At 43.0% G+C, this 62,360-nt stretch overlaps 6 protein-coding genes and 1 pseudogene across 6 annotated transcripts; 2 read left to right on the top strand and 5 right to left on the bottom strand.

Moving 5' to 3' along the window:
- Positions 1–4,039: 4,039 nt before the first annotated feature.
- enc3 (ectodermal-neural cortex 3) lies at positions 4,040–18,087 on the bottom strand. Its single transcript, XM_061077723.1, has 4 exons — positions 17,843–18,087; positions 15,099–16,127; positions 14,235–15,005; positions 4,040–5,415 (listed from the first exon to the last, which is right to left on the bottom strand). The coding sequence occupies exons 2-3, from the start codon at positions 16,119–16,121 to the stop codon at positions 14,262–14,264; spliced, it is 1,767 nt and encodes a 588-aa protein (XP_060933706.1). The 5' UTR covers positions 16,122–16,127; positions 17,843–18,087; the 3' UTR covers positions 4,040–5,415; positions 14,235–14,261.
- Positions 18,088–19,534: 1,447 nt separating this feature from the next.
- LOC133011179 (tripartite motif-containing protein 16-like) lies at positions 19,535–25,773 on the bottom strand (annotated as a pseudogene).
- Positions 25,774–27,114: 1,341 nt separating this feature from the next.
- On the top strand, positions 27,115–29,090 carry timm13 (translocase of inner mitochondrial membrane 13 homolog (yeast)). Its single transcript, XM_061077934.1, has 3 exons — positions 27,115–27,323; positions 27,606–27,674; positions 28,429–29,090. Exons 1-3 carry the CDS (start codon positions 27,204–27,206, stop codon positions 28,525–28,527), a joined length of 288 nt encoding a protein of 95 aa, XP_060933917.1. The 5' UTR covers positions 27,115–27,203; the 3' UTR covers positions 28,528–29,090.
- A 1,156-nt stretch (positions 29,091–30,246) lies between these two features.
- On the bottom strand, positions 30,247–37,206 carry tmprss9 (transmembrane serine protease 9). The gene is made up of 15 exons (XM_061078803.1): positions 37,095–37,206; positions 36,741–36,868; positions 36,586–36,653; positions 36,320–36,495; positions 36,157–36,201; positions 35,590–35,703; positions 35,254–35,419; positions 34,824–35,098; positions 34,478–34,620; positions 32,634–32,894; positions 32,370–32,508; positions 32,124–32,292; positions 31,723–31,988; positions 31,042–31,178; positions 30,247–30,408 (listed from the first exon to the last, which is right to left on the bottom strand). The coding sequence occupies exons 1-15, from the start codon at positions 37,204–37,206 to the stop codon at positions 30,247–30,249; spliced, it is 2,361 nt and encodes a 786-aa protein (XP_060934786.1).
- Positions 37,207–39,357: 2,151 nt separating this feature from the next.
- Positions 39,358–41,542, bottom strand: lsm7 (LSM7 homolog, U6 small nuclear RNA and mRNA degradation associated). The gene is made up of 4 exons (XM_061078188.1): positions 41,480–41,542; positions 41,153–41,243; positions 40,942–41,013; positions 39,358–39,802 (listed from the first exon to the last, which is right to left on the bottom strand). Exons 1-4 carry the CDS (start codon positions 41,483–41,485, stop codon positions 39,660–39,662), a joined length of 312 nt encoding a protein of 103 aa, XP_060934171.1. The 5' UTR covers positions 41,486–41,542; the 3' UTR covers positions 39,358–39,659.
- A 1,541-nt stretch (positions 41,543–43,083) lies between these two features.
- On the top strand, positions 43,084–47,117 carry LOC133011178 (kelch-like protein 23). The gene is made up of 4 exons (XM_061078884.1): positions 43,084–44,050; positions 44,266–44,677; positions 44,768–45,073; positions 47,075–47,117. Exons 1-4 carry the CDS (start codon positions 43,084–43,086, stop codon positions 47,115–47,117), a joined length of 1,728 nt encoding a protein of 575 aa, XP_060934867.1.
- Positions 47,118–47,870: 753 nt separating this feature from the next.
- LOC133010850 (ceramide synthase 2-like) lies at positions 47,871–59,859 on the bottom strand. The gene is made up of 10 exons (XM_061078503.1): positions 59,681–59,859; positions 56,484–56,601; positions 53,667–53,785; positions 53,263–53,320; positions 52,962–53,012; positions 51,247–51,339; positions 50,294–50,422; positions 48,984–49,090; positions 48,155–48,311; positions 47,871–48,071 (listed from the first exon to the last, which is right to left on the bottom strand). Exons 1-10 carry the CDS (start codon positions 59,854–59,856, stop codon positions 47,871–47,873), a joined length of 1,209 nt encoding a protein of 402 aa, XP_060934486.1. The 5' UTR covers positions 59,857–59,859.
- Between the last annotated feature and the right edge of the window lie 2,501 nt (positions 59,860–62,360).

Raw genomic sequence — 62,360 nt, 5'->3', positions numbered from 1 at the left:
AGCAGAGATGCCCACAGCCAGAGAGACCAGGGGAAGGAGAAGGGGGGGAGAGAGAGAGAGAGAGAGAGAGAGAGAAGAGAGAGAGAGAGAGAGAGAGAGAGAGAGAGAGAGAGAGAGAGAGAGAGAGAGAGAGAGAGAGAGAGAGAGAGAGAGAGAGAGAGAGAGAGAGAGAGAGAGAGGGATGCAGAGACACCTCTAACTCCTCCACCAGCATTGAAACACAAACGGAGAGGGAGAGAGAGGGATGGGGGGAGTGGACATTGTTCATTCACTTTTTAATCTTGGAGACTTGGACAAGCTCCTGGCTTCTTAATACTTTTTTTTTCATATAGGTACCAATAAAGTACAATGAAACTTCATTTGAAAGTGAGACACAGAAAGAGAGAAAGTGGTGGAGAGGAGGCCTGATGTTTGCTCACAGAGATTTGCAACCAGGGAGGCTTATGTAAGAAGAGGAGGGAGAGAGGGAGGGACGTCTCCTCTCAGTCCACAGTTTCAAAGATGAATCTCCAACTCTAAAAGAAATCAACTTTAGGATTTATGTTATTTTTATGTACAGCGGGTTGCTAAACGAATATAACACTATGATACCAGATTCAGTCGACTTTATGTCTCTTGGTTAAAAATTCAGAGGTCATTGCAGCTTTTGGCAGATCTGTCATATCAGATCTGCTCTGGCCAGAGGGTGAATATTGATCCGGTCTGCAGAGCCAGGCCCCCCCGAGGGAAGGTGAGAGGAGGTCGATTCTGGCATCAACAAGGCGTCTTTTGTCCTTGTACGGGGGGGCAGGCGGACGGGGGCCCCAGCTGGGGGTCTCCGTCCGGCAGACACACGCCGATATTTGGGTGGAGAGGCAGAGTGCAACGTCCCTGTCCGTTCCACCTCACTGCCTCCTTTCTTGTGTGTTAACAACAGGCTGTAACTGCTTGTCCCCTCACACACACACACACACACATACACACACACACGCGCGCACACACACACACGCATATTAAGCATAAATTCATATTCATGCAAAGCCACACACATCCACGGATATCCCACACAGATTGTGATGGCAGTTTGTCCTCCTTCTCTCCTTTATTCGCCTCCTTCCCCTTTATTTTGTTTTGTTTTGGCAGCCTCTGAGGTCCTTTTGTCTCCGGACGACTTTCAAATGTCTATTTATTCACAGTCGTTTAATTGTGTCGTCGGCGAGATCTGTTTGAAATTGCCCGGTTTGCACATTTACATGACAATGGCCGCCATTGTCCGGCCGGCTCATCCTGCTGTCCAGTGCCAGGTCATCCTTTTCACAGAGCGGCGTTTCATCTTTCTATGCATGTCTGGATTGTATTTATAAGAAGAAGGGAAAAAAATCCATAAATTAAGCTTTGATGAATCCCGGCACACATACTGGCCCAAACGTGTCAGCATGCTCGACTGGACATGCAGCCTGTTACAGGCATGATGTCATGGCTGCGGAGGGGCAGTGTTTGGAGCCTTCTCTTGTTTACGTCCAATTAACGTCGAGCTTTGAAGTTTTTTTTCGGTTGGCTTTGAAAAGACGGAACAATGCTGCGGCATTATGTCACTCAAGTGGTAGGGCGTCCCCCAGAGCTTTTATGCAATTGGTTGCACAAATCATGTCATTTGGAGGGAAATCGGCACAAAGAACTTTACATGAAAAATGATTGAATTGTTAGTGTTTAGAATATTTCATAGGGGGGTGTCTCTTCCTGGTGGCTAAAGGTCTGGCTGGCTTAATGAATGAAGTATTTAATGAATGAAGTATTGCATGGGGGGGACAGTGTGGACTAGTGGCAGAAACTTGGACTATGGTCAGAAAAGGTCTGTGGTTCGTCTCTGGTTCGACTCCACGGAGAAACAACAAAAAGACGAACCTGGATTGATCTGTCCAAAAATCCAAGAGGATTCTCCCTACCCTGTCTAGTGCCCCTGAGCAAGGCACCTTACTCCCCCAACATCTGCTCCCCGGGCGCCGTACACGGCTGCCCACTGCTCTGTGTGTCCTGCACCAGATGGCAGAGGTTAAATTTCCGCTTGCATGAGTGTGCCTGTGCATGTCTGTGCATGTGTGTGGGATAAATAAATGTATCTTAATCCTAATCTTAATCTTGGTCGGGAGACGACTGGAATCTACTGATGATCGTCTGTCGTCAATTTGCTGTTTCTATGGTGAAGAACAGAATAAAAACTAGAATGTCTCTCAGTAGAGTGCAAATCTCTGCCAAGGCCCATGAGTGTCCTAAAATTCAAGCCGCACCAAAGTGTACAATCTGAAATATAATTTTCCTAAATGAGTTTTATCGACTGCATCCATAAAGGTTCCTCCCTGACCCGCCCTTCCAGCAGGATTCCTAACAATCTGTCAGGTAGTTTAAGCAGAAGTCTGCAAACTAACAAACAACTGCAGATGAAAACAACAACAGCTGGTGTTTAAATCATCTGTTGCCACGTCCAGCAGTTTGCGTGGAAATGAAATAGAGAAAGAATTTGAACGTTTAAAGTGAACCACTGAAATCTAAACAGTCATCAAGAGAGGTCTGATTATAAGAGTGCATGTGGACTGTTTAGACAACACAGGAATGATGGTTCGGTAACCAAGACTTCAACCCTGCAGGCAGCACACCTCCCTCCAATCTGAGTGTGGGTACATTCCTCTCTGGTCCTCCTCCCTGCCTCCATGCCAGAGCGTGCCAACCAGACATCTCCCCACCCGACGCCCAGTCTGCACTGCACCGTCTTCTCACGTAGAGCCGGCCGCAAGCAGAATGCGAGCCGCGGAGGAGCATCACCTGACTGACGCCGTGCAGAATTAGCACATTCTTCTGGGTTTGAGGGTTATAATGCGTGTGCACATCTTACAGGACAAGTGCCAGAGCGACAGCGGCTTGCACCTCACTCACACACCACATTACCAGGACGTGAGATATATGGCTGTGACAAGAGGGTATTATAAGGAGCCGTCGTGGGCAAACAGCAGGAAGGAGACGGGTGTTCCTGCTAAAATACCCAAACTACTCCTAACTAGGGTTGAAAATGGGCGGAAAGTTTCTGGTAAATTTCCAGAAACTTCCGGAAACTTTCCATGGGAAGTTAAGCTCGGGAATTTGGGGAATTTTGAAAACTACGCAAATTAAACGCTGAGCAATAAAAACATCATTCAAAACTCTATTTTAAAGATGTATGGAATGCAGCACACGCTGCACATTGAGTTTCAACCCTCCACTGTGCATTCTTCCATTATAATAACTGCTGGGATAATTCCCAGCATCCTTCACACTACAGCAGGGCTATTGAGGCCTGCTGTAGTGTGCAGGACTAGTCAGGTAAGTTCAGATGATATTACTCGGGAAAATATATTAGCATGCTGATTGAGGATTGTTCATCTGTTCATCTAGCCTATTTCCATTCATTTATCCATCAATTGTAAAATATTTTTACAGACGATTCCAATTGTTTTGCTTGCTATTTATATCTGGCATTGCATTAGTGTTTTTTTACAAACTTTTTTCTCATCTTATTCTACAGAACATTGCCACGTGCACTATCTCATGTGTGGAGACATTTCACCCCATCCAATGTAGAAGGAAAGGCTGTGTACATTTGCAAATACTGTGCAAAGACCTATGTTAAGAATGACACAACGATGCAGAAGCATATAGTCAAGTGCCCAAAGTTTCCTCAGGGCTCAAATCAGCCTATGACAAAACAAAATGTTTATATTTTTGTCTGTATATGACAAGGTAAATACAGTTAGTATAAATGACCCACAACATTTCCAGTTTATTCCCGTTAATTCCCGTATATTCTCATTAATTCCCGTTAACTCCTGTTAACTCCCGTTAATTCCCATGGAAAGTTTCCAACTTTGAATATTCCCGGAATTTTGCAACCCTACTCCTAACCTGCGCATGGAAACTATTCAAGGCACGTTAAGAGTACCTGTGTGATTATATGGCTGCCCACGCTCTTTAAGGAACCAGCTGCAGAATTCCAAACATTCCCTGGAAAAACAGTGGATGGACATTTTTCAACAAGATGACATTTTATTGATGGTAGAACATGAAGTAACAGATGGTGTATCAGTAAGAGCTTCATATATCAATTACATGTGATATATCGGGGAAAAATGCACACGAATGAGTTTTGCTAAGAGAGAAATAACAGCTGCTACAAAAAAGGCTTTGATTATTCACACTCATCCCAATCTGGGTTAAGACAAAGATACAAAAATTAAGACCAATTATAGATTTCTTTGTACAAACTGTGCAAATCAAAGGCTTCTACAAATTAAGTACAAGGCAAATATACAAACTATACACACAGAAATACTTCCATTAATGATACTCAGATATTAGAACTACAAAGTTAACAAGTCTGGAAACACCTAGCTTTCCAAATTAATAATACGCTATTTGAGTTTTGGCAAATATTTAGGTTTTACACATGACCACTGCTATCAAGCGTCATCATAGGTTTTCAGAATGTTTTTTTTTAAATGAGAGCGTTCAGTAAGAATGTTTATAACAAAACTAGAACATTCACAAAACAAACATTCAGAACAGACAAAAACAAAAAGGCTGCCCTTCCTTGAACGAATACAGGCAAACTATACATAACCCTGAGACAAAACAAATAAGAATCACAAAAATCATAGCTTGACATCTCGAAACGGAAAAGTGTCTTCTACGGCCGTAATGGGCCACATTCTCTCTTGCGAGCTTGTATTTTGAGTCGAGGAGGAAGATTCAAATTTAGCTCGCCAAATTTGAGGGAAGCCCGAGTCCAACGTCTAAAAATACAGACAGGAAGATCGTTTCTGTGCACAAAATCATACACTTCCCCGAATGTCTTCTCTAGATCCTCCAAACGCCCGGCAGAGCTCAAGGTCTCACTCAGTCCATAAGCAGTCCGGATAAATTACACCTGAGGAAATGCCCAGTGTCCAGGAGAAGAGACGAACCACAACAGAAGACGGCTGAGTTTCTGTCTTAGTTCACTGTTAAAACAAAGCCACGTCAGAGTCTGTTAAACTGCCACTCTACAGGCGAGATGATACAGGTTCCGAGGATGTGGGTTGTAACAGTGTCGGGCTGATACAGTCACAGTAGCTTATTAGAGCCCAGCGGTGGAAAGAGAACGTCCATGCTTCTTATTCATGGCAACGAGTCCAGCTCAAGCTCGTGGCTACATGGGAAAGTTACACAAGAGAGATGAGTAAACAGATCAGGTGGAAAAGAGGCCGCAGACTTCCAGTCGCTGGGCTGTCTCCAGGACTCGGGGCTTTCACTCCTCTGCAGATGAAGATAATGCGAATCAGCCTGGATGGAGCCAGGGCAGGAATACACAAACCCTTCCTCCTCCTCCTCCTCCTCTCTGCAGCCAGCATACCAGACACCACGGCCGATCTGAGGGAAAGAGACAGAGGGAGATTAATGTTTAGGTCCCGTGAACTTGAGAGGAGCTGCGGCTGTATGAGGGCCGACCACATGACCCAGAGGGGAGGCCTGGACCTTCTCACGCAGAGGAATGCACAGACTCGGGTCCTCGGCGCTACACGTCAGCTTATCAAAATGCCATTTTATCAGGCTTACCCACATAGCGTTAATAATGCCTCGGGACGGGCCGTTATTTAACCAAAGTCCTCCTGGCATGTGGAGTTAAGCTGCTCAAGCCATTTATGTTGCGAGGTAATAAATATGTGAGGGTGGCAGAGGGGAGGACCCGGCTCTGTCAAGATAAGCTGATAAAATGCATGTTCCAAAACCATCTGCTCGTTTGCTTTATCCGGATATAATTTATTCTGTATGAGAGCTTGTCCAATTTTCAAATTCCTCCATGTTTGAAGCAACATATTTACTACAAACACTGGGATGAGTTCTTTGGAATCTCTCATCTCTGCAACCTCAGATACTTCAGCGTCTAATTTTCCTCCCCTGCTGTTATGAAGGAATGTTCCACCGCATATTTTTGGGAGGGGGTTGGAGTGAAACCCCGAACATGCTGTTTACATGTAATGAGCTTTTTTTGGGGGGGGATGATATCTCCGCTCTGTCAGAGGAGATGAAGAATGTGTGCGCTCTCTATTCTGGGAGAGATGAGAGTTGACAGTTACAGGCAGGCCTGGCTGGGGGTTTGTTTGGATAACCTAATGAGTTCTCATTTCCATGGCCAACAAAGCCGACAGACACTACAGAAGCCTGCACTGATCTGTACACATCTGTTACTGTTGTGAATACATTGCCGGGGGCAGAACAGTAGGACACATCTATTAGAATAACAATAGAGAGGGAGAAAGGAAGTTACAAACAAGGTTCAGCAGCAGAAGTGAACGTCTCTGTTTGTACATTAAACTCCAGAAGTGTCACGCTGTCAGGTTGATGCTATACATAATACAGTATGTATATTTAACCTGATATGTGTCATGAAAAAAAACAAAGATGTAAAAAGACATTGTTGATTTTCCTCTATTGAATGACAAAACACCTGATCTCAGTTTTGACACCTTACTTTGAGAAACAAAACTTTTTAATGAAGAAGGTTTTGCAGTGCAACAGTTAAATATTTGGGGAGAAGTGTGTTTATTTGCTTGTTTTATTGGTTTCTTAGTTAAATACCAGTCCAGTCAACAGCTGGTTAGTTCAGCTAAGCTTAGTTTATCTAAGCTTAGTACAAAGGCTGGAAACAATGGGAAACCCACGAGCACCTCTAAAGCAAACATATTATGTTATATCTTGTTTAGGTTTCCGTTGTGAAACTTTAAAAAAAATCTGTCGCATATTAACTTTGGTTAAACTGAAGAAAAGGGTTTGTTACTCTGGCACATTTAGATTTCTACAACGGTTTGTCTGCAATGGGAATTGATACAATCTGCTTTCACCTCCAGGTCAAATTCCTCTGCAGTAGACACAGGTTTGTATCGGCTCCAACTCCAATCAGCAGTGATGGAAACATAACACACGAGTGAACACGCACATTTCTTGCCATGAACCTTTTCTTTTAACGGCTTGGGAACATCATGCAAGATGCAACACTGGCATGGAATATTCCCAGTCGGTCTCAGCAGATCAATCACTTATTTTAAACATGTTCGAAAAACCTGCGCATACCCTTGGTGTAAAAGAGGCATCAGTGGGCTCAGCCTTTAAAACCAAGGCAATCGTTGCAATGCTTTTCTCTATGACATGCAACTGCCGGCCTGATGGAAGTTTCCATTGCCGCTCTCCCACAGTGTTAATGGGTATGTGTCATGTGCTGCACTTGTTGAGTTGTGCCGGTTTAATCTCTCAGTGCAGCTGATGAAGAGCGAGCCTCCGAATCTTAAACACTCTGCTGCTCTGGTCTGCTATACCTCCCACAATATCAGACTTTCACAAGAGCTGCAGCTTTATTTTTAGTCGCCTATCTCTCTACTTCAGCGTCAGTGGCCTTTCACACCTTTCACTGTATTCATGTTGTCGAGCCACCGGCTGGATCAGAACTCACGGCCACAAAATGACCTATGTCAAGTGCAGGTTCCAAGATCTTTTATGTTAGTGACCTTTATTTTAAAATAAGTGACAGTTCAGAGGGGAACGAAAAAGGCTAGATTGTAATGTCAAAGTGTATTCCACAAAGGTTATTGGTCTGTCATCACGAGTAAATCCGTCGAACAACAGCACACGTCAGCTCCCTCCGCTGCAAACGGAAATGAGCTCCAGACCGACTCCAGAGTCTCGACATTATTACCTGTCACGTCAAGGTCAATCTCACAAGAGAGGGAGCTGTACCGACCACACTGTTCACCTGTGACACCATCTTCTACTTCAACAATTTCATCCAGACTACAACTCAAACTTAGTTTTCCCTGTCTCACTGTACTTAAAAAGTCAGAAGACTTTACAGGTACGACCTTTACTTCCGCCGACAGGTCTTGAGTGAATCAGCGTGTGAGGCCAACAGGTGGCGAGGTTAATAAGTGTAACCCACAAAAGTCACCACATGCCTCGTGTGTGTGTCTTCGGTCTGGTCCTCTGCAGTAACCGCAGTGTGCTGCAGTGAGGGACGCAGGGAGTCCGTGTGTCCTTCAGCTCACCTAACAGATGGGCTGGGACTCTGTGAAGTGATTGCATGAGGCGCTCTGAGGTTTAACCGGCTTCCATCACTTCTCCTCCACATGGGAATAACGCCAGATTGAGTTTGTCAAAAGAAAATAATCACTAAATCTCAATTATTCGAATTATTGCGAAATCACCACCAAAACCATCCAGGGTTCATACACATTTAGACCAATGGATTTCCATGACTTTTCCATGACTATTCAATAACTTTAAACCAAATTTCCATGACCAAACATTTGGTGAAATCCCGGTGTGTACATGAAAAACTGACAAAATGTAGTATTTAAGCTGACAATGAGAATTCCAAAGCATACAGTATACCTTAAATTACACAAATGAATGAGAGACAATAGTTTGATAGAGATCTTTGTCTGTTGTAACCCATGGCATGTACTTTTCCATTTGTAGCCAAGCATGGTTAAATCTACACTTCCCTGGCATAGTGCATTATCCCGCCTGCTTCCCCACCGAACTTTTCAATTAGTATGAGAGAGTATGCCTGCTTAAAACTCAGCGTAAATTAACGACATGAAAATGTGAATATAACAATTTTCCATGACTTCTCCAAAACTTTTGGGATTTTATTTTTTTCAAGCACTTTTCCAGACCTGGAAATAAACATTTTACAATTCCATGACTTTTCCAGGTTTTTCATGACCGTAGGAACCCTGACCATCACACTGGATGGGGGAAACACACACCACGGGGGCGGGGCCAGACGACACATGCACGGCCCGTTTTTTGGTTCGTTTTCTTGCATCTGTGTCTTCTGGAGGCCCAATTACCCACAATACACCAGACCAAAGCCGAGTCCTCTCTTTTTGTCCGTCCCTTGTGTCCAACCAGGCCTGTGCCATGTTTACTAATGACCACCTAGAATTCCACTGTATTGACCCACGAATGAATCACTGTGACTTAATTTACATGAGCCTGCATCGTTTGGAGGGACAAACAAAAGGGAGTCCAGGATGAGCTACAGGCGTCTTGGTCCAGCTGCAAAGTCTAATGAGCCACATCTTCATGAATCCTCGCAGGAAGTCCAGTTGAAGACTGGAACAAAGAGCGTCTCTGTGGCTGAATACACGCCACTTCAGTGCTACTTCAGAGGTGCAAATATTACGTAATTCAGATTAATTACCAGGCAGACACACTCGGTCCCGGCCCAGCTGGCTTCCTGAAGAGGCCCCTGTAACTGTATGACAGCTCATCTCTTTTTAAGGGCGTAATCAAATTAGTCTGGGTGATTATTCAGCCATTTTGAGCAACTTCTTCCCCTTTTGGCTTTTTGTTACTCGCCGAGTGGAGAAAAGACCAATAAAAACTCCATTAGGTTTATGCAAATTTAAGCAGCCGTGCTGAGGGCCATAATGTGGCAGATTGATTACTCAAGGGACCAGAGATGAAGTGTGTGTGTGTGTGTGTATTTGGGGGGGGGGAGACGAGCACGTGCTAACTTTAACTGTCTGTGTGTGTGTCTGAGAGAGCGGAGGTGGGATCGTTGTTGTACACAGATGCCACAATAAAAGCCTCATTCAGCTTGTGTTCCTGGTGGCCCTCACGGCCAGGCATTAATAAAACATTAGTATTGAGCGACTGGGGGCCTCTGTGCTCCTCCTCCCTGATCCCCATTGTGACCTTTCCATTTTACAGCAGCTGCCTGGGGACACAGAGGGCCCGGCGCTGGCTCCCTCCGTGGCCCCACTGACCTATCCAGGTGGACCCCATCACACAGCGCCCTGCCCACCTCATAAGGGTTGCAGTGGAAGCTGTTAAAAAGGAGGACGCTGGGTATGTCTGTGATTTTTGGCAGCGGAGAGGGATGATGAGGAGAGAGGGCTGCAGAAAGGCGGAGGTGGGTGGGGGGGAACAAAGGCTCAAGTGTCGATAACAGTCATTTGTAGTGGGCATTATAATTCAGGGGTTTGAAGGAGAGAGAGCCTGCGCTGAACTTTGTGCTGGGCTCTCTGGTTACATCCCGTCTGCCGGCTGTCTGGTACCAACGACGGAAAAGATTACACCCGGATGCTGATCAACGCACCAACTCAGAAACACACACACAAAAAAATGTAATCTGTTTAGTTGTTGATGCTTTTAGTCTACTTGAGAACATTTAAAAAGCTACTTTCTCCTCCAGTCTAAACCATAACAAATAGGAGCCATAATGCTTTAACATTTACAAATAGTTTTCCATCAACAGTGGGTTCTGGTTTGGCCCTGGACTCTGGGGTTAGACACATCTGGTGGAAACTTGCAAGGCTACAAACTTAGGGAGGTGGTGAGAAAAAAAAAGAAAAGAAGAGCAGCAAGGCTGGTGTGATAGAGGCCGAGCAAAGTGTCGGGACGCCTGAAACGACCTCAACCCCAACGTTAACAAATCTTTACTAATGGGAATGCAGGCCACACCTTCATTCCTCCCAAATTAGAGTAAGGATGGCTGGCTTTTTAAAGGACAGGCAATGTCAGCAATGTGACTGTGTGTGGGTGAGACAGAGAGAGAGAGAGAGAAGCACAAGTAGACAACCAGTGGTTTCACAACTGAGCAAAAACGTACAATACTACTAGTGAATACTTGAACAGCTGACTGGTGGTTTCAGCTCTCCTCATAAACATGAAAGGAACACACACACGCGCACACACACACACACACTTATTTTCCTCTCTGATCCCAGTTGAAAGTTGACAGCCTCTGGAGCAAAGTATTTTTAGGCAGGCGTTAGTCTCGGCTGCCAAACGGCGCAAAATATAGCTTTGCCTCCTCCGGTCTTACTCCCGTTCCCTTCATCTGTACCTCGCCTGCTTGTGTGTACACTCTATCAGTGGATGTGTGAACACGTCCGACTCCGTGTCACTCTGCTATTCACTTAATTTCTGCCAACTCCTCTCGGGGCCCCCTCCCCGTCTCGGGTGAGAGAGAGTCGACCAGCGTCAGGGCAGGACGCCTGCTTAACAAGCTCCAACGCTGAGCTTTTTTTTCCAACGGCTGCTGTAATTAAACATAAAAGGCGTTTGGCAGCGGGAGAGCAGCTACGGTAGCTGCCTGGCTGAGTTCATGAGGACGCGGTGCCTTGATGGTTCATAGCCAGCCTGTCTGTCTCCATCGGGCCAGAAAAGCCTTGAGTACCATGGAGACGGTGGTCCATACCAGCAGCCTTATGATGCTAAGCCCCCAGCTCCATCACACCCAGCTGTTTACTGTTGACACAAGTCACACATACGCCTCCTGCCTCTCACCAGCTTCCGCTTGGTTTTCATTTTCAAACTTCCTGGCAGCACACGAAGGAGCTTGTTCATTCCCCCCCTCGCCTTTCCCTCGCAGTAGAGTGGATGTTTTGAGGTTGTCAGTATTAGGTGTGTTTTTCACCTGGACTGTTGATTCTAGGCAAAGTGTTGCGCCTGAGGAGAACGTGCAGGAGGCTGAACGGAACATCAACCCGCCCACTTGCTCGCAGCGAACTCTCCGGACAAGGACCGGTATTCACAAATCTGCTCCATCGGACATTACATGGACATGGAGCTGAAAGTGTAAAGTCCATCTGATGTCCGGGCCAACTGATTCAGATATTTGCATTCTCACACAAAGCTCCTCCGAGAAGGGTTGCAAAGGGGCGGAGAGTTTCCGGTAAATTTCCGGAAACTTTCCATGGGAAGTTTTGCTCGGGAATTTTGAAAAAAAATTAACTACGCAATTGAAACGCTGAGCATCATTCAAAACTCTATTTTAAAGATGGATGGAATGCAGCACACGCTGCACGTTGAGTTTCAACCCTCCACTGTTCATTCTTCCATCACATGCACAGATAACTCCCAGCATCCTGCACACTACAGCAGGGCTATTGAGGCCTACTGTATTGTGCAGGACTAGTCAGGTAAGTTTCGATGATATTACTCGGGAAAATATATTAGCATGCTGATTGAGGATTGTTCATCTGTTCATCTAGCCTATTTCCATTTGTTTATCCATCAATTGTAAAATATGTTTACAGACGATTCCAATTGTTTGGCTAACTATTTATATCTCTGGCATTGCATTAGTGTTTTTTTACAAACTTTTTTCTCATCTTATTCTACAGAACATTGCCACGTGCACTATCTCATGTGTGGAGACATTTCACCCCATCCAATGTACAAGGAAAGGCTGTGTACATTTGCAAAGACCTATGTTAAGAATGACACAACAATGCAGAAGCATATAGTCAAGTGCCCAAAGTTTCCTCAGGGCTCAAATCAGCCTATAAAAAAACTAAATGTTTATATTTATGTCTGTATATGACAAGGTAAACACAGTTTGTATAAATTACCCACAACATTTCCAGTTTATTCCCGTTAATTCCCGTATATTCCCGTTTATTCCCATGGAAAGTTTCCAACTTTGAATATTCCCGGAATTTTGCAAGCCTACCTCCGAGTAATGCCTAGATAAATGCTGGGTTGCCGTGTATGTGCGAAAACAGAGTTGGACACAGAAACTGACCGATACAGTCACGCTTGAGGGGAGGATTGAAAAAGATGCAAACAGGAGAGGGGTTTGCACAAACCAAAACAAAACAAGGAGCTTGTAGCTAAAGGCAGAGCTACCTCTGTTGTGGTTTGGCTACGAACAGTCTCAAAACACCAGAGAGCCGTACTTTGCCAATTATGCCACAGGCCGATCCCCACAACAGACTCCAAATATCACTAACCTCTTTTACGACCTAAACAAGCATCTCTCCAAATAGTACTCACGTAATACAACTACACAACACGCGGGTTGAGTATCAACATGCTGGGCGTAATGGCTGGTAGGATCATTCTGCAAAGATGGTCTCTAGTTTTTCATTACTCTAGTGAAGATAAAACCGCAAAAGCATTAATAAAAGATGGCGCCGAGCCTGAGCTTTTTAAAATGCGAATCCACAGACTGGTGCAGCAATAAACTGCTTTCCATCGCATCAGCTCTATAATAGGATCATGGAACTTAAAACTCGCTCAACCACCACCGCACAAGCATTTGAAACATCACTGCATTTCCTCCTTTTGTTTCCCTGTGCATGCTCCTCCACCCCCCCCCCCCTTAAAACACACAGAACACCTGAGGGAAATGTATCATCTCTTAGCTCAGATGAAGCTGTGAAAACTGCCACCTGTCTTTCCTTCAGGCAGATGAAGTGGAGAAATTCTTCACTGACAGTGTATGATACGTTTCAGTCAATCATATTTTCATACCCTTAGGATGGATCCTTCCTTTTTTTACGCGCTTGCTCCTTTGCTGAAGATTACTGAGCTGAATTTGTTACTTTGAGCAGCAGAGATTAGCCTCTCTTCTCTCACCATATAGAACTAAAGTAGGTTTTCTGTCCTGTAAAACCCTTTCAACATAATTTAAGTGAATGTCCTTATGTTGTGTTATTTTAATTAAGGAAAATAAGGACATGTATATATTTACAGCACTTTTCGAGTCCTAACGACCACTCCAAAGCCACACATTGAGTCACAGTCACCCATTCATACCCTGCTTCTATATACAGAGGTTTTCTAACACACTAACACTACTACACTAATCAAGGTACATCAAGGACAGTTCGAGGTTCAGTATCGGGCCTTAAAAACGTTGGTTTGGACCACTGACCCCTCTGATTGCATTCCACAGGAAAGCAAACCTTTTTTCAGGGACAGACTGACTCATATAAGTCAGTCGTTTCACACGAAGAGCGCTGCCCCTGTCCACTTATCCTGCTTGGGACTACTTGATTCCCACCTCTCCACCTCAGCCCTATCACCGACACAGGTCTAGTGTTGTAGCTCTCTCTCTTTCTCTCTCTCTTATTACCGGCACCACTGACATTCCTGCTTCTCCCTAACCCAGGATGTTCATCCAACACCCAGCCGTCACAGCAGCTAGATAATGTGTAACTGTAACCACTGGCAACCTTGACAACAGCGAGGGGTTTTAAAATGGCGTTGTCCGGTTCAAACTGACATTCTCGTGGGTCCGTACGAGAAGTCACAGTGTGATTTAGACTGAGTGTAGATATTCTTGTTCCTATAAAACCAGTTCCCGCTCGTTATGTGACAATAGGGACACTATGAATAGCACATATAATTAACATCTTGTTTGTTTGTGTCAGTTCTAGGACACTACAATTACTCACCATAGAAACCTCAGACAGTGTGTCCTGCTATGCTGAGAGGTACTTCCACGTGCTGACGAAGGCGGTGGGAATGAGTGAGTAGGGCACACTCGTCACACTGTCCCAAGAGTCTGATGATGGATCGTAACAGTCGAGTGTCTTACATCTCTGAGCCCCATATCCCCCGACCACATAGAGTCTGTTTCCTGACGCCACTGCGTGGCAGCTGATCCGTTTGGTTGTCACATCGCCAAACTTTGACCACTGAAACGTCTCGCTGTTGAATCTGTAAGCGGAGCTGGCTGAGAATTCAGTGTCACCACCGATCACTACAATGTGGTTACCAACTACAGCTGCAGCGGTATATCGCCACAGCTGTGGACAGGAGGCCGGTACTGACCAACGGTTCTCACAAGGGTCAAAGCATTGGACCTTAGGAAACTTGTCTCTGTTGACGCTGGTGCCCCCAAAGGCAAAGAGTTTGTTTTTGGCACCAACAACAGCAGCGTTGCTTACACCTTCTCTGAGCGGAGCCACTAGAGTCCACTTGTTGGTCTGAGGGTCGTATTGCTCCACCTGCTTGAGGGAGACAGACGGAGAGGCAGGAAAGGATCCCGCAAGAGACGTGTGTCCTCCCACAACATACAGTATGTGGTCCAGCTCCGCAGCACCATGTCCAAATCTGGCTACCAACATGGGGGCCGCTTTGGACCACTCGTCGTGTAATGTGTCGTAGACCCAGACATCTTTGGAAGCCCCGTTTTCAGAGCCACGCCCTCCAGTAACATAAACCTGAGAGACAGAAAGAGATATTACATTTTGACGACTATATAACTAAATAACGATAAATGCAGAAGCAGAAACTGAAATATGTCACCAACATACCTTGCAACCAATAGCACAGGCACTGCATTCTTTCCTAGGGCTGGGGATGTCTGTTTTGGGCGTGATCTCCTTGGTCTTGTTGTCGATCATGTAGACTTTATCGCACATGAAGGTCTGACCTCCCAGTAGCAGCAGGGCCTGACTGACCTTCCTTGGCCGAGCACAGAACCCTGTTACGATGCCGTCGTTCTGGAGGATCCTCATCTTACACCGTACGGCATCTTCAACAATCTCCCGACCCACTTTGTGGCACATGACCAGCTCCTCTGAAGCCACATTCTTCAGCAGGTAGGTTTCAGGGAGCAGTGCCAAGCGGACACAGCGCAGCAGCTCGGGCAGCTCGCTGTGCCTCCGCTCCATGTCCGCCTTAACCCAGTCGATGACAGCCTCATACACCAGGCTCTCATCCTCCACCTCCAGCTCCTCACTGAGGATTAGCTCCTGGACTTTGTCTCTGGGCAGGCTGAGGAAGTCCTCTGTCTTGAAGAGGGTAGCAAAGTCTGCCAAGCACATCCTCCATGACAGCTCATACAGTCTCTGGCACTGATGTGCATCCGACAGCAGCATCATCCCCAAACAGTTCGACTGGTCGAGGTTCTTTTCTAGAAAGTCTGCCGCTGCGTCTCGAATGTCATGGAACTGAAGCATGTCTCCGGCTTCTAGTAGCGATTCTGCATTTTCCTCGTTGATAATGATTCGGGCCGAGTAGGCGTAGTCGAGCAAGAGCTCCAGCACCTCTGGATGGAGAGAGTCATGGAAGTTGACTTCAGCGTCACGACTCTCCCTGAGCCCGCCGCTGAACATGGCCTCAAAGTACCGGCTGCAGGAGGCCAGGACCGCCCGGTGGCAGGGGAAGGATCGGTTTCCGGCCTTCAGGACAACATCTGTGAAGACCTTTCGTTTTCGCAGCAGGTTGAGTTGAGTCAACAGGCTGTCCGCATGGGTTGTCTTGTGGAAGAGTTGGATATTCATGGAGCCGGAACTGGAGCGAGACTTTCTGTTTTCGTGGTTACTGACAGACATCTTGACCTGGAGGAGTAAATAGAAAATAAAAATATTGGCACAAGTGGAGGAGAGCTTGTCATGTGTTCATATCTACAGTTTATGGTAGCAGGAGGAAGGGATTTTATGGAAACACGCTTCTTTTGATGTGAACGCTACCATAAACACTCCTCCCACTTTATGATTAAACAACCTGTGTCAATAGCAGGTCAATGGGCTGTTGAAAAGTACAAGACCTGTATCCCTGTGCTGGATTACACCGGAAATGAACTTCAGACTTCAGAGATGAAAGCGAATCAGATAAGAAGCACTCCCACAGAAAACCAGTGTGTGTACACTGTGTGCCGCAAAGATTTACACTGAGAGACATACATCAACGTCAAGACTCGGCTCTCAAAACCTGTGGCAAAAAAGGAGCAACCTACTCTTCACACAGCTCTGTGTAATTAGTGTTAGGTAAAGAAGCAACACCTGGGTGTTGCCCTATATCACATCTATCCACCCCTGTAAACCTTTCAGGGCTGTGAGTCACCTACAACCACAGCCAGTAAATTCCTGTGAGCCTGTTCTGTTTCTCTGCCGCTGGCTCTCATTCAAGATGGTACCAAAGGCAAAGCTTTCAAGCCCACATAAGCTCTGACACCTCTGACCGGCTCCTTAAAGATAAAATTATGTAACCGCTGTGCAACAGATCAAAAACACAGTCTTTCTTGTGGTAATCTGCAGCGGGTTTAGACGGTCTGCAGCTTTCGCACAAAGTGGGAGGATATTCTGGTCTAAAAATGATAAAGCTGGATCCCAAAAAGGGCCATGAATTTGTATAAAAATAAAAAAAACACATCTGTCAAAAGCAATAATTATTACAATAAACGCTACATTATTATTTCATATTAGTATAAGACAGATTTTTGCACCTGAGTGAAGGTTGTGGTTTAGACTCTTCTTTAAGAGTAGAGAATAACACATTTTACAATTCTCCTAACTGTGGCTTGAACAATGCAAAAGCAATCTATAGATATATTGGACTTTTATTTTATTTTATTGATGAAAATTAAATAATTATTGATAATTTTATCGCACAGCCCTAATTTACAATATTAACTATATGGCTTTCTGTAGTCAAACTCTAGTGAATATAATCATGTTATAACATAGTCACAATCAATAATGATTACAACATTTTTGTATATTATTTTTTCTAATCAAGTATAATACTGACTGTCACATTGAAATTGGTGAAAATGACATTAGGATAATAATTGATACAGTTTAAGCCCAGCCCTAGTTTACAATATGAACCATATTGCATTCTGTGGTCAGACTCTGGTGAATATAATTAAGTAATAACACTGTTGTAACACACTCCATGTTATCATGACTCCTGCTCTTTAGTGGGCACCGCACGGAGCTGCACCAAACTTCAAAACGGCCAAATAAATATCTTCTGCCCCAGAGGCTTCTATTGTTTCCCAGCAGATACATTTAAGTCGTCTATTCAGCCCGGATGAAAGGGGGACGGAGGACTTCCGTGGAGGGACTCAGCGTGAAATCCAATTCGCTGTGTGCAGTAACTGGAAAACTCCGGTCAGCGCTTCAGCATGAGCTCAACTTCCCTCCCGAGTCCAGCACCCGACACCACCCGATCCGACACCACCCGGTCCGACCTCACACCGACTCACACTGACTCACACATTGTCGTGGAAGTTGTACACTTTGGGAGGATCGCGTCCTGGAGCTCTTACCTCGACGGGAGCAGGGCCGATCGGGGCCGATCCGAGTTCCTTTCTCTCGGTCTCAACTTGTTCCTCCGTCCCTCCGGTGTTTGTGTCTGAAGTTGTGGCTCAGTTGAGACTAAATCCGCACTCCGAGTTTAAATCCGCATCTTTTCCTGAAGCTGGATGGGGATGGTGGAGCCATGTGTTCCTTTTCTCTTCACAGGCAGAAGAAAGGAGAAGAGTGGAATAAAGTTGTTGTGTGTTTGTCGTCGTGAGGCCACGCAGCTGCAGACGAGCACCGAGCTGAAACACTGAGATGCAGCTCCCCCAGGCTCCTCCTCCTCCCGCCGCCGTGGACCAATCAGCGCGAAGCCCCGCAGAAATAAACCCACTGTTTCGGTCTATATCCAACAATGTTAGATATCAGTGTACCACAAAAACACCTGCCCCCGTCTTCCACCTTTCACTTTGATATACATCTTAATAATCTATGTTATAGCACCTTTATGACAAGGCAAGAGGTCTGGTTTTGATTGGTTCCTAAATTTCCCTCTGGATCAATAAAGTATCTATGTATCTATGTATCTATGTATCTATCTATGTATCTATCTATGTATCTATGTATCTATCTATCTATCTATCTATCTATCTATCTATCTATCTATCTATCTATCTATCTATCTATCTATCTATCTATCTATCTATCTATCTGTCTGTCTGTCTGTCTGTCTGTCTGTCTGTCTGTCTGTCTGTCTGTCTGTCTGTCTGTCTGTCTGTCTGTCTGTCTGTCTGTCTGTCTGTCTGTCTGTCTGTCTGTCTGTCTGTCTGTCTGTCTGTCTGTCTGTCTGTCTGTCTGTCTGTCTGTCTGTCTGTCTGTCTGTCTGTCTGTCTGTCTGTCTGTCTGTCTGTCTGTCTGTCTGTCTGTCTGTCTGTCTGTCTGTCTGTCTGTCTGTCTGTCTGTCTGTCTGTCTGTCTGTCTGTCTATCTATCTATCTATCTATCTATCTATCTATCTATCTATCTATCTGTCTGTCTGTCTATTGGTCTGTGTGTCTATCTGTCTATTGGCCTGTCTGTCTACCTACCTATCTTTTCACAACAGGGTACTTTATTACCTAATGTCTGCCTATTATGAAACATTTTGTAGCTGCTGACTTTGATAAGGTAACTTTATTATGATCACCATAATCACAAGGTTATGTAACATTTTAAAATATACAGATAAAATGTGTTACATTCAAATGAAAAGGATAATAAATTGCACTAGGCTACACATGAATGAGTATTCACAAATCAAATAATAATGGCTGCAACACATTTTCTGTTGGTTCATTCCAAAAGAAGCAAGAGTCAGAACATACCTCAGGTTTTCTGGAAGGTTGTAACAAACAATACTGGTATCATAGCAGAATATAATTCCTTGTAGTCAGTGTATAGAATATCATGTGTAAGTAAAATATAAGCTCCCCCGGTTTATAGAATCACAAAATTCACAAACTAAGAAAATAAAACTTAAGATGAACTCCGTGACTCCACATAACCAATAGTCTTAATGATCATATGATGGCAGGTTAAAGTCCTTCTGAGGACCATGAGACCACTTGTCCGACAAAATTCCTGACATTTTCTGAAGGATTTCGGTGCTTGTGAGTTTTCTCAGGAATTTATATAGAATGTCCCTCAGTTCGAGGCAGGCTATCAGGACCAGAATCAGGTCAGTCAAGTGTCAGCCAAGTCAGCCTGCACAAACAAGGGAATTTTATGGGCCACAGCAAACATGATACAACACAGAAGCTATTTAAAAGCCTTGAAGAAGAATGTTTAAAAAATAGGTAGAATTTTATGTATTAAGAGTATCAATTAAACCATAAGTGGTGTCCAAATACTACTCAGATTCAAATATTAAAGTATATTTGTAAGGAAATACAATGCAGATGTACAATGTTGAGGAAACACATCTTTATTGGTACATGTTCCAACATGTCTGTTGATGTAATTAATGACATTATTAATCACTTTAGGAATGTCCGTATGAGGGTGAGGGCTGTACATACTTGATCAACGGAGAGGCATCTAAAAAAAATGTTTCATGCCTTAACACACCCATGAAAGTCAGCATATGAGAAAGAGTGACTGCCAGAAATAATAAAAAAAGCATTATAGAGCTAATTAAAAGATTAAATGGACTGAGGATGTTTTGAATATTTGTGGTTTTAAAATGACAGAGTGGGAGAAGCTCTTCAACACCTGAGTCCGTGCCGACACTGCTCAGGTTTCTCCTCCTCTCTTACTGACACTCAACAGCTGCTTTTGAAGATTAAAAGCTGCTGCTGTTTCTCCACTGTCAGAGTGTATCAGAGTTTGTATATGTGTGTGTGTGTGTGTGTGAGAGTAAGAGAGAAGTGTCTTTCTCACACACTCACTGATAAACTAAAGAGGGAGAGGCAGCTTTCCTCTTACCCACTATTTCCAATTGTTTTCCTTAAGAGGGATTTAATGTGAGAGCCGCTCGCATCTCATGTTACCAACTGTCTTTTTTTACACTTGAAGGTCTTGAAGTCATCGCTAACCGTCTCTGTGTAACCTCTGAGTTTGACACCAATAAACACACATATTGCTACTTTACATTTTCATAACTGTTGTTGCTGGTGCTTGTTGGAGCCTCTCTCGCAGCTGACTGGGCAAAATGCTTTTATACACTCAAGTGTGCCTACAGGAGATTAAGAATTTAAGCGGATTAGATTAATGAACTCATGATTGTAATCTTAGGTTAATTCAGTTTGCCGCACTTTAACCCAATCCTCTCCTCCCCCTGAGTCAGGCCTGCATGGCTTGAGGCCAAACTGGTCTTAGGACATATGTGAATGTGTGTGCACGTGTGTGTGTTTGCATGTGCATTGTGTAGCTGGTCATTAATTACTCTCTGGCAGACACGGCACTAATCAGACCCCCCACAATCACTCCTCAATGCCCCCAGCGTTGCCACAAAGCATTCACTGGGTGCAGGTTCAGAATGACAGTAACCGTCGCTGCATTGTTTCCCGCAGACTCACTGTATCGCATTTTTGTTCACTCAAGGCAGGTGGTCTCCTCGATGAGGTCATCCCGTCTGAAATATAAGGAGAGGGGTCCTCGAAGCGGGTCAGCCTCACGCTCAGGACTCAACACCAAACAATGCAGAGGTTCTTATCCCTTCCTATTTATGTAGTTGGCTCCTGTTTCCTAAGCAGTTTTGGTTGGAGGTGAATGTTTTATTGATTTACTCAACTGGCAAGTTGACAGCTTTGTTCGAGTTGGCAGCGCAGTTTATAGTAAAAGCCTTGGAGCGAGTAACCCTAACCTGGCTGACGAAAACATAGTAAGAATATGCAATAGGTAGAAATAGTAAGGCCATTCAAATTGAGCAAAGTTTTTTTTTATTGATTTTCAAGACATGGAAGATTTCTCTTGTAAGATTGAGAGATAAAATAAAAAACTGTTTTTAATTGTACAAACAATTCAGCTGAAACAAACACACAACAAAATAAACAATAGTATGAATGAGGGTAATCTTATGACCAACCCAAGATGGCCCCTCATTAATGGACATTACTTACCTATACTCATACTACCCTGCAGTGATTTGATGTATTACAGCCTTACTTCCTACAAGCAATGTGAGAGAAATGGATTCTTAGGGAATTTTACTGCTGTAAATTCAAATTCAAAATCAAAGTCTAAATGTAACAATATGTGTATTGAATATCACTGTCCTTCCAAACAATAGATAATCTTTATTGTGTTTCACACTCAGAGAAAAACTTGAGACATTTTACTCTAGACCAAAGATTCAGTGGACTATATCACCACCATGTGGCAAACATGCATTTCTTGTTTTTGTTAACTCTCCGGGACCTTTTCCAGACCTTGTCAGGACCAGTAGACCTAATGGGGGCCAAATCCTGACCCCTATGAGGTAGATGTTCATTTCTGAGGTCCTGGTTAAGGTCACAGGTTAGATGTGACGATGGTTAGGGTTAAGCTAAGATTAGGCATGCATTGTTCAAGGTCATGGTTTGGGACAGGGTTAAGGTCTGTCTGTCCACAATGAATGGAAATCAATAAAGTGCTTTGTGAGGATCATTTCTCTCCTTACTTCTTCAGAGGGCTGTTAAAGGGTTGGATTTTAGGCATAGTATCATGTTAAGGTTATTGTAAAGGTTAAGATAAGGCTCATAGTGGTGATGGTTAAAGTTAGGGTAAGGAGCTATGCCAATGTGTGTTCTCACTTAAGTGAAGAGGCACAAAAAAGTGTGTATGTGTGTGTGTGTGTTTCTGTTTTCTATATTTGTAAGCATAGACCCTTTAGAGTGAGGACATATTTGGAAAGTGAGGACATAGTCAATGGACTGTTGAGGGTTAAGACTTGGTTTTAGGGTTAGGGTTACAATTGGGTTTAGGTTAGGGTAAGGGAATTATTAACTGTATTTTGTTAATGACTGTCCTCGCTAAGATAACTGTGGTCAAATCAGCCGACACAGAAATTCTACTGCGCGCATATACTGACAAAGTACTGTAAAAACACTTTGCTCAATAAGTTCAGAGAGAGACTGATATGCCTGTGTTCAGGACCTCTCTGACTACCTACATACTGACTAGCAAACATTTTAATGGATATATTTGGAGATTTTTCAAAGTAAAGTCCAACATTTTCACTGTGGAATAGATCATTTCAGGATTTTCACTGTAGAAAATAGATCATTTCAGGATACTTCAAAGTACTGTAAAAACACTTTGCTCAATAAGTTCAGAGAGAGACTGATATGCTTTACAGTACTTTGAAGTATCCCCTGGAATGATCTATTCCAGGGTGAAAATGTTGGACTTTACTTTGACAAATCTCTTAATCTATACAGTAAAAATGTTTAATATTCAGTGCATTGATAGATTGTCCTAAACAAAGGCATATCATTCTCTCTCTGAAATTATTGATCACAGTGTTTTTACAGTACTTTGAAATATCCAGAAATTAGCTACTTGAAGCTAAAAATGTGTGACTTTTATTTGTAAAATCTCTAAATTGATACAGTCAAAATGCTATTCATAAAAATTACAATTTTATTTTATATTATTTTATTTTATTTTATTTTATTTTATTTGCCTGTCAGTGCCCAAGCACTGACAGGCAGTGAGGCCCAATTGAATTATATATTATAAATGATTCTTACCAACATGTAAGGGAACATGTTCACATTGACCGATCTTCACAAAAATCGATAGACATGTGTATCATGACCAGACAAACTACACACGTGTAGTTTGACGGAGATAGACCCATATACAATACAATACAATAGGGCCCCCCACCGCTTGGTGCTTGGGTTCTTTCAAACACATTCATGCCAGTGTAATTATTGATTTCTGTCTTTACAAAGTGAGAACTAAACATGATAAAGGAAGGTCAGTGTTTGATTGACAGCTGATCTCTGTGCGGAGCAGAAACGTCACCACGACGAACTTTGATCAACAAACATGGAGACAAAAGAAGTTAAAGATTTACACACAGAATCTAAAACACTGCTTTTAATGACTTGAGTCTATTTGAGTTTACAGAACTCAGCTGTGGATCTAGAACAATAAACCATAACTCCAGCATAGAGAAGCTGAGTGAATGTGGTCTGGACTCTGTGGAGGAGAGTCATGTTGTCAGAGACGCTGTAGAAGGACAGAACACCTGCACTGTGATCCAGGTACACTCCTACTCTGGAGGACACAGGACCTGACACTCGAGTCCAGATGCTGTTGTAATGAAAGTCATAACTGTTTCCATCACAATATAATACCCAAGATTTATCATTGTATCCAAATACACATTCATCTGAGTCTCCTGCTCTGCTGATATTCTTGTATGCGACTGCTACATCAACTCCTCCCCCCACCTTCACCTCAACCTCCCAGTAACAACGTCCAGTCAGACTCTCTCTACTCAGGACCTGACCCCAATGAGTGAATCTGTCTGGTTGATCAGAATAAGACTGATCTATATTCTTTTTATACGTTTTATACGTTTTACTTTTCTGTTTCCCTCAGATAATAACAGACGTCTGTTTGCTGTGTTTGGATCCAGTGTGATTTCCTGTGAATATCTTAAGAAGTCAGCTCTGGTCTCTGGCTCTGGTTGTCGCAGTAAAACATCCACTTGAGACACAATCTGTAAAATCTCTGTCTCTGTCTCACTCAGAATGTCCTGTATTCGACCTCTGACCTGTGACACAGCTGCTGTGACGTCCTCAAAGTTCCTCAGAGGAGGGATCCTGAAGCTGGATGAGTGTGTAGATTCACTGAGTGGTGACAGTGAGGAGTAGTTGTGTAGAAACTGGTTGTGATCCTCTGTGTCTGAGAGCTGCTTCAGTTCATTGTCTTTCCTCTTCAGCTCAGTGATCACCTGCTCCAGTCTCTCCTGAAGCTCTCTGACTCGACTCACTTCAGTTTCCTGCTGGGATCTGATCTGCTGCTCCACATCAGAGCTTCTTTTCTCCAGCAGACAGATCAGCTCAGTGAAGCTCTCCTCACTGCCCTCCACTGCTTTATCAGCAGAGCCATTGACGGCCTCCTCCTCCTGTTGAAGCAGCTTCACGTCTTTCTCTGTGTCCTGGACTCTCTGCTGGATTGTTTGTCTCCTCAGCCCGAGCTCTCTCTGCCTCTCAGTCCTTTCTGCTACAGCTGACACTGTGTCGTGGTCCTTATGTTCCTCCACAGAGCAGAGATAACAGCAGCAGAACATCTTCATCACCTCGTCGTGACGAGAGCAGATGTTCTCCTGGAGCTTCTCCGAGGGCTCCACCAGCTTGTGCTTCTTCAATGCAGCTAACTGAAGATGAGGCTGGAGGCAGGGGTGGACTGGCCATCTGGCATACCGGGCATAATCCCGGTGGGCCGTTGACCCAATGTGGGCCGGTCTGGTCCGCTATGTTGTTGTTTTGTTTTTTTTCTCTTCTTCCTCTCTAAATTCCCTCCAATTGGGCCGGCCAATTGCCGTCGGGGGGGGGGCAGCGCGAGAGGTTGGTCTATCCCTCCGCAGGTTCACCTTCAGAAATCTTGTTACGACTTTTACTTCCTCTAGAATAGGATAAGAGATAGTGTCTTATTTTGTGTGCCTATAGTATAGTGGTTATACTGTGGTTTATTAATGTTCTTGGGCAGACACAAGAGGCACTTGTTTATAGTTAAATAGAAGTTCAGATGCACTGGTCCTTTACTATTTGAACCTCAGCATCTAGGGTTCAAAATTGGTAAAATTATACATTATATGCATATTGTTGTTGTAATTTTTCAGTCAGTTGAGATAAATCTTGAGGAGAGACATTTTGGGTTGTTTTGTGTCTGTATAGACCTACTATAAAAAGCAATTTGCATTTTTAATTTTAGTTCTTGTACTTTTGATACTTAAGTACATTTCAACACCAGATACTTTTGATACTTAAGTACTTTTAATATGAGCTACTTTAAATTGACGTAACTTATGTCTTCTAAATGTCTTAATGGCAGATGTGCTCGGCTAATTATGTGGGCCGGTCTGAGCCAAAAAATGCCCGGGCCGTTTTGTTCTCCCAGTCCAGCCCTGGCTGGAGGTGTTTCTCACAATAAGAGGCCAAACAATTCAAACAGGACTTGAGAGCTTTCGGTTTTCTCCCAGTGCAGACATCACAGGCCACATCTTCAGGTCCAGCATAGCGGTGATCAGCAGGAGCAGCTTGGAGTCCAGTCTTCTTCAGCTCCTCCACTAAATCAGCTAACATGGTGCTTGTCTCCAGGACAGGCCTCGGTGTGAAGGTCTGTCTACACTGAGGACAGCTGTAGCTTCCTCTCTCCTCCTCTTTGTCCCAGTGGGTGTTAATACAGCTCTTACAGTAGTTGTGTCCACAGCCAGTAGTCACAGGATCTTTCAGTAGATCCACACAGATCCAACAGGAGAATCTTTCTCTGTCCAGTTGATTTTCTTGCTGCTCCACTTCAGCTGCTGGCAGAGACTGTAGAACAGATTCACTTCCTCCGAACAGAAACAGATCTCTGCTCCTCCCTCTCTCGTTCACTTCCTCTTTTTACCACGTTTTAACACACTATTGAAAAGAGCAACAGTATGGTCCGTCAGCAGCTGCTGCCTTTATGTCAAACTGTTTAAAGGCAGCTACAGTAACTGTTTAAAGGCAGCTACCTTTAGTGCAGCTGCCTTTACTGTAGCTGCCTTTAAACAGTGTGACATACTGTTGTATTTTTTTACTTTGATGTGGGCCAATTCAAAGTGGATGGTGGGCCGCAGTTGGCCCGCGGGGCCGTAGTTTGGACACCCCTGGTCTAGGCCCTGAAAAAGCTGAAAATGGCCACCAAATCCAAAATGGTGGGCTTCCTGTTTGGTCTAAGCATATGTATCCAAAAGACGTATTTCTTTGTAATGTAAAGACACATGTCCCTATCGATTTTTGTACATGTAGACCAATCGTAGTGCCTGGGCTTCCCTTTCTGTGTAGATGTCATCAGGCCGGGTCTCTTGTCTAATGTGTCTAGTTTGGACACGATTGAACCAAATATGTCTGAGATACAAAACCCTCGTGTTTTGATGGCGTTTAATCAAACTTTGACGCCACGGTCACACGGTGTGACGAAAAATCGATCTCTAAATCAGTTTTTATCTCCATCTTGTTGTGATGACACTCATCTAAATTTGAAGTTGATCTGATGAAAGGGTTTGGACAAGTACGTCAAAGTAAAAATGTGGAATATGGCCAAAATGGCCACTAAATCCAAAATGGCGGGCTTCCTGTTGCGTTTTTCATAATGCCCCTTGAGACTTTTTTTTTGTCTGGTCATGATACACGTGGGCCACGATTTTTGTGTTGATCGGTCAAAGGGAAACCTAGGGGCTGCTTTCCAGGGTGCACTGTTGAGCCATTTTGCCACGCCCATTTCAAATTACTCCAGTATAGTAACATATCCGTAGGTCTTGAATTTCTTGCAAAGTTTCATAACTTTTTGAGCATGTCTAGACCCTGAAAAACTCCCCCAAAGGGAAATAATAAAAATCCTTACAGTTTCAATAGGGCCTCTCACCATTCGGTGCTCGGGCCCTAATGAGTGTCATCCCAACAAGATGGAGATACAACAGATAGAAGTACAAAAACTTGTGCCTGCTAGTGCGCATGCGTGCGTTTTAACCGAACAGCCGTGTCCACACACACACACTAAAAACTACATTTCCCATCAATCTGATTCCCCGCCCCCTTCACTGCTAAGCGGAAATGGCGTTGGCAGCCTTCCGCCGCCGTCAAGGGCACAGGAAACTGATGTTAGCGGTGGATTCACGCTGCAGCTCCTGTACACACGTGTTTATTAAGAGAACCGGTTGAAAGCAATGGACGGGTTCGGGTCAGACTTCGCTGCCGGCGGCTCGGGAGGCAAAGTGGACCCCGGCGCCATCATGGAGCAGGTCAAGGTCCAGATCGCTGTGGCCAACGCTCAGGAGCTGCTGCAGGTAAAGTAGCGATGCTAAGCTAACAGCAGGAAACTACAGCTGAGAACATGGAAGAGGCTGCATTAGGGTTTTAATATGGGCTTAATGAGAAGCTGTTTAATCCTGGGAGAAGATCACATTCATATATGAAACCTCAGGAGCTAAATGTTGTCAACTCAAACTTTGACTCTTTAACCACATCTACCTTTCACCCAGTTGTATTCCCATAGCCTCATGGGGTTTTCACAGCTGTCTGTATTAGATCGAGCACACACCAAAGTAACATCTCTCTTCGTGTTTCAGAGAATGACAGACAAATGCTTCAAGAAGTGTATAGGGAAACCTGGGAGCTCACTGGACAACTCTGAGCAGGTATGTGTGTTGGGCCTCAAGCTGTTTACTTGCAGATAATGAAACATGAAACTGTACAAAGCTTTCATAATCATTCAGGTATACTAGTCATTTAAACCTAAGCTAAATTCACGGGCTCAAGCCTGTCAAATGTGAAGAGTCAATAGGTTCTTGGTATTTTTAGTGGGGGTTTTCTGTATATTTGAAATGGCACATTTATCTAACATTATTTAATCAGTAGTCTAAATACTTCAACAGGGACCGAAGACGTTAGGGACCTAAACTCAGGTTAGATTAGTCTGTGGTGGGCTGGCCTTAGCAGAGGGTGTCTTGCGATTAACAGGCCGAAACACCAGATGAAACAAAGGTACACAACTGAAAATACATCCATAACATCTGCGGGTCGGAACGTATCCTAAAATTAGTGCAGAAGACGTCAATTGATATTCACTATCTTGTCATACGTTCTTAAAAAAATAGAAAATAAACCTGTCCTCCCACCAAGTTTCAAGAAAATCGTTTTAGTAGTTTTTGCATAATCTTGTTAACATGACAGATTAAGCAAAAAAAGATGGTCTTTCTTTTATTTATTTTACTGAGCATTTTACCAAACACTTGTTATTTACAATAATGTATTTTACCTGTTTCTTTTACACCAGATGTTAAATGACCGCTCAGTTTTTTGCTGCCTTTGTAACATACGTTTTGAAAAGATCCCTCACTGAACATTTTGCAGTCTGATCCTCCCTTAACCTCACTGTTCTTGTCCTTACAGAAATGTATTGCCATGTGTATGGACCGGTATATGGATGCCTGGAACACTGTGTCCCGAACATACAACTCCAGATTACAGAAAGAAAGAGCTCGCATGTGAACATCCCTCTCTTCACCCTTCCCTTCCTCAGACTGCTGCTTTACAGTGTGGAGGAGCACAGTGCACATGTGTGTGTCATGGCAGCAGCACATCTACACTATCGGTCATCATACCTCACAGACAGGCAGGGACAGCCTGCGGACTCTAGCCATAACAACATCTCTCTGGACGTTTTCATTTTGCCTTGAGGAACAGTTCAAGATCAACGTTTGTTTCATTACGTTTTTATGTTATAACTAATAAATCTTCTGGTTCAAAAGCAAACGTGCACTGGTCAAAGCTGCAGTGTGGACGAGTGAATCAGAATCTCTGACTTTCTAGTGAGCATGAGTTTGAATGTGTTTGTCTTTACATGTCAGCTCGGTGTCCTGTGCAGGTTGTACTCAACCTATTGCACAGTGCATGCTGGGATATGCTCTGGCCAGCAATGCTCATGAATGGGATAAGCAATTTAAAAGTATGAAGTTGAAATGTGGCAGTTAAATAATTCAACTGCCTTTGTTGTTTGGCATATTTATAACAGTGCAACACTTGGGCTTCAATAAAAACACGTCACACATTCAGGCTGAGGTTGAATTTTTCTTGTTTTCAACAGCCTGTATCATTAGGACACATGATGATGATAATTGTAAACAGGACTCAGTCACAACAACAGTTTCTCCTTAAAACACTGTCAGCAGTTTGTCATTGAGGTTCTGATCAGAGAGAGAATGAGAGGCACACTGGATCCCTTTTGAGGTCTTTCCATAACATGCTCTTACTCTGAAAAACCAACTTAAAATCAGCAGGAAGAATTGAGCCACTTGGTGTTCTCACAACCATGAACTTGACATTCACAAGCCTCACTCTGTCAGATATCAGTGCTCGAGTACGCCTGGAGAACAAAACTGTTTTGTCTGACCTGTTTTTGAGTTGTCACTCTATATGCTGCCCTCCACAGTAGTGGGCTTGTTTGAGCAGGGTCTGCCTTGCTGGAGGTGGGGTACTGAACCTTTCCCATTGGGTGCACAGTTCATGAAATGTCTGAGAACCAGAATCCTTTTTTTCTTCTCTACCCTGCTAGGTTTGGCTAGGAAAGTAAGAACCAGAAAACCATCTGAAGTGTGACTGAAGCAAATTCAATAATTTCCATAAGAATAAAGCTTCTTGAACAGGTTATTCTCTTGTGTTTCTTATCAAGACGATCAATGAAAAAGCACCATGTTGACTAAAATTTTTTAAAAAGTGTAAAGGTTAGTTCCTTTAAATCTGAATACAATGCCATACAGATCTATTTCCCCCAGATAAACCCACATATCAATAGCTACTATAGCATTGGAACAGAGAACACATACAAAAAAGACAAGAAAATATACCCATAGATGAACCACATATATTATGAACCCCACACAAAATTAAAAATAAAACCCAGATCATACAGTTAAAGTTCAGGAAAATAAATAACTGAAATAAATACTTACAGTCACGCTTATTTCTAGCATTTGTCTGTAAGCAACAGTTCAGGATTCTCATTTCTTCAGCATATGAGATGACAGATGACTGCAAAGCGTTACAACAGCAACTCTGACCTGTCGATCGGACGGGTCAATGCTGTGGTAACTGAGTATATGTGTGTGGCTTTCAGGATGACTTGGGTCCTTGTACAGTACAATGTTCTGGAGAGGATGTGTCCACATGGTTTGTCATCTCTTTGCTGGTACAGCTGCTTTTTACACCTCTTCAGAAAGGCATGTATGTTGATATCCATTTCCTGACTGATGTCACTCTAGTGTAAACCCCTGGAAAACCTATTCGCCCACATCCATGTCCCCAGCTGGTCACTCCAGCAATAAACCACTGGCCAGAGGGCTTACGACAGGTCAGGGGCCCTCCAGAGTCTCCCTGAATGATGGCAAAGGGAAATCAGTTATTATTTTGTAAGAAATGAAATTTACTTCAGTGCTCTTATGTTTGCATTAGAATAAAAACAGTTGATTAAGGAGTGAAAAGAGAGAGAATGCGAGACGAAGCAGGTACTGAGAGAATGTCACTTGGATGGCTGCTGAGATGCCAGGTGCTCTGACCGAGACAGGAATGCATGTGGTTCTCCTTACATAAGAAGATTACAGAGAGGGAGCAGGTAAGTGGGGGGGGGGGGGGTCTGTATTTTTAGGAAATAAAAGTCTACTCTCTCCCATCAGACGAGCATCTCTGACGTGTGCTTCAATGTTCCGGAAACAGCAAGTTCAACTCTGAACCATAATTATAACATATTTATTCATGTGGTTGTACTGTTTTGTGCAAAGTTCTAAAAAGTTCTAAAGACTAAAAGGCAACCTGGCTAACCATCCACTGTGAAAAGATCTATCTGAGCCGTGGCCCTGTTTCCCAGAGCCCTCAGCACTCAGCACAATCTTGGTCCCCAATCTTACCACTCTGATAATACAGACAGAGGCTGTACCAGCCCGGAGTCTGGCCCAAGTCCAGGTTGAGTCAAAGTTATTTTTGTCCCAAATCGAATGTACAGCTTCTTACCAAGCAGGTGTCCCTGCCTCCCTCCATGTAACCAGCGCACATCATGTTCGGAGTCAACACGTTTCCGTACGACTGCTGGCAGTCCGCCTGCTCGATGATTTTCACTGCAGCTTTCTGCAGCAGGTTGGTCAATGAACCTGGTGAGAGGTAATGAAAAGATAATAATGCAAGTGACTTTTACATGTTCATAACATTTCAGGTCGTAAGAGTCATAACAAAGTGTAAGCTTTTGGTCCTATCAGGGATACTGATTACAGGAGTTACGCTCATATTCAGGTTCATCATTTTATTTCGGGTTAGTACTTGACTTCCTCTGATGTTCAGAAAAAAATACTTTTCCCATGCTATGGGCTATTGTGCTAATATGCCAGACTAGCTGCAACGCCAGCATTATGCAAATGTGGGGCGTTGTGACATCACAATGACGCAGAAGAATCCGTCGGACTAATAACACAGTGTTTCAGGAGCTTCAGGAGCTTCAGGAGCTTCAGGAGCTGTGTTTTGTGTGGAGGAGAGGAGCTTCCTCTAACACAGACTTTAGGTTTTTTAACTGAAATTTTTTGAAGACCTTGTTTAAAATTCCACCTAAACAATGGTTTCAAATAAGGTTTGTTAATGACACTAAGGAGTTGTTTGATGCTTTCTGGATAACTGCGTCTTGTGCCAGTCTTCATCTCTTACCTCCTTCCCTCATGGATCCCCAGCCTGTGATGTAACACTCTGCATCGGCCAGGAAGAGGTGCACTGGTGAGGGGAGACAGACGGACTGGATGGTGTAGGACACAGGGGCCGGCACCGCCAGCTCCAACAGAGCCAGGTCATAATCCATGTTGGTGCCATTGAAATCTGGATGAATGATGACCCTCTGGATGGGAATGACCAGGGCTCCTATCCCAGAGCGCAGCACAGATCCCAGGCTAACAGCCCAGTTACTGGGACTAGGGTCACTGTTGATATAAATTTAATAAATGGTTTTAAGTTAACTTGAACAGTTCATTTTCTATCATCCAGTTTGTTTTTATTAAGTGGGTTATGTTATTTTCAGTGTTGCAGTAAGATTATAAAGTCATGGTTTTGAGTACCTTTTGAGGCAGTGTGCTGCAGTCAGTATCCATTTACTCTGAATGAGTGTGGCGCCACAGCGGTGAAGCCTCTGGTACTGAAGACTACCTATCCAAGGCCACTCCCCTCTTCGAGCTGTCACTCCACCCACAATCCTTTGGGAGCCCAATGCAGGACGCACACCACAGACTGAAACAGAAACACCCCTGAAGCATTTCCTTTTAATTACACGTGTAGCCTTCTTAATGCATTTGATGTAAACATACCACAGTTTCTCTCGTCTGCCTGGTTGGGACAGTCGGTGACTCCATCACACTCTGGGTTTACCTTGTTGATGCAGGAGGTGGCGCTACACCGGAAGTTTCCACTGCAGTTTGACACTGGAAGACATGATGGAAAAGAAAGCTTGGCTATTAGATTTAACAGACTTTCAAATTTGGGACATGGTATTCATAAGTAGCTTAATTCATTTTTTAACAAGTAGTTTCTTTCAGTATGATATTACCAGATGATATCAGTGGAGACAACACCTCCGTGGCTGTTGTCACTGGTGCTGATGGATTATTAGCGCTCTGTCCTTTCACAGTTACTGGCACAGTGGGAACAGTTGGGGAGGTATAACGGACCAGGCTGGGGTCTGTGTGGCTTAAAATCCAGTTGCGGAGCCTGGTTACCCGGGAATAAACCCCAGGCCTGTTGACCTGGGCACAGCCCACACCCCAGCTCACCACCCCAGCCAGGAAGAACCTGCCCGGAGCCCCCTCACACACCAGAGGCCCCCCAGAGTCCCCCTGCAGGGAAAACACAAGACATTCCGATGCAAGAGGTGATAATTCAGCACATTTGAGCTGTCATTTTGTCATCTTCTGAAGAAAGTTGTTCATTCTATTCTATGATGCTCAAATGAAAAAGAAGTGAGTATGACATTGATACATGTAGTGAACCAAATCGATATCAGACATAAATAGTTACTGTGCGATTAATTAAATCCAGATTAATTTAGTTGATCAAGGTGTATTGAAAGGTTGGGACAAGGCCTTCACTGTGAAAGACTGTCACACTTTGTCCTCCTCATAGTAACAACACCCATAATTTGGTCAGTGGTGGAGGAAGTACTGAAGTTTAGTACTTAAGTAAAAGTACAAGTACCCAGGAAAATATATACTTAAGTAAAGGTAAAAGTACTACATCAACAATCCTACTTAAGTAAAAGTAAAAAGTACTTACTTTTAAATTTACTTTACGTATTAAAAGTAAAAGTACTCACGCAATGGGATGTCTCTCAATGTCTAGGCTGTGCCATTTTGATAAAGAATGCAGATATAGCTACTGGTAATACTCATGCCTCTACAGATGTCACTACTAGTAATAATTATAAGCAACAACATTTGCAGGTATGGCCTGCCCCTTTAAGGAACGGGTCCAGTGAGTGACGCTGTGCACCTGGGTATCGTATTCACACACTTCTTGCGCAAGAAGTGTGTGAATACGAGAAGTGAACGAGCACCTAGTGGTGATGAGAGTGTTGCTCCGGTGGACAGTCAATAAATAAAGTGGCGGCGTTAAATCTAAAGAAACGTCTCCTCCTCCTTCTTCACGGAGTGTTACGGACGGCTGCTTACCGGCCACTGTGTGTGTGTGTGTGTGCGTATGTGTGTGTGTGTGTGTGTGTGTGTGTGTGTGTGTGTGCGTGTGTGTGTGTGTGTGTGTGTGTGTGTGTGTGTGTGTCACCCAAATGCGTATGTGTGTGTGTCACCCAGATGCGGAGCTGACGAGTGTGCACCCTCCGTCGGCCCAGCGCTAAACAGAGTAGCTGATGGTTAGATAGTGATCAACTACGAACTTTAACAGGAAGAGTGGAAATGTTTCTTGGCGTGTGTGTGTGGCTGAGTGTGCGCGTGTGTGACTGTGTGCGTGTGTGGAGCGCTGGCGAAGCCGCTCCGTCACAGCAACATTTTGGCAAAACTGTGTTCATAAAATGTAACGAGTAACCACACATATTGTAGAAATGTAGCGGAGTAAAAGTATAGATAATAGCTGCAAAATGTAACGGAGTAAAAGTAAAAAGTATGCACTATTATTTTTCTTTAAGTAAAGTACAGATACGTAAAAATTTACTTAAGTACAGTAACGAAGTAAAAATACTTCGTTACATTCCACCACTGCATTTTGTTGAGATGCACGTAACAAAAACAACCTAGAGGCCAATCTTTTAAGGCACGAGTAGAGTAAACATACAGGTTTCCATTAGATTCAAAATAGAAAATGAAAGACAAAAGTCTGCCCCAAGACAAGACAGTATAGTAAGACCATGTAAGTTGATCGCTGATGCTATTGTAGCTAAACTTATGTGAACTGCAGAAACAGCACTGACCTGACATGAGTCCACCTTGCCCTGCAGGAATCCGGCACACATCATGTCGTGAGTAACAGCTCCTCTGTACACGGACGACTTGTTGCACACCTTGGAGTCGATGATTTTCACCACAGCCCTCTGCAGTGTAGAAGGCACCGCGGCTAAAGGAGAGCAATAGGCAGAACAACTGAATTTCTCTTTACTCACGATGATCATATTTCACATACGGGATATATCCGGTATAATGATGATGACTGTCTCTGTTCGACTTAAATATGTCCAATAATTCATTTTCACAACATATTCTTGCCCTGATGTTGTGTTTGTGTTGTGCTGAGGTGTACGCCTCCGTGCAGACCCTTACGGTTATACTGGTGCAACGCCCCCCAGCCCGACACCATGCAGGTCTGGCCTGGAGCGAAGACGTGTGAGGGCGAGGGCAGGCAGACTGGCTGGATGTAGGAGCTGAAGGTGAGGGGGGTCTCCAGCTCCAGCACCGTGACATCATTGTCAGTGGTCATGGGGTTGTAGTCCGGAGACACAATCAGTGATTTGATGTTGATCGTCCTGGTCTCCGACTCCTCACCGCTCACCAGTCTGGCTCCGACCAGGGCCGTCCACTCACTGGGGTCAGTGTCCCTTAAAACAGAAAAGAAAGAGAGGACAAACCACTTCATAACATACATTAAAGTCACCAGGGTCTTTTATCCGTTAATATTTCATTGCTGCTCTTACACCACCACTAAATAGATTGACAAATGTCTCCTCAGTGAGAGAGGATGATGGATGCGTACCTCTCGAAGCAGTGGGCTGCACTGACCAGCCAGCGTTCACTGATGATGGAGGCTCCACACGTGTGGTGTCCATGGAAGCGTAGACTGACCTGCCAGGGCAACTCGCCTTGTCGAGCATCCTCCCCGCCAACCACCCGACTCCCCATGGCAGGACGTGTTCCGCAGGCTGAGGAGGGAAGTTCAACCATGTCCGTGTAAAAAGGACCGAACAAAGTTTTGTATTTTTGATATTTCAACAAGTATTTAGTACGTAATAAACCTAAATTATGAGCAGGCAGTACCATTATACTCTGCTGGAGATTGTAGTAACATGCCTGTTCTTTCCGTGTCACTCACCACAACGAGCTTCATCAGATCCATCTGCACAGTCAGGGATGAAGTCACACTCTGGATTTAATTTGGTGACACATTCTCCGTTGTCACAAGTGAAAGTGTTGTCAGGACACCGGGCTGGAGAACCCACAAGAAAACGTGACAATATCAACAGAAGAACCATCTTTAAAGAGGAGATCCCAGATCTGTTTGAAATGACTAACTCCTTAGGGTCTGAATATATTTGCTGCTACCTACGCATACTCAAAATGGCTGTTTTGTGTATCCTGCATCCGTTTGGTGTGTATCTTGTGCACGTCCTCAGCAATCAATGCGATGTGTACGCTAGAAGCAGCAACCACTTAGTAGGTTGAGGCAGTAACAGGTCTTAACAGCTAAGCTGAATATAAATGTTGCAAAACTTAGAAAACAAGGCTGTTTTTCTTTGCTCATGAAAATTCGATGATAAGGTTTTTAGACAGAAAATGGATGACTTACAATTCAATTTATTCCTAATAATAAACAGTTAAATTAAAAGACCCAAAACATCTTCTAGATATTAACATGTCTATTTCATGTGGTTTAACTCACCTAGCAGCTCATCTCCAATAGCATAAAATGACTTTCCACTGGCACCTAGAAGGAGAGAGTAACATATTAGATAAAATAAAGACTTTGAAGGCCTGAAGTCAATATTAGTCACTTCCAGTCCACACCGCCACACACAGTCAGCTGACCACTGTAGTTTTACTACCCAGTAAGATGATAGCGTTGATCGCTCCAAATTCTGGCACCTCTAGCGGCTTCCCGTGCATGGCTGAGCTGAGTCCAGCTCTCAGCAAGTCCTGAATGAAATGATCTGAATACTGCTGCACCTTGGAGACCCTGAACACCAATCTCAGTGTCACCATCACGTCACCATTACTGTTACTGGGAGGGAAGAGCAAAAACACAGTGTTAGATTAATGTCATATAGCCTCTTTGTCATTTGGAGTCTGCTTTAGTTTAGCTCTCACTTACCCATAGGCAACAATATTACAACCAACATAGTGATGTGAGGTTGATGAGGCAGCGTAGACATTGTCAATCTGAAAGAAATTGAAATAAGCAGTTTAGCACAGTTTGAAGGAAATATTGACCCCCACCCCCTCACTCATGTGACAGGCAGAACTAACCTTGGACTTTAAAACTGAGGACAGCACTAAAGAGTAACTAGAGTCCCCCTCCTGTAAAGCGGCATCATACTTCAGACCCTTCAGCTCCACTGTATCCATGAAAGAATGCTCCTCCTGCACCAGGTACGCTGGTAACAACACACAGGAGAAGTGGTAAGCAGCTAATGGTGGCTCCTGTAATCTGAGCCTGCATGTCTCATGAAGTTTAGTAGAAAATATCTGATCATTTTAAAAACGGTGGATTGGGGTTTAACAGAGTCGTCTGAATTATTCATAAAATATCCCGTCTTACAAATTGAAAGTATAGAGTCTGTGATTACAAGGTGAATCAGACAGTACTGTTGGTGAACTCACCGATCAACAGGCCTACACCGACTCCGATGGTGAGGAAGAAGAGGAGCAATGCTATAAGGCTGCTCCTGCAGGACCACGGTCCTCCTCCTCCTCCATCCCTCTTGCCCTCCATGTTGGCTTCACAGCACCTATCTCACAGCTCACATTCCACTGACTCCAGCATCATCACGGCTGACAAACAAAACGATCCAGGCCTGAGAGGAAGAACACGACAACGATAGACTGAGTTTGTCACTATAATATAACATTTGTAAGAAATGCTCATATTTTTAAGAAAGTGTACATAATAACAATTAACATCACAATTAAACTAGGAAAAAAGTATCCTTCATGACGAATTTTGTTCATCTTATTAAGAAACATTGACAGACTTGTGAGTCTATCATCCTCTGAACACTGATGAATATTAATACTACATACTTTTTTCTCAGCCCTTCGTATATCAACTTAGTATATAAGTTTTATATATATATATATATATATGACTTTGCTCTAACAATATTCTACAATAGGCGAATGGGTATGCGTTCCTACTCAAAGAAATTAGTATTATGAGATTTGTGAAATCAAACAATCAAATTGTAGCAAACTGTGGAGAAACATTGTTTAAAGGTAAATCCATTCGTCTGTGCAATATCTAAAACAAAACATGCACCTGATCAAAGTGTTTTCAACTTCAAAATGCGAGAAGAGTGGAGAGAGCGCAGTGCTTCTGGCTGCGCGTAAAAGAGACCATGGTGGCCATGTTGCAAATCAGATGCGGAGAAAGATCACACGACACGACACAAAACAGACACACAAGAACCAGGTGACATTCAATCTAAGGATAACGAGCTTGAAATGTATTGACTCCTGTGTTGAGGACACCTCAGTGCGCACGGTGCGTCTCACTGGGGCACATTCAACAATACAGGCTTTATGTTCTGCACCAAACCCACTCACCTCTTCCTTTTCTCCTTCCTCTGCACACTGACTCTCACCATGTACCGCGGTCCTCAGCGCAGAGCATCCACACAGGAACACATGCATGGATGGAGGGAGACGAGGGACAGAGAAGAGAGACGTCCGCTATTTGTCCCACCTGTCCGGGAGGGGCGTGTCGTGCGCGTCCCGCAGGTAACTCGCCTTCCTCAGTTTGCTTGAGGAGGTCGACTCGGCCTCAGAAATCCCCGGACGACCCTCCACCCATCGGGGTTGATCCTCCTGGTTACACCTCGGTGTGCACAGGCATCTCCACTGTCACCTCAGAGCTTCCATCGTATCTCCTGGTAAACAGCCAACGCCAGATATGTGTTTACCCAACAAAGTTATGTTGGAAAACACTGGGGAACAGTGTTAATCTCTGAGTGGAGCTCAGTGGTCTCTGTGTAGCTTTGCTCCATTGACACAGTGACTGAGCAGCAGAGGAGGAGCGAAGCCTCCTGGAATCCAACCTTTTTACTTCAAGCTCACAACACCGTTAAAAAAAAAAGAGTCCTTTTACTCACATTTCTGCCAGTAAGTCAAATCTGGAGCCCTGCACAGCATGAAGGCAACTTTCCCTCAGAAAAATACTCTAATAATAGTTATACTCTGATCAATGTTTTAGAGGCAGCCTCTCATTTCAAATTATTAACATGCAACTTTAACCAAACTGCATTTGCATATGTGTACATGCTGTATACAACAGCAAACACAAGTAAATCTCCTGACAACTCCCCTAAAGACACAGCACTAAATCAGTTTGCTTACAATATTTCTCCACCCTGCTTAAAACACCTCCCCCCAAAGCAGTTAATACCACAAATGTCTCTTTGTCGGTGTGCACACAGGCTTGAATGGCTTATCTTCTCCCTCTCTCTCACACTCTCAGACACACACGTTATTCTTCTAAACACTCTTAAAGATAAAGAAATTCTGAATTTCCCCTCTAACACTATCAGTCCAGTAGGATAGATTCCTTTACTTTTTGCTGTACAATGAGGATTATTTAGTTCAACATAAGATGATATCTATTTTCCTGGTATCTACATCCTTTTTAATATGCTGGAGATGTGCAGCAAGGACACCTATATTATCATGGGCGTGTTCAGATGTTGTGGCAGGATATTGAAATAGGAAACAGCACTATTTTTTAAAATTTATTTATTTAAGCTTCCTCTCTGGAAATCAAATTGTGAAAAACTGAATGTTTCATAAGAATGAGGTGAGATTTCAGCCTTTATTTCTCTAGCCATACAAAATGTACAAGAGCAAACACGAACAAAATTTACAAGACCCAACGTATTTTTTCATTTTATTTTCTTATCAAAAACAACAAAGAATAGTAAAAAGTTAACTCATCCTGGATAAAAAGAAAAACAGTCTTGTCAACACCTCACAAACATGAAGGCTCTTTACAACTCAAATCTTTTGAACATATACACAACACCGACAGAAAGTGTCCTCACCTGATCAACTTATGGTTTTAACAACAGAAAATTACTTTGTTGTATGCATTATCACTGTAATGATTAAAACAAAATTAAAACAACAAAAAAAACATGTGAGTGAGTCTGTAACTCAGCAGGTAACAGGCTGTGGGTGTTAGCCGTCCTGCTGCTGTATGAACGGGTTGGGGATGGCCTCCATGCCGTCCTGAGGACAGATCAGCACCACGGACGTTCCTCTGCAGACCACCAGCCCCAGCTGCCTGGTGTCTTCTGTCAGCTTCAGCTGGTCGTCGGGATCTGGATACACAAGGGGGACGGACACAAATCACACACCATGTAAAGTTGAACATTATTTAAAGTAATTTCACATTTATCAATTATTACAATTGTTAGTTCAGACTTTCAACTGCTCAGTCAAACACATTTACTAATGTGTCACTTGTGCTGATGCAAAACTTGGCTTAAAAGTAAACCATCTGATAATATTGTAATGGTCTTGACAATAGTATGAAGTGTTTCCCCTACCATTATATTAGGGGGCGCCAGATCCCAACATAAGTCATTTGAGGTTACCTTTCCTATAAAACAGGTCTATAGCTTTCTTCTTAATTAAACAAACTAAATGGCCTTGTGTTATTTATCTTATTTACTTGACGGCATGTCATTTAGATTTCTCCTCTGCTCTTTGTATCACGCACACACACTGACACGTGCATGCACACAAAGGTGAGCACACTCCCACCAGCGGACGGAGAGCATCCATGGATGGTGAAGATGGCAACACTCAGTCATGAACGTCATGAGTCTTTTAAGTTTTTGTGTCCGTGTCCGCTGCCACCACATCCCACAATATTGATACTGAGATAGTTATTCTCTTCCAGTTTCGTGTTTTGTGGTGTGTAAGAAACATCTAGACACGCACTTGCTTGCTATGAATTTTACAGATATTTTTTCTGCTGAATTTTTATAGGGCGCTGGGAGGAAAAGATCCAGAATATGTCTGGATAAACTGACTCAGACCTTTTTCGTTCTCACATACAGCTCCTCCAGAAAAGACATTCAGTACATGTCTGAAGATTCAGACAGCTGATGAAGCTATTAGTCCGGAATGCAGCGATGACTTGTTTAGGGTTAAAGCTGGGTTCAGGCTGAGGAACCAAATTAAAGATGATACAGACTTTATCATCACACTAGGTTGCATAAGTTGGTAGAGATTTGTACTGTAGAAAATGTGGGTCTCTCAAATTGAAGTTGACATCTTTCTACACGGTTCCTATTTTTTTTTAAATATTTCTTATTCATGAATCTATCTTTGTTATTTGATTTCATGCTCGTCACCATGTGGTTGGCTTACACACTCTCAGGATAACGTGATGCAAAGCTTAACCAAAACCAAAATGCTAATATCTTTTTCAGCATATTTTATATCCACTTACCACGCATGTACTCGATGGTACCGTCCAGCACCAGGTTCAACAGGGGATCGAACCCTTTCAGGACCCCGCTGGCTGAAACACACATCATGAAGAGAGCCTCGGTCAGGATCAAACAAACTAAACTTTAAAAAGCTCAACCATGTAGCTTTAGCTCCTTTTACCTCCACCAAACATATTAGCATTAGCCTGTTAGCAAGCCTGGTCCACCTACCCTCTCGTCCCCCTTGGAACTTGACACGAATCGGCTTGTCGATGTATTTGGACAAGTCGAAGATGCTCTCCTTCTTCTTCTTCTCTTTATCCTGCAAAGTGGAAGAAGGAGGACATCGTTAGGAGGAGCCAAACGCGAGCTAGCCGCACACACACACTGAGCTAGCCCCGAGGTTAGCTTCTGTCGGCTAGCCACGCCGGAGCAGCGCCACGTCACAGCTCCTGCTCGCTACAAACCCCTCATGGCGGAGAGAGAGGACCCTCCGTGTGTTTGTGTGTGAACTGGCCAAAAAGTGTTTGAATGAAAGCGAAGAGAAAACGAACTCACCGCCATGTTAGCTTGCGTGACACGGAAGTTAAACTTTGACCCCGAGAACGCTCCACCAATCAAATCGTTGAGCGCCTGCTGGTGACGTCACTGGTTTGTTGACTCTTCAAAAAAAAAAGATAGATAGATAGATTTGTAACTAACTCACTGTGTGTTATTGTTTATATTGTTTCTGAATGTGACATTTTCACTTGAGATAAAGCAGAGTAAAGTTTATGATGAATGCAAAATATACATAGAATCATTTGTAACTAACCCACCGTGTGTTATTGTTTATATCGCCAGAAGTGTCTCTTTTATTCTATTGTAAAAATGTTAGATGATTTTATTTTGAAATGGTACCGCCCGGTGATGACGTCAGCGTTGCGACCGAAGAGGCTATGTTTTTAGCCATAGACATATATTACGCTAGATACCTCGGCCAATGGAGTCGAACGTCACCACATGGCAGCCATCTTGCTGAGGGCGGCTCGCTCACCCTAACAATGTGTTGTAGTGGTGCGTACTTTTTAAAATAACCATTACTTGCTAAATTTTCAACAGATTTGTAAACTGTTTGGTTTGTTATAAACGTCAGAGATGTAGTTATGACACTGCCTAAATATTTTCTAAATTTTTTTTAGAAAATAACATAATTATTCATAAGTACACAGTGTCATATCTACATCTCTGACGTTTATAACAAACCAGACCGTTTCAAAATCGGTTGAAAATTGAGCAAGTTATGGTTATTTACCACTACCAACACAATGTTATGGGTGAGCGAGCTGCCCGATACAAGATGGCCGCCATGTGGTGACGTTCGTCTCCGTTGGCCGGCAACGCGGCCGAGTCATCTAGTGTTTATATCTATGTTTTTAGCAACCTCCGAAGAGGCACAATTTTCTTACGGTGTATCTGAGTTGTTTAAGTTGTATTAATGTGTACATGGAAAAGGACGGTTCAATAAACGACGTGGACATCAGTAAAGTCTCAACCATCTTTCGGGGGATCTGCTACAAGATTACTTTATTCATCCCCGAAGGGAAATTAAGTCGTCATAGCAGCCGGTATATTTGAATACAATAAAATACAATACAATAGAATAAAATAAAAAATATTGAGGTAGAAAGAATAAAAACAGAAACACAAGATAAATAGGTAGATAAGGTGCAGTGGCAAGATGATGGTAATAGTACTGATGATCTGATGGTAATGTTATTGTTAGACAGTATATAAAAATAGTACAGTTTATATAGTATATAATATAACATAATATATATTTATATATGATAGTAATTACACCAATATAATAGCAGTATATAGTAATAATAATGGCAGCAACAGTTTATATAATAATAATAGTAAATATAATAATATTATTATTATTATTATACATAAAAAAGACACCAAGAAAGAAGATGATAAAAAATGGTTCAGTTTAGAAAAATTGAAACATCAAGTGCTGAATTATAAGTTGTTGGCCTGTTTATGTTTGAGTGAGTATTTGTTTTTAAACTGACCTGCTTCCCCTGTTATATCAGGGGGACACTCAGTCTATTTATACCAGCAGCTGGTGTGTTGTGGACCAGAAGGAGGACAAGGGAGAGGCCGGCTGGTGGGACATGGCCTGCAGAGCCGACACTGAGCTCACACCTCAGAGCTTTAGAAGGAAAGTTCTCTGTGAAGACGAGGAGGAATCATCTGTAGACGTGAAGCACCCTGGTCCTGATATTCCTGATGTTACTCTACTGGTAAAAGGTGAGAGTTTCTATGTCAGCCGCCGGCGTCTGGCCCACCAGAGTCCCTACTTCCGGGCTCTGTTCTTTGGCTGCGGTGTAGAAAGCAACAAGAGGAAAGTGGAAATTAAAGGCGTGTGTCTGCAGCCGTTCAGGGTTTTGATGGAGCACAGCAGGACGTCCAGGCTGGTTTTGGACAGAGACAATGTTTTGGGGATCCTGCAGGCCGCAGACTTCCTCCAGCTGGAGCGAGCCCAGCTGCTGTGCTGCAAGTTCCTGGAGCGTGAGCTACACCTTACAAACTGTTTGCAAATGATGACTTACGCCTGGTGGCTTGGCTGCACTCAGCTGTACGCCGCTGCACGACAGGTGGTGCTCACACACTTTTCTGCTGTCATCGCTGAAGAGGACTTCCTGTCGCTGTCCAAGGAGACCATAGCGGATCTTCTCGCAAGCGATGGCCTGGCCATCAATAAAGACGATCTGGCCGTGGAGGCCACTCTCCGCTGGGCATCATTTGACCCTAAACGTGAAGAACACTTTCTGGGGCTCATTGAGCTGGTGAGGCCAGAGTCTCTCTCTTTACCGTTTATCACTGAACTTCTGACCAGAATGAAGAGCTCTGACCCCAGAGCAAAGCTCGTTGGTATGCTGAATGAACATTTCCCAGCGGCCTGGTCAATGGGCAGGTCATTGAGGAGGATGGGGGCCAGGGAGACCCTCTTTGTCCTGGGTGGACCTCACGATCAGGAGCAACAGGCTCTGTACCAGTTCCACCCTCACAGCGGGAGATGGCAAAGCTGTGCACCTCTGCAGAGGAAGAACCTCACCCAGTACTCGGTAGCTGCAGTAGGTAAAGTTTGGGTGACGAGAATGATCTTGGATATGAGGATGATGATGAAAATGATTAAGACGTGAGCAGCTGAAAGTGTATTTATCGTCAAAGTCTGCAAATACAAGGTTATATCAGTTGTTTGCCTTTATTCTTACTTTGCAAAATAACCAAACATAGCACACTGGACAATGAAATCCTCAAGTATTGATTTTGTTGATGTTCTCATTACGTAGGAGACAATGTGGTTGTGACCGGTGGCCACTTCCGGGATGTGCTGTGGTTCAGCGTGGACTGGGTCAGGATGTACGAGTGTGGGAACCAGCGCTGGGTGGATGCTCCGGCCCTGCAGAGATCCAGGCACAGCCACTGCTCCGTAGGGCTGGACTCAGTCCTGTACGTCCTGGGTGGCAGCATGGAGGAAGGGCTTGTGGCTGATGTGGAAAGGCTGGTCCTGGGGTCAGAGGAGGGTTGGGAGGGGGTCAGCCCATTGGTCAGGGCCGTGGAGAGGGCGGCCACTGCTGCTCTGGGGTCATGTATCTATGTGGCGTGCGGCCTAGATGAAAACGGGGAGGTGTACAGTGGCATTCAGAGGTATGTGGTGAAGGAGGATCAGTGGGATGTGGTCTCCTATTCTCCATTTCCACGGTGAGTTGATTTTCAATTAAGCAAAGACTTCTCACTTCTTTGCTATGACATTTTGTTCCTTAATAAACCTTATTTTTAACCTCTTTCTAGGTATGACCTGGTTGCCACTGAGCTCAACGGTGCCCTCTATCTTTTTGGAGGCCAAAGCTTACGTTTTGACGTGGAGACAGATGAGTGGACTGAGCTGGAGGAGGAATCTCTGGACAGGAAGTTCTTCTGTGGCTGCACCACAGTCGGCGGACAGGTATACCTGGTCAGCGAGAGGAGGATCAACAAAGCGTCTCCCAACATGGTGCTGATGGACCCGTACATAGACACATGCATTGAGGTAGACGATGCCATACCCTGCCCCGTGCCTATCAGAGGGTGTGTCACCATGAGAATGGTTCAGGGTTCGTACGGTCATGGAAAACCTGGAAAAGTCATGGAATTTTAAAATGTGTTTTTCCAGGCCTGGAAAAGTCATGGAAAAAAATAATTTCCCAAAAGTTTTGGAAAAGTCATGGAAATTTGTTATATTCTTATTTTCATGTCGTCCGTTTTAGGGATGGGCATAAATACTCGACTATTGATTAATTGATCATTAAGAATTTCATTGATGACATGTTTTCATCGATAAACTATTGTATGTTCGCTATGTGGCAGGAGGTCGGAATATCCGAGTTGCCCTGAACGCAGCACAGCGTGTCTGTTAGCAGCTGGAGGAAGCAGCCCGGAGCTAAGCCTCTGCTGCTCGGCTTCATGTCCCCACACGTACCCTCAGTCCACGCGGTGTGTAACCCGGACAGACCCGGGTCTGGGTGAGGGGTTCCGGGAGTGAGGGCGTTACAACGACCGGACTGAGAGGTCGAGAGCCGTCAGATCGAGCTAGCTCTCAGCGGTTAGCTGCTCTCTCAGCGGGGCTTAGGAGGACAGCAGCGCTTATTTACAAGTGTAACATTGAACGGATCCTGTTTAACTGCAACAAGAGTTGTTAATCTTGTAATAAAGATCTCAATGAGGAAACACGCTGTTTTTTCTATTTTCACTGCATTTTAATATAGGCTATAAATAGTGAATTTTAATATAAAAATATGAATGATTAATCGAAAAATCGATCGTTAATTCTTCCGACGATCGATTAAGACAATTTAATCGAATGCCCATCCCTAGTTCATTTACGCTGAGTTTTAAATAATTCATACATTTTTAAAGAAATATGCTCAAAATATAAGCAGGCATACTTTGGTTTGTGTCATTTAAGGTGTACTGTATGCCTTGGAATTCTCATTGTTAGTTTGAATACTACATTTTGTCACTTTTTCGCGTATACACCGAGATTTCACGCAATGTTCGGTCATGGAAATTTGGTTTAAAGTCATGGAAAAGTCATGGAAAAGTCATGGAAATCCATTGGTCAAAATGTGTATGAACCCTGATGGTTACATGAATTTAATACTCTTATAACTCTATGTGCAGTTACGTATAATACAAATGCAAGTAGTAGTAGTATTTGTATGTAACAGGTTGTGATTTTCGGTGACATAAATAAAACAATCTTGTTGTAGGCACCCGCCAACTCGTGCAGTTTCAGTCTACTATGTTTATTTCCCCACAGTCACATGATGTCACTGTGACCTTTGACCTTTGACCACTGAAATAAATTTGTGCAGAATTTTATATACTTCTTATGATAACAATTTCATGAGGAAAAAATAGAAGAAATTCTATCCAGGCATACTTGAGGTGCAAGAGTGGGACAGACAGAGAACCCCAAAACATAATCCAATAAAAGCAAATATGGACTGAAATAATATTTTCAAGATAACATAAAGGGACCAGTGCTTATTTCTTCATTAGAATTTATTAAAACCTTCCACAGATAAACAGAGCATCCTTGTACAATCATAAGAGAACAGTCAAATGTAACTCAAAAGATGGAACAATGACATATCTCCTCCCATTTTCTGGTTATGCACTTTATATTTCTCTCTGTAATAAATATTAGTATGTTTGTGGCATCACAGGTGTGTCACTCAGTGGATCAGCCCTTTAAGTTCCTGTACCAGTTTAGTTTTTGGTAGTGGATGAAAAACTGTGCACGAGCAGAGCAATGAATTGATAACCTGGAGCCAAACAACATTATGTACATATTAAATAACATGACTGATGTCAGCTCGTTGTTCCAGTGTGTTGGATAAGTAAAACCAAACAATCCCTTGTTTACAGTAAAGTGTTAGTGTCTGTCTAGTCGTATCAAAACAAGCTTTTCTAAAAACAACAAAATCTTTACATTTGAACAAGACTTTCCTTCAGCTGAGCCTTAAACGATTTGACCTTTGGAGACAACTTCACCACCTAAAATATCTAACATTTGCATTGTGTCTTTCTAATGCCCATATATCATGGCTTAACCAGGTGTCACCACCAGCTCAGTAACATTGAAACCAGTCACAGTTAGGCCTGGTCCATGTGTTTGTCCAGTAAACGCAATCCTACCAACACACAAAGCGTCATATAACGAGTGCTCGTCACAGAACAGTGTAAAAACAGCAGCCAAGGCATCTTTGAGAATTCATGGTGCCACACACACACACGTGCGCACACACACACACACACACACACACACACACACACACACACACACACACACTCACACATACACCTGATTTAAGTACTTTTATTCCCAAAGGCATCATTTTGACACATGGGGGAGTGCCGTCGCTACTAAGATATGTTCTTCTTTGCACACAAGGGGGCGCCACATCTCTTCTAAAATCTACCTTCAACGTTACAGGCTAAATCCACAGAGCAAGTCAAACCATGCCATTACAAATATTTTTTTGTATTCCTAAGGAACTTTTATGGATTCCGCCACAGATTAAAACAAGATGAAAATATGTTGGGTAAATAGTTCATAAAAATATTCTATTAAGTGGTTTGTCGGCTTTTACTACAATCAATGTTTTTAACAGCCTCAGTACAATCAACCATAATGTGCATGTGAAAGCTTTACTACGTCATTCTAGCTCTAACTTAAAACGCATTATAACACATATTAGATAACAGCTAGATTTAGTATAAAAGATTAAGTTTATCTTAGTAGACCAAAGAAAGGATAAATGAATCATAGAGGAGTTTCTACACTTAGGTATTTAAAAACAAGTTGATTTCCTTCAATGAAAACAAACAAATACAAAATCTGGAAAAACCACTATCTGGCTTTAGGCAGTCTGCTGTTTATATTCCTCTGGTGGGTCAGGTTGTTCAGGACACAGTTGTTCGCCAGTGATGCCAGTTTGGAGTTGATGGCACCCTTCCTTTGCTCCGAGCTGCATTCGTCCCCTTCCTCCTCGGGCTCCTCCTCTTCATCCTCCACTTCGCTCTCTTCATCGCTGCGTACATCACTCTCCACCTTTGCAGAGAAATAAAGGATGATGAACGATTTTGTAATCCCACGCCCCACAAGGACCTGTTTAAACAACGTGCTCCTCTTACCTTGCCAGAGAACACAAACTTATAGACCATGCGCAGGATGAGATACGCCCAGAAGACGTGCAGGGCTTGCAGCACTAGCAGCAGAGCATTGAAGAAATAATAACCGAAGAAGGGCTGGAAGAATTCTGAAAACACCACCAGGGTTGTGTGGACCACTCTGTACAACAGAAACAATGATGAGACACAGTCAGCTTCGACCTGCTCCCAGTGAAGTTCAACACTTGAGAAGATGAGAGCATTTTGAACTCCGACATTCTGATTCTCGAAGGACCAAATAAACTCTTTGTGAAGTTTGTGGGAGAAAGAGAGAGACGATGCATGTTGGAAATATGAGACACACTTTGGTGAGGATCCAGAACAAAGGAGCAGATCCACAGTTAAGTTCAGACTGCCGAGACTACAAAAAACGTGTTATTAAACGTGATGGAGCACAAAAACATTTTGCCTGATCATTTTAAACCAGATATATTATATGTAATATATTATGTGTAATATGACTTGTTAGACACAGCAAATTCCAACATAGGGTAACCCCAATCCAACTCCAAATCTAAAAAAATTTGCACCAATACAATTTCGTAAAAACATAAACGTATATAATCAACATTTTGAACGAGCAAACATCTCTGACCACCTTACACACCAAGCTGGACATGTGACAGAGGACAAATCAAATCGTCAGTGCCCTCTGGTGGACTTGCCATATAATTTCTACAGTGTTTCTCCTGTATATGACATCAAAACCTAGCTGAAATTTCTGCAAAAATAATTATACTCCAACGTAACTGCAATAAGCTTAAATCAGCTGATATACAGTAAAATGTCCTACCTGCTAGGAAACACCACCAGCCTCGTGAAAAGGAAGACGAGAGCGAAGACGACAAATATTGAGTCACACGTCCTCGTCCAACGGGCATAGTGAAACATCTTCCCACACTTGTGTATGAAAAAGAAAGATAAAGTAGTTGTTAAGAATTACTCATCACAGAAAATGTGACTACATACTGTATTAAGAGTTTAAATCTATTTCAAGCAGGAATGTTTCAAGGAACTCTGGGGGCCCCGATCAAAGAATTTAAGAGGGTTCCTCCCCATTGTGACGCCCCGATTTTAAGCACAATCCACAATCATCTCTACGTATAACAAATACAATAATCATTGATGCTGTTTGCTGAGCAGGTTACAGAGGGTGGGCAACAAAACAGCCCAGTTTAGCTGCAGGAAAATCACGCTGTCTGTCTCCAGTACCTACCCTGAGAATTCAATCAGTCTGGATTTGTGATCATTTAGACATTTTCTCCACTATTAAAATGTTCAAATGTTCAATTTAATAATTAAAGCATCTGGAACAGTTTATATTCTAAATATGAAACGTACAACTCAAACCTGAAGTTAAAGTTTTAGTAGCAACAAAAGTGACAGATGAAATTTAAAGCTTTTCCTCCGATTTCTGAGGCTTTTCATCTGAATGTCTGAATTATAAAATCGAATGGGTTGAAAATAGACTAGGCCACAGTGGGATTTATTAAAACTTTATTAAAGATATTAAGGGTACCAACGTTATCAGAAACATATACCTGCCATGTGCGGCATCACTGACTGAGTTTAGAAATCCACATTATTGTCCCTTTATGATTTATCAGACGCCAGACGACACCCAGTCACGTCTGTGCTCACATAACAAGCTCCACATATTTCCTCAGCTCTGAGATCATACTAACAATCTTGGTTTTTCAGATGTTATCAGTGAAACGTGACTGACGAGACAATCACTATCATAAAACCAGGGAACAATGGGCGTGTTGTATCAGCGGGCGACGAGGAGGTAAGAATTATTTTACAGCTAAAGGGTATTTTTGGCACAGACCATAATGCTTTTCTGTGTCTTATACCAGACACAGGGATGTAAGGAGTAGAGTAGTAAAAGGAAGAAAACCTTCCTTTCTGAAATGTCGAAGCTTGGTACATTTCAATTTATTCTAATGAAGTACAGTATTTCCTCCTTGCTTTTCCTCCAACTTATAAAGTACACATGTATCCAATGATCCACCACTTATAGATGACAATGGAAAGAGGGAGGAGCAGGGTGGAGAAGTTGCATCATGGGTAAATTCGGAAAATTACAGTTTGGTGTTTTACCTCGAGCAGGAAGTCAGAGGAGTCGTGCAGCAGCATCACCAGAGTGCCAACCCTCACATAGTTGGCACAGTAGGAGAAACCGATGAGGAGTATGGTGGCGATGTGATGAATGACCTGCTCCTTGAAATCCTGGAACCCACACGTGAACACACACATCACACAGCATGAGAGAGAAGCACATGTGTTCATTATAATTGTCCTTCTAATTTGAAGGTCTTCATATCCACTCAGGCAACTGCAGTATTCCTGCGTCTTTGTCCCCAGAATTTCCAGATAAATAATACGTAGATCATTAAAATACAAAGCTTCCTCTGATTGGAATAATCGTACTCTTTTTTTCTTTATTTTCGAATCTCGATATGCTGCTTTTTCTGTAATTGTGTTGTTGTTGCTGTTGTTGTTGTCCAGCAGCTGAGGTCTGTTGGTGTGAGCGGGAGAGGGTGAGAGAGCAATCTGTATTTGTGTCTTTGTAACGTATGAAATCCTGTTGGTTGTGTGTTCACATGCGTTCTATTCTTTACATTTGAGTTGATAGGACGCCCTCCAAAATGAGATGCCACATCTCAAGGGGGCTGTCCGCTCAGTAAATTCAAAAAATGCCCCAAAAAGTTGAAGGTGTCCTTTCAAAAACAAGGTTCAGCAATTACAGAAAATGTTTCCTGAATAGTTGCTGTGTTTTCGTCTTCTGCTGTGTTTTCTTTCAAATCCTGCAAACGCAAAGTACTCAAAGTAACCACGTAACAGCAGATAATCCAACACATAATCCGTATTAACTATAATCAGGACCGAGAAAAACAGGGTTTGGATTACACTGAGTGAGCAGGTGATGACATTTTGCTTTTTTTAGGTTTTGACTATTTGACTAAAATGAAGAGAAGATGCAGAGGAAACTGAAGTAAAAGTTACTGAGTGGTGTCTGTGTGTGTGTGCGCTCGTGATTTTGAAACACTCACTTTTCGCTTGATGTCCACAGAGACGCACATCAGCAGCGACAAATAGAAACCCATTTCCAGGATGTAATACCAGTAGTGAGCCTCGGCCACGGGCTGAAAAATGAGAGGAAGAGAGAATCATTGAGCCAGAGTCTACGTGCAGCGCTATGTGGCTGCAGCAGAAGCATTTCCAACATCTGTGTGTCGCCTCAGGAAAACCCATTGTGGAAGTTTCCTGGAGCTTTTGCGCAGCAGAACTGTCTCACTGCATTTTGTGAAAGCTAAAAGAATGGAATGAACTAACCTTGGCACTGACTTTGGCCCGTTCAACATGCACATTTCACTGTTTCCAAAGCTCTGGATGGTCATATAAAAAAAACACCCAAAACATTCCTATAGAGACTTAAACAAAACAGTTTAACAGCTAAATTTGGAAGTGTTTTGATTCAGAGAAAGTGGTGGTGTGTTATCTCAAATCCAAACACCTCTTGCAGAGAACAGAGCACTCAGTCTGCAGCAACACAATGACAGGAAGTTGACTGAGGCGTTAAACCCCCAAAAACACATCCTTCTTTTCTCTGTTAGAGACCACAGTGCTCAGAAAAGGGCAAAAAGGTCAGCAGCAGAATTGCCTGCAGGAGCTGTAATCAGTCCAACAGCAGATAGAGAGATATGTGGCTTTGCACTTTTCTTCTCTACTGTTTTTTTCTTTTCCGTTTGTGGTCATGACCCCTCAGGAGAGGGCTGGTCTCCCCTGAGGAATGCTAACCTGCAGGCATACCTAACTGTCATCAGCGCGGAGAAATAAGTTGTGGGGAAAACATCTTGAAACAAAGAAGCATTCGGGCCGACTGTAAAGAAAGTGAAAGGAATGGAGAACGGAGAGAGAGTTTTAGTGGCTGAATGGAGAGCTCTCCCCAATCTGTGATAGAAATCTAAATCTGCGGCGGAGACTCAAGACTTTGTTATGTAGGTTCACACCCAGCTATTTTTCTGTTCTGCTGACTTTTTGTGAGCATTAGTGTTGAGATGGAATTTTCACAAAACTTGGTTGACACACCGTCCAAGAAAGAACCCATTAAAGTGTAAAGAGAGGATCCAGGATTTTTTTTCCATTTGCTTTAACATTCTGAAGTGGTCGACATTTTCGCTAATATCTCAGAGAATAATACATTGATCCTGATGATTAAAATCAGGCTCGTTTGGGGAACTGATGTCTATGAGTATGTGTAACATCCTGAGGCCTAATTGAGTTTAAGGGGACTCTTGGGCCTTGGCGGTGGTATGCGCTCTATTTAGTTCCATTGTAGTTGATTATTGATTCAGTCTATTAACATGAACATGAGAAGTGACAGGTGCCCATTACGAGTTTGAGGAGTCCCAGTCCAGTTTTTCTATCCAACAAAGACACAGATTAAATTTTCAATCAAATAAAGTGAAGAAAAGCAAAACCTCACCTTTGAAAAGCAAGGAAACATTTTGACTGTTTTGCTTGATCACTTTTTCTAAACTGTTGATTCATTTTCTGTTGAACACATCTGACTAATCTAAAAAAAAAAATCCAGTTAAAATGATGCAATTCAGTTCTGTTGTAAACAAATTCCAGAACAGAATATCAGCGTGTAACTGACTCTCTGACGTCAATCACACAAATCCCCTTCAGTTGACATCATTTGGTTACCAAAGTTGTTTTTCAAAGAAAACTTTCCCCTCATATCACAGTGCTTCCTGCTCACCTGTTTTGGATATCCCCTCCAACACTCTCTGTGATCCCACAGCCACGCACTCTGAAGAGTCAAGGAAACAACAATTCAGTTGTAACGTGGACATGGTGTAAACAACATGTGCAAACAGAAGGTCATTCACAATGGACAAATAGGTTTTGGATTATGAAACACTTACATGTAGAGTATATAAAACACTAAATCCATCACACTCACTCTATATCATAGACATTGAATAAATTGTTCACAGGTGTAATTCAGGACAAGAACACGTTAATGTGCGAGATGAGAAGCAGGTGACCAACAGACTTACATTAATTAAAGAGGCGAGCCCAGCGGTGAATGCAAACAGGTAGAAGACGAACCGCCAACTGCAGAGATCAACATGAACGTGTTAGAGACCGAAAATTATCATTAACAAATAGATACAATAGGAAAAATATTAGATGATCATACATATACATTTTATATAATGTGAAAATTTGCCTCAGTTTTAAAGCATAGACAACTCAAAAGAATATAAAAAAAACTTCAGGAAGTTTCCTTTGCACAAATGACTAAGTTCCTGCTGTTTGTTTGTGACCATATCTACACAATGAGAGTTTGAGTGGTGTGATGTTCGTCTCTGCCACAAATCCACTCGGTGAATCCTTCCAAAACATTAACCCACGACAGCCTTAGTCTGTTTCATTTATGTGTTTAGGTAAAGGAACTCACGAGGCCTCGCAGAACTTTTTGGTGTTGCTGGGTCGATCCTGGTTCCGTCTGTGTCTGAACCACGTCTCTATTTTTCTCTGAGAGAGGCCACACTGCTTCCCCAGACTCAGCAGCTCACTCTGAGCACACACACAAACACACATTTTTTTTTTTTTATACTGTACAATAAGAACTTTAATTTCAGATCCTCATCAAACAAATACAAATAACAAACCATTATTTGAAATTCAATTCTCTGAAAATGCTCTGACACAATTATCTGTAAGTAACCTACATCTAAAACACTAATGAGGTCCAGTGCATTCAATGACCTTTTACAACATTGACTTTTTCCCACTTCAGGATGAACGATGCTTCATTTTACAGATATAAACTCTTTTGCAAAGCATCGATTGAAAGTAATAATAACATTTTTAAGGAAAAAACAAAAACAAAAACAAAAAAGATTTGTGGTCTCAAAACAATTATACCAGCAGCATTCTTTGGAGCTGTACTAAAGCTGGCTAACATCAGTGTTGGACAAACATCATCTGCTCCATTAAACAAAGTCATCACTACATTAGTTTCATCTTTTTTTATTTTTTTTTTTTTTTCAGGGTGAATTTAGCACTTTTTTCACATGTTCACACTGATTCAAGACTCTGAAAAGCTTTGAGCTGTCCTCTCACTGTCTGAGATGCAGTATTTCACATTTGATTACTCACTGGCCTGAGCAACATGCGGATCTCTCTGTCAGTTGCATTTCGACATCATCGCAGGAAAACTCAGATCCTACAAGCTGCACATTGTCCAACGTCAACATGGACGATTCCTACGATGTTACATGTGCTTAATCAAACAACAATTTGTTCTGACCTGATGAGCCTGTAACCAGATGACTGTTTATCTGACGCTGTCTGCTTTCACTTTCTGCAACCAGATATTTTTCAAAGTGTTGTGTTACCTTGGAAAGAATCCTTACTGTATGAAGAGTGTGTTATAAAGACAACTCATGTTCAAATGGTTAAAGCCACTTAGAACAGGTTTAGTGTTTGGCGTCGAGGCGCCGACTTAATCACTCCCCCAGATATGATTACATAGATATGATGGGAGTAAGTACTTGTAACCCCCTTGAGGGAGCCTATAGGTGGATGCTGAGGTGGTAAAGGGGCTGGAGCAACTGAGAGCAATGCTGACGCAACAGCGGGGCAAAACATTTTCTCTGCTTAATTAGACAGCCTAATAAGGTGGGTGTTTATTATAGATGGTTGTGGAGAGTGAGGTATGTCACATGATGTATGTCACATGATTGGAGCAGCGCAGCCCGAGCTGCCTGAACAAGCTCGCAGGCATCGCTCCGTTTAATGCAAATTAACACAAATATTTTCATTTTGCTGCATTTGCTCTGTGTGGTGGAGAACGGCTCAGGCCACAAGTTTCTGTCCCAACTCCTCCGAGCCTGAGAGAAAACCAACCCAAACCCGACCTGAACCCGGCCGGAACCCAACAGGCATTCAGTTTTTTTTGTGTGTGCCAACCCGTACCTGAAATTTCCCCTGATTACTGGAACGTGCATTTAAAAAATTAAAGTAGCCAACGTAACCAAGCCAGACCCAAACCAGGATTTCATTCCAAAGTCTTTGTCCGAGCCCGACCTGACCGACGAGTCTCAATGGTCTGGGGTCGGGTATTCGATTTCCTGTGTCTGTGACCTGACATTTACATGGAGCAACAAAAGAATCACACGTGAGCTGCTGCGAGTTGAGGAAGATTTGGAAATAAGTCAGCACACACACAAAAAACTGAAATGTGCGCACATGCATGTGAATAAACACATATGCATGCATGCACACAGAGCCGCTGCACAGATCTGCTCTCGTGGAGCTGTGGATTTTCACTTGACATATCAAGTCACATCTTGGCGTGACAGGAGCAAAAGCCTGCTTGTCCTCGCAGAGACATCAGTGTCACAACGCCAAACCAAGGGTGGAGAATTCCCATGTGAACCTAAAAACTTCTGTTACTGGTGCACACCTGTTGACTGGTAAAAGGAAAGGAGGAAGAAACTGCAATAACCTTTTAATTATTTTTCCCCGAAGCAGAGGCTCATTTACTTTTCTTGTTAGCAGCTTCAAAGGGAAACGGTGACATTAGAAAGTGACACAGTAGACACACCTTACACAACTCATCCAAAATTCCTGTGTTGAATAATCATTTTACCTTCGTAACACATCTTTCACTTATCTACCTCAGCATGACTCATGAATTTACTGAGGCTCAGTGGCGACTTCCTTCTCTTTTCAGAAGGATCCTTGTTCCAAGTCAATGAAAACCAACCTCATGAAAGAGAAGTCTTGTAGTAACAATACGATCCTCCTCTCTTCCTATTGTTTTGACTAATGATTTATATTTGTGATTTTATACTGCTTTAAGAATTACTACAGAATAAATCTATATTGGTCTAACTCTAATAATTTGGGTTTTGAAAATAATGACTACAAAAATGTCAATTCTATTTTCTTTTTAAGAGAATATTACACGTCAAAAATATGCAGAGGAGGTTGTTTGGTCAAAAATGTGAAGTACTTAGTAATTAAACGTAACGTACTTACATGTAGCCCCCAGCAAGATTGGGCTGCCTGTATTTAGTCTAAGAGGCTAATTTTGGGGGAAAACATCTGAAAGGCATTTGCTGCTACTTGTAAAGTTTATTCATGTGTTTGCGACGTCTTAATCACAGGTGCTGGTCGGAAAGCGGGTGTTTGAAATTACTGCTTTGAGGCAAGAGGGGTTTTTCCATCATCAGCAAAAGAAGGGAAGGAGGAAGAAAGCACAAACTTGCGATGGCTGCCGACTTTTCTGTTTGTAGAAGGTCTCCAGCTTAGGGACGGAAGCAGCTCGGATCCGAATCGCATCCTTCACGCCAACAGCTCTGCTGAGCGGGACGGCGACCAGCCTGAGAGGACAGAGAGCAGGAGAGAGAGAGGACAAATGAATTTTCCTACGTAAACAACCAATCTTTTTCTGATGGATTATAGAATTAGTGTGAGGTGACATCAACAGCTCTCCAGTGTGTTGTTATCACAGTACAATGCACAGTAATGACAACAAGAGAGCTCATTATTCTGCTGCCGACAGCCCGTGGAGCCGCTCCCATGGGACACACTGCGACATTTACCCAGCGGCCTTTGTCATTAAGTGATTTGGCATCAAGAGACATTTGATCTGCATGTGTGTGAGTGTATAAGTACCGGTGAGATGTTTTGATCTGTGTGTGTGTGTGTGTGTGTGTATGTGTGTGCGTGTGTGTGTGCGTGTGTGTGTGTGTGTGCGTGTGCATGTGTGTGTGTGTGTGTGTGTGCATGTGCAGGTGCATGATCACGTGTGTACAGTAACTTTATCTCAGAGATAATCTCCCGGAAGTCAGCAGGGAGGGGGGAGACCAGAAAGAATGAGAAGGTCAGGACAGCTTTGACAGACACAAACACAGTCTCAGGATACAACATCATATAGCAAGCACCCACCCACACACACACAAACACTCTTTAAATATGACCTCCTCCTCACTGGTCCCTGCTCGGCCACACTGCCACTCACGCCCTGCTGCCGGCAACTTGCCTCCACCACCCCAGCCTCCACCTTTCAGCACTTACCATCAAACATGGTTGTGGTGAATGTTATTCATCTTGAACAGATGTATCTGACCTGCCATGCCCACTCGCTTTTTTTGCACATGTTCCCTGTTTTATCTAAGCATGCCGCTTGGCTAATCCAGGGAACATCCAAAGAATGGAGCATAACTGTATTCCCATTTTTGCAATAAATGTTTAAATCATGACAAAGGGTTCCTGACTGAACGAATGTTACCACTCATACGAGTAGTCAGACGACCTGACAATCAGCTTTAAACCACACGCTCATGTAGTTTAAACAGATATAGCTGATAAGGGGACAGCTTGCAAAAACAAGTCTATCAGTCTATCCCTCATCTGCTCAATCACATTGTCTCCATCATTCAGGATTCCTGTCTACTTACCAGCAGAACAAGATACTGTAAATGTACAGGCGTGCCGACTCTAAGGTTGGGTCTCACAGCTTTACAGGCATGAGCGTACACAACTACTTGTTTTTAATGCATAAGCATATGATTTGTATAAATAATGATGACTCATTTCGGACTTGTTTGTGGTAATTGCTTTCAATATAATGAGATTCTGAAATTTGTTCTAACATGAGTAAATTATCATCTGGTTGGGGGTTCAATATATCTGATTCAATTTCCAGTTCAATAACATCCCACAATCTTTTTTTTATACACTGGTGGAAGGTGATAAAGGTGAAAACAGAAAATGCACTGTCATCAAATGATCACATATCTGAAAACCTCCTTTATTTGCTCAGGTGAATCAAGTTGTTCCTGGAAATGTGCATCAGCCAAGTGTTGTACCAGTCATGCGAGGGCTGAACTTAAATATTATTGCCCATCAGAATATAGTCCTCAAGGTGACTTTATAAAATGTCGTAAATCTTTCTGACCAACAGTCAAAAATACAGTTCATTGTGTAAGACCAAGAATAGCAGCACATTATTAAATTTGAGACTTGGAAGGTGCCATATATATATATATATATATATATATATTGTTAAAAAAATCAACAATCGAATGCACAAAAAAGATAGGAAAACACTAGAAAATCTAAAATATATGAAGAATACATTTATATTCTTTTTATCTTTCCAGCCTTCAATGCTATTAATTACTTTTACAAAGCTACTCCACAAATATTCAAAAAACAGTCCCATCATTCTGTCGTGCTCTGATCTTTAACTATGAAGTCTCTTGATGCTTCAGGAGCAGGATTCTCATAAAAGCACAACTGGGGATTCACATTAGCCTTTTCCCATCTGTCTTTATACCTCGTGACTTCTGCTGGTAGTTTTAACTATAAAAGGCTGCAGAGGCTGGTGTTTAATCAGTTGTGGTCCGACATTAAAAACTTCAACCTAACCTTATCTCGGCCCATCAGCCACATATCACAGCAGTTATCCTCCTTTTCCTCAAAAACCACACACACATTTGTTATCTGCTCGGTACAGTCCAATCCCTCTGGGAGGAGAAAGGGGTTTTCACACTGTCAGCAGCTAAAACTGTCTACTCATGATGCCGGTCTCCTGCTGCAAGTCTGATCTGCAGCCTCCATGCACTCTGAGGACTAATGAAGAGGAGAGGAGACATTATCCTGAGCCACACAAGCAGTTTTACAAGCAGCAAACCAGCCAGTCAGTAAAACAACATGAGATTAAATCAGAGGAAATAAATGTTTTAAAATGTTTTCTTTCACGTGGCGACAGATGCAAATAGCAGCATCGCACTTGACTCCAACCGACTCTTATAAAACTGTAATACTTAATTTCAAGCTTGCAGGCCTATCATAAATAAGACCTGCACAGAACTCTGGATAATCTCAACAAATTATCTGAAGGGGCTGTGTGTGAGAATGCAAATCTCTAACTAAGTTACAGAGGACATTCCCTGGAGTTTCTCCTGCCAGACCCCGACTAAGAAATCTGGATAATGTCAGATGGAGCCCATGTGAGAATACAGCAGGAGATTATCCTGAGGATTGGCTGCAATTAAGTGGGCACACTGACGATGTTTATAACACGCAATTTAGAGTAACTGCGGAATTGAAGAGCTTTTGGTGATGAGAGCCGACGCCAGAGTCAATGCTGTAAACACACAAGTGATTTCCACAGTCCTTCCTCCTTCCACCATCCCTCGCCTGAACACTCCAGAGATTTCTGTTTTGTAGTGAACTCATCTGAGAGGAGAATCTCCTGGAAGGTAAACTCCGGAGAAAGTCTTGACCCCCTTGAGGACATTATCACTAGTTCATGTCTGAAAACCGCTATATTCACAAATTAATGCTCCAGTAAATGGGGCAAAGCACACGTCAAAGTTCATGAAAACAATTAGGAAGTGAGATTAAGTTGTGATTTCATGGTGCAGCCGCGATCAGGGAGTAGTATCTCACCTCTCAAAGACATATCTGAGGGCTATGAAGGCCAAGGCCAGAGGCAAGGTGTAGAGGAGATCCCTGGGTAGAGGAAAGCGTCCATCTTCCTCCTTCATGTTAATGTCCCGCCAGCGGATACCAGGAGGAAGCCAGTACTTCTCCTGCCACAGCCACTCGTTTAACAGGGCCTCCATCCTGAGGAGAGGATAGGAGAGGAGAGGAGAGGAGAGGAGAGGAGAGGAGAGGAGAGGAGAGGAGAGGAGAGGAGAGGAGAGGAGAGGAGAGGAGAGGAGAGGAGAGGAGAGGAGAGGAGAGGAGAGGAGGAGAACAGTTGTTTTGTGTGACTGTTTGCAGTACTCCCTCGATGCCATAAGCTCTGGAAACATTGATGCCTTATTCATATTTATTCCAAACAAACAGAAGCTCTTAAGATGAAATATTAGAGGGAATGTAGCTGGGTCTTGTTCACACATTCATCAGCAGTTTAATATCTTTATCTTGACCGGTGGTCTACAAAATATCAGAAAGAAGTGGAATCAAATTCACATTTCCCACAGAGCAAGGTTATAAATTAGTCCTGAACCGATAACACTTATATTAGTATGTGACTGAGGGAAACCGAGGCTCTGCATGCTACACGTTTTTTGCTTTGCTTGGAAAAATGAGAGAAACAATGAATTGCTTATTTTCAGTCAATTAACTAATTGATTAAAACTTTGGCTCTGGATCAAATACAGTTAATAGTTTACAAGGCATGGAAACAAACAGTGGGTCCATGATTCTCTACATGTATCCCAACAAATACACATAAACTCAGCAATGCATGCATGCAAGGAGTACTTCACACACACAGGTTTGTGCAGCTATCCTAAGGACTTTGCATTGACTTCCATTCATTGTTGACAGCCAAACCAAAGCCTTAACCTTAACCATGACCAATTCATACCTAACCTTAACTCTAACCCTAACCTAACCACAAATCGCCTCAGAAGTTAAGTTTTGCCTCAGTTGGACCGAGGTGTGGTCCCCATGAGGTCCACTAGTCCTGACAAGGTCAGTGTTTATCAACAAAACAGGTAACACAAATGAGAGCGCGCACAAACACACGCGGGCACGCTTACACCTGCATACACAGTCCTGTCTTGACAACATCAGGGGACATTAAATTGACATAGATTATTAACCAGTTATTTGCCTAACTCCCGCTAACCCTTTCACTAGGTCCCCACAATATGATTAATACCTGGACCACACACACGCCTGGTTGTACACCATGATAGCAGTTTGTCAGATCCTCCACGCAGCCACAAAACAAATAAACAAACATCACAAATACACAAACATCATGGGGTTCACAGTGAGACGCCTCCACACACCAGGCAGACACACACACACACACACACAAACACACTTCAACAAACAATCGAGGCTACACAGAGAGCGCAGTGAGGAATTCCTCCTTCACATCCTGATGAACAACCTCAACAACACCCTGAACCAACACGGATCTATAGGACGTGGCAGAGAGCAGAGAGGAGCCTCCTCTGAAGCAGTGCGACATTTGCTGTTACCTGTCTGCGCTCCTCTGATGGTGATGAAGAAGATGACGGTGAGCGGGATGTGCAGCGTTCAGAGGAGACACAGGAGAGGAGGAGGAGGAGCGTGTTTAACGCAACCAGCTCCTGCTGTTGCTGAGGGGCGGAGACAGACAGAGAGAGAGGGGGGGGGGGGGGATCATCATCATCATCATTACCACCACCACCACCATTATCCTCATCATCATCACCATCACCACCACCTCCACCACAATCATCATCATTATCATCCTCATCGTTATCATCATCACTACATCATCTCATCACCACCACCACCATCATCATCATCATCATCATCATCATCATCATCATCATCATCATCATCATCATCATCATCATCATCATCATCATCATCATCATCATCATCATCATCATCATCATCATCATCATCATCATCATCATCATCTTATATGACATATTGTCATATATATCTATTTACTATGATGATATTATAAATGTGACAACATGCTTTTCATTCACATCCTGCTGCTGTTACACTGTAAAACAAGCACTGCTGGACTTTACATTATCTTACTCAGGTATAATTTACCTGTGTACTAATCTTTTTCTATCTGTGTCATTTAAATTTCATGTATGAGCAATTCTTTCACACTACATTTATATTCTGTTTAAATGACATGTATAATTTTCCTTTTTTTTTAAATGTAATGCTTCAGAAAGACAGTATGGAAATATAATAGACAGATAATATATATATATATATATATATATATATATATATATATATATATATATAGGTATCAGTTGTAGATTTTATAACCAAATTAATATATAAAGTTCAAGATTCGACAAAATCGATCAAATCTTTTAAGCGGAGGGATACTTTTTCTGTCTGGAGTTCTCAAAGTTGTGTGACCAGAGCTGCTAGTGGTCATTCGATCTGTATAAAGCTGCAGTACGGTGGCCCTGAAGTGCAAATACAACTACAGTTACAAACTGGTTTTCAGAACTGTGAGCACTCCTCTCTGTGACACCCTGATGAGCCATCTCGACAGGCCTTAGCGTGTCGCCATGATGATACTATCTCTAAAATAATGGCAGGGAAATGTCCCCAAGCTGGATGTGTTCTGTTATCGCTGCAC

Source organism: Limanda limanda, chromosome 9 (genome assembly GCF_963576545.1).
Source record: "Limanda limanda chromosome 9, fLimLim1.1, whole genome shotgun sequence".
In the NCBI taxonomy this organism is placed as follows: domain Eukaryota; kingdom Metazoa; phylum Chordata; class Actinopteri; order Pleuronectiformes; family Pleuronectidae; genus Limanda; species Limanda limanda.
This window is presented reverse-complemented; position numbering and strand designations above follow the sequence as displayed.

What these genes read in the sequence shown, in the direction of transcription:
- enc3 (XM_061077723.1), bottom strand. Translation starts at nt 16,121, where the DNA reads ATGTCTGTCAGTAACCACGAAAACAGAAAGTCTCGCTCCAGTTCCGGC. An exon ending in CCTGTGCTATTGGTTGCAAG is followed by an intron (nt 15,006 to 15,098) that starts GTATGTTGGTGA and finishes TCTGTCTCTCAG; the next exon opens with GTTTATGTTACTGGAGGGCG.
- timm13 (XM_061077934.1), top strand. Translation starts at nt 27,204, where the DNA reads ATGGACGGGTTCGGGTCAGACTTCGCTGCCGGCGGCTCGGGAGGCAAA. An exon ending in ACGCTCAGGAGCTGCTGCAG is followed by an intron (nt 27,324 to 27,605) that starts GTAAAGTAGCGA and finishes TTCGTGTTTCAG; the next exon opens with AGAATGACAGACAAATGCTT. An exon ending in CACTGGACAACTCTGAGCAG is followed by an intron (nt 27,675 to 28,428) that starts GTATGTGTGTTG and finishes TTGTCCTTACAG; the next exon opens with AAATGTATTGCCATGTGTAT.
- tmprss9 (XM_061078803.1), bottom strand. Translation starts at nt 37,206, where the DNA reads ATGGAGGGCAAGAGGGATGGAGGAGGAGGAGGACCGTGGTCCTGCAGG. An exon ending in ATCTGATGAAGCTCGTTGTG is followed by an intron (nt 35,420 to 35,589) that starts GTGAGTGACACG and finishes TTCCCTCCTCAG; the next exon opens with CCTGCGGAACACGTCCTGCC. An exon ending in CAGTGACAACAGCCACGGAG is followed by an intron (nt 32,509 to 32,633) that starts GTGTTGTCTCCA and finishes CTAATAGCCAAG; the next exon opens with CTTTCTTTTCCATCATGTCT.
- lsm7 (XM_061078188.1), bottom strand. An exon ending in GTTCCAAGGGGGACGAGAGG is followed by an intron (nt 41,014 to 41,152) that starts GTAGGTGGACCA and finishes TGTGTGTTTCAG; the next exon opens with CCAGCGGGGTCCTGAAAGGG. An exon ending in TACCATCGAGTACATGCGTG is followed by an intron (nt 39,803 to 40,941) that starts GTAAGTGGATAT and finishes TTGTGTATCCAG; the next exon opens with ATCCCGACGACCAGCTGAAG.
- LOC133011178 (XM_061078884.1), top strand. Translation starts at nt 43,084, where the DNA reads ATGGCCTGCAGAGCCGACACTGAGCTCACACCTCAGAGCTTTAGAAGG. An exon ending in TCCTATTCTCCATTTCCACG is followed by an intron (nt 44,678 to 44,767) that starts GTGAGTTGATTT and finishes ACCTCTTTCTAG; the next exon opens with GTATGACCTGGTTGCCACTG. An exon ending in ATGAGAATGGTTCAGGGTTC is followed by an intron (nt 45,074 to 47,074) that starts GTACGGTCATGG and finishes TGGCTTAACCAG; the next exon opens with GTGTCACCACCAGCTCAGTA.
- LOC133010850 (XM_061078503.1), bottom strand. Translation starts at nt 59,856, where the DNA reads ATGGAGGCCCTGTTAAACGAGTGGCTGTGGCAGGAGAAGTACTGGCTT. An exon ending in CTCAGATATGTCTTTGAGAG is followed by an intron (nt 56,602 to 59,680) that starts GTGAGATACTAC and finishes CTGTCCTCTCAG; the next exon opens with GCTGGTCGCCGTCCCGCTCA. An exon ending in CTGTGGACATCAAGCGAAAA is followed by an intron (nt 50,423 to 51,246) that starts GTGAGTGTTTCA and finishes TGTGGGTTCCAG; the next exon opens with GATTTCAAGGAGCAGGTCAT.